General features: G+C 44.6%; 4 protein-coding genes across 4 annotated transcripts in view; 1 reads left to right on the forward strand and 3 right to left on the reverse strand.

Annotated features, from left to right (window-relative positions):
* The first annotated feature begins 6,898 nt into the window (after positions 1-6,898).
* On the forward strand, positions 6,899-23,548 carry CCND1 (cyclin D1). The gene is made up of 5 exons (XM_030949008.1): positions 6,899-7,354; positions 9,044-9,259; positions 9,698-9,857; positions 14,919-15,067; positions 20,067-23,548. The coding sequence occupies exons 1-5, from the start codon at positions 7,157-7,159 to the stop codon at positions 20,220-20,222; spliced, it is 879 nt and encodes a 292-aa protein (XP_030804868.1). The 5' UTR covers positions 6,899-7,156; the 3' UTR covers positions 20,223-23,548.
* A 6,927-nt stretch (positions 23,549-30,475) lies between these two features.
* Positions 30,476-35,499, reverse strand: LTO1 (LTO1 maturation factor of ABCE1). Its single transcript, XM_030949477.1, has 5 exons — positions 35,443-35,499; positions 33,990-34,095; positions 33,120-33,190; positions 32,554-32,671; positions 30,476-32,210 (listed from the first exon to the last, which is right to left on the reverse strand). Exons 1-5 carry the CDS (start codon positions 35,481-35,483, stop codon positions 32,142-32,144), a joined length of 405 nt encoding a protein of 134 aa, XP_030805337.1. The 5' UTR covers positions 35,484-35,499; the 3' UTR covers positions 30,476-32,141.
* Positions 35,500-39,473: 3,974 nt separating this feature from the next.
* On the reverse strand, positions 39,474-43,210 carry FGF19 (fibroblast growth factor 19). Its single transcript, XM_030948947.1, has 3 exons — positions 42,907-43,210; positions 42,713-42,816; positions 39,474-39,806 (listed from the first exon to the last, which is right to left on the reverse strand). The coding sequence occupies exons 1-3, from the start codon at positions 43,208-43,210 to the stop codon at positions 39,474-39,476; spliced, it is 741 nt and encodes a 246-aa protein (XP_030804807.1).
* Positions 43,211-69,186: 25,976 nt separating this feature from the next.
* FGF4 (fibroblast growth factor 4) overlaps positions 69,187-70,444 on the reverse strand; it is a 3,150-nt gene continuing 1,892 nt past the window's right edge. Inside the window, exon 3 of the mRNA XM_030950018.1 lies at positions 69,187-69,363. Within this exon, the coding sequence (XP_030805878.1) occupies positions 69,187-69,363 (177 nt within the window). The remainder of the gene's footprint in view (positions 69,364-70,444) is intronic.

Here is a 70,444-nt window from a genome sequence, read left to right on the forward strand (position 1 = left end):
TTTAAAACTTTCCCAGAGAATAGCAGTGACCTTGCAGATCAGATAACCCATAGTCTCCAAGAGTTCAAATATGTCATCAAGACTTTATTTTACTGCTTGATGTTCCTTGGCCTAGTTGCTTCAACCAGGCTAATTGCACCACTCCCCCACCCAAAAAAAACCCTACAACAGGACTGCACAACCAGAACCAACGTCAGCAGAGCAGAGCTGGGCACATGGCAGGGACAAGGATAAATGGGACACTGTGTGGAAGGCTGGCGTTCTGCTGAGTGACCCTAATCTGATGGGTACAACATATTAAAGCCAATGGAAACATTTGATTAAAAACCTGCTAGATCTTTGCTCAGGGTCTTATCACAAAGCCCTCACAGGCAGGCAGGCAGCCAAGTGCTGAGCGGCAGCACAAATGGTCCATGGTGGAAATCCACAGGCCCCCAAGTTCTTCCACAGAAACCTACCTGGAGGATACCTGGGCTTCCCAGACCCCTGCTGCCTTTCAGTGTGTGCAGTGAGAGACTGAGGTGTGCTGTCACCACCCTTTAGAACACAGACAGCTCTGAGAGCATCATCTGCCCCCATCTGCCCAGACCTCTTGGGCTGGGTCCAGCAAGCCTCAGCCTTTCCAAGAGGCCACACGTGCTTTTGTGTCAGGTCAACACCCTTCAACCTCTGTGGTCTTATTTCAGAAAAATTCCAGTCAGGAACTTCAGGAGGCAGGGGTGAGCATCTCAAAACTCCAACATCTCCTGCATCCCACCCAGAGGGGTGAGCATCCCAGAACTCCAGCATTTCCTGCACCCCACTGAGAGGAGTGAGCATCCCAAAACTCCAGCACCTCCTGCATCCCACCAAAGGGGTGAGCATCCCAAAACTCCAGCATCTCCTGCATCCCACCAAGAGGGACAAGCATCTCAAAGCACCCTGTCTGCTCTCACTGGCTTTGCAGCCTGCTTGGTTTCACTGACACATTTTCCCTGCTGTTCCCTTCCCCCTGGATATCCCTGGCAGGATGGAAGAGCCCAGGAGCAAAGGAAATAAAAGCATCCCAGTCAGCGTGAGAACTGCTCCCCTCTGTTCTGTCTCCAACAGGCTGGAGCTTGTGAAATCAAACAGGGGCTGCATGTTAGCACAAAAGCCGACTCCAGCCCATCTCCGTAGATTTTAGCATTAACTGAGACTTTTACTTTCATTTTTATGGGAAATGGATGCTTTTCAAAGCTGTTGAGGAAGTAGCTGTTATTGTCAACAAGCTGTATTGGTTTTACTCCAGGATGGGCATTTCAGAGAAATCAGCCAGGAGAAGAATAATCACTTTCAGCAACAGCTACTGTCTAGACTAGTTTAGACTTAACTTTAAACCATACCCTTAGGCTCCAGTTTAGCAATGTATTTAAACATATACTTAATTTTTAGGTACATGTAAATTCCAGTGTACTTACTTATTTAAATTTAGGCACATGTTTCAGTCTTTTCCTGAATTATCTTCTAAAGCATTCACAACTTAGCCTCACTTCCATCAGTGCAGATCATTGTGCTACATCATTTGATTACTGCAGAAGTAGGAAAAAATATTCCTGGTGATTTATTGAGAAAAAAATTCCTGCTTTTATACCAATATTCTGCTGAGGGGTTATGCTTTTTTAACCAGTTTCCTTCTCCAGCCTGAACTCAAAAGCAAAGCTGGGATTTGATCAGATACTTTGGTCGTGAAGGGAATATGCTCCAACTATACACAGATTTTAAAGAGGAGAGATAAAGTGAGGGTACAGCTTTATCGAGCATTTCAAGCAAAAATGCAGCCACTCCCCTTTTCCAGATCCTCCTTTTCCCCAACTCAGTGTTCTGGGACATTACCTGTTCATTTCAAGGCATGCTGATGGTCAGCACTCACACCACGACACCACCAGCTTGTGGCTGGAGAAGACCTCTGTGTGTATTTTGGGTTGATGTAGTTGTTGATCAGAACTGAAATTCTTTTTTTTTTTTTTTTTTTTTTTAATCCCTCTGAAATGGAATGCGCAATCAGAAAGACGATTCTTCTTTTTATTTTTCCTCTCTGAAAAGAGAAGTATTCACAGTCCAAGGTTGCAAATCTGAGCAGTATGGTCAATGATGTAAACACAAATGAAAATTAGCCAACAAAAGAAACTCACTTGAGTTAAATAGGAGGTTGTTATCATACCTTGCATCCTCTTCTGTAACTAAATGGAGAGTGAGTCAGGTAAAGAACCAACCAAAGGGGACAAAGCAGCTACTGCTGACACTGTGCAGTGTTCCAGACACAGCAAAAAGAATATAAAATAAATAGGATACAGAGATGTAATTGTAGGATTATGTTTCCCCAAAAAGATGCTATTCCATACTCATTTTTAACCAAATCAGACTGCCCCTCAAGTAAATAAGAAAATACCAGTTGCCACAAACAGCCCAAATTAAGTATAAATATTTCTGAAGGCTTCACTAAGACTATAATCTCATCCTTCAACGTTCTCAATTTTTCACTTCCTTTACTGATTTCTGGAAACAAGTGGACCAGATTCCCCAAATCTTGTCACCCTGCACCATTATTTATATTTTCACCAATCTAGCACGGGTGCTACAGATTTGAAATGGCAGCACCCCGAGTCCACTCCTTTGGCACACACAGAGAATGAGGCTAAAGGTGGTAGAAAGCCCAGGCAAAGTGAGTTTATTTGATTGTAGTCATTAGTGCTGTATATTAAGGGTTCAATCCTGCTCCCTTTGAAGTTGGTGGTATTACTCCCACTGAATTCATGTGCTCTGAAAAATGCCTGAGTTTTGCAAATTTATCATTTTTGTCATCTATGCTTCGGGTCAAAACTATAACCCAGTGTTTTGGACTTGGTTCTGAGCCAAATGATTTTTCCTAAAGGTTCCAGGAATGCATACCTGTCCTTCAGAGAGGTGCCAATCCACTCTACACCCAAGGAGCAGGGTGGCTGAGCATCTCAGAATGGTCTGAGGGATGCAAACATCTTGCAGTGACCCTGGAGCGACAGCTCCCAGGGTCTGCCCAACAACAGCACCTCACTTTAACTCAACAGGAAGGATGGGAGACCATCCTTTCTGAGAGAGCATTTCTGCAGAGGGTTTACCACTGATTTGCTGCCATTTGTGGGGAATTACACCTAAAATCGCTACAAAACATCTCCCTGTGGTTTTGTTGCCGTTTCTGTTTGTTTGTTGCTTTTAAAAAGAAAAATAATAACATTGTGCTTTAAAACCTTCTAAATAAGCAATTCAACAACAAATTTCCAATGGTATTTATTTATTTATGTGCCTTTGGGATGACAAGGAGCGAGTGCCAGTTTGGGGAATAGAGAAAATGTTTCTTTACGTTGTAAATCAAATGGAAATGCTCTTTGTGGTCAAGATGTGCTTTTTCCTACCTCACATATCCATATCAAACCCTGGGTGTCTGCGCTGGCCATTTTCACGCTGATATATTACCAAAACCTACTGTCAGCTGAGCAAAACAGAAACTGTAGCTGCTGGGTACAAAATCAAAGGATTCTTCTCTAAAACACTTTCGCTTTAAGGATGCTGGTGCTTAAATACATTGTTTATTTCACCTTGTTACTGTCTGCCAGGCTTCCTCTGGCGCCTCTCCCTCCACTGGCTCACTTCTGGCATGGCCTAACAGGAGGTTTTCCTCGATGAAGAAGAAACTAAACCTCGCTCCCTGCTTCTTTTTTCTCCCCTTTTGCATTTTCTTACCCCCCAGGATAAATTTGGGCTGAATTCCATTAGCTCCGGGTCTGTTCCTGCTTTTTTGGTCCCATCAATGACAGCTCCTCATCTGGGGACCCTCCCAGCCATCCCTATCTTCCCTCCCACCCAGACCCATGGTGACGATGGTTCCCCTACAGAAAATCCCTGTGAGCTTTGCTCCAACAAATTCCTCATTTCACGGGCCCTCCATGGCTGCCCTGGGGGTTTGGGCACCGCAGGTGACACTGAACACCTCAGGTGGGTTTGGGATGTCCCCAGAGGGACACTGAACACCTCAGGTGGGTTTGGGATGTCCCCAGAGGGGACACGAACCCCAGGTGGGTTTGGATAGAGAGGGAGACCCCCGCCCTCCTTGGGCAGCTGTCCCGGAGCTCTGCCACCCTCGCTGTGAAGTTCTTGAGGTGACACTTCTCGTGTTTTGTGTTTAGGGCCATTGCTCCTCATCCTGCTGCGGGGCACCCACCAAAGAGGCTGGCACCTTGCTCTGGGCACCCCTTGGAGGTTTTTAGAGCCACCGATGAGATGCCCTCGCAGTCTTCCCCAGACCAACCCCGCCTCTCAGCCTCTCCTCTCCTGAGAGCTGTTCAGACCCGTCACCATCTGCCGGACCCTCTCCATCCGCTCCCTCCCTTTCTTGTCCAGAAGAGTCCGGATCAGGAGCGGGTATTTTTGGGGGGGTGGAAGGTGTTCCCTTTCGCGGCCGCCCGCCCTCCGCGGCGTTCCGGGGGCAGCGGCGGCACGCCAGGAATGCGCGCTCCCGCGGCGGGGCGCGGCGGCGCGCAGCGGCGGGGGCGGGATGACATCATGAGAAAGTGGCGGCCGGGCCCAGCGCCGCGGGGAGGGGAGCGCCGGGCAGGCAGGGAGAGAGCCGGGGAGGGAGCCAGGGAGAGAGAGCGGGCAGGAAGGAAGCGCCGTCGGAAGCCCCCGGGGGAGAGAGCGGCGGAAGCGCCCGCATCATCCCGCATCCAAGGATGGGCGGCAGGGAGCGCGCCCCGGGGCTCCGGGCAGGCAGCAGCGGGCGGTGCCGGCGGCTCGGGGATGCTGCCCGCACCGGGGCGAGCGGGGGGCGGCCCGGCGGCGGCGGCGGCTCTGGCGCTGCCGCCCGGCCCGTCCCCTTTGTGTCGGCGGGAGCGAGCGAGATCTGCCCGTCCCGCCCGGTAACAGCCCCGCGCCCCCATTGGCTCCCCGCGCCGCCGCTTCCTGCGGCCGCGCCGCCCCGGGGGCTCCCCGGGCCCCGCGCCAGCCCCGCCCCCCGCCGCCGGCACCGCCCGCCCGCCGCGCTGCCCCGCGCCCCGCCGCGCCGCTTTTATGAATGGAGCGGCGGCCGCGTGCTCCGAGCGGGGAGAGGCTCCTCGGAGAGACCGCTGCGACCGGCACACACCGGCAGGATGGGACCCGTGTGCCTGGGCAGCGCGGCCGGGAGAAAATGTTCGCGAGGAAGGAGCTGGCGCGGTCCAGGGGAATGCAGCCCAAAGGTGTTGGGGGTGCAGGGTTGGTGATTAAATAGGGTCCCCCTGGATGTGCATGGAGGCACGTCCCATTCCGACCCAAGAGTGCGGGGTCGTGCGTGCGTCTTCATTTAATATTAAAACCTTCCCGGCCAACTAAAGTTGTGGAGACAGAAGTGGAGGTCCTGCGCATGGCACAATAAACAGACACATGAACAGGGGACAGCTTCCTTGCTGAGGGACCCTCCGGAGTCGGCCCCATGGGCTGTGGTGTGCAAGGGGAACTGAGAGCGCGGGGCCTCCAACATCCTCCTCCTCCTCCTGACAGACGGACACAAAATGGAGACAAATGGTCAAGCAAACGAGTAAATGAGAAAAGACGGGCACAGTCCGTGCAAAGAGATTACATAAACACACAACCGTGCAACAACATGCCCTGTGATCTTTGGCACTGCTCTCCCTGCGGGTCACGGAGGAGAGATGCTGTGTCCTCCATGGCCAGCAGCCCCTGCCACCAGCGGGAGTTTCTGCCATCAGTGTTGCACCCCCGGCAGGTATTCATCACCCAGGTGATGCTGAAGCACCGAGGCTGAGGTTAATCCTTGCACCCCAATTTAGAGCCTTCCTGCTTCTCCCTACACCACCTTGGGGCAGGACAAGTCACTCCTCCCCTGCATTAGCCTCACCGCCGGTGCTCCCCAGCAGGCCTCAAGCTGCGCTGGCAGCCCCTGGCAAAGTGAGGCTTTCAGAGATGCCCTTTTTTAACAGAAACAGCACCAAGCAGAGCGTGCTCAGGTACAGGAGGCTCAGCCAGGGAGCAGGAGTTATTTGCAGCAGGGCCCCATCACGCGTGGACAGAATGTCCTGGACACGCCAGTGAGGCCCCCGCAGGCTCCAGCACTTCCACCCCACCAGCTCGTGTCCCCAGCGGTGCTGGAGGGAGCCCTGGCCTCCATGGTGCTGCTCCACAGGGATATTTTTCCTGGGTGGGGTGCCGAGTGTGGCCTTCCCCGGTGTGCAGGATTAACTCTCGCCCTGTCCCCTGCCACCTCCGCGCCCCTCTGGGAAGGTGAAACCTTTAAAGTGAAAGGCAAGACCTTAAAAAAAAAAAAAAAAAGAAAGGTTGGAAAATTAACCATCTTGGCAGAGCGGTGGGCACCCCAATTGTTTAAAAAATTTGGTGTGCGGTAAAAAACCATCCTGGCTGGGAAAAAACAGGGCTGAGGAAATGGGAGAAAGGTTTTCCCTTGGGATCAGCTACAAAGAGGAGTAGGCGTTCAGGTTGGGAGCGTGCCTTTTTAAAGGACAGCATGGCAGCTTCGTGCCAGTGACAGCACTAATAATAATAATAATAATAATAATAATAATAATAATATAATATTGATAGCAAACAGCGAGGCACTGGTGCTGCTCCGCTCCCCTCCCTGGCGCCCCCGTAAAATAATACAAAGTCTCCTTGCATTTCTCTCCCTGGTGTCTGTGTGTGGCCTTAGCCCCATTCATCATTTGGCTCCCAGTGCAGAACTTGCTCCATTTTTAAAATTATGCATGATCCACTGAAGAGACAATTTGGGTTTCCCCCACTTCTGCCTTGCCCTTGAAGAAAGCGAGCCCTTGTCTCATTTGCATTAAAACCCTGCTCTCTATAAGCTAAGCAAAGGGGAAGGACTTGAAGCCTATGGGATGGCTTTAGGGCTCTGCCCCTTGCTTTTGGCTCTCTCTCTCTTTCTCATTCTCTCTCGTGCTTTGATCTCTGCTTAACAACAGTAACGTCACAGAGACTACACCAGGAGAGTTTTGTTGGAAGTTAGAAAGTTTTTCAGCCTCCAGAGGGCTGTAGCGGCAGTAGCAGAAGCAGCATCCAAGGGACTCCTGGAAGGGGAAGAGAGAGAGAGCGAGCGAGCGGCTGACTCAGTCCTGCAGCAGAGAACTGACTCGAGGCGACGAAGGCAGACATGGAACATCAGCTGCTGTGCTGCGAGGTGGAGACCATCCGACGAGCCTACCTGGATGCCAACCTCCTCAATGACAGGGTGCTGCAGACAATGCTCAAGGCGGAGGAGACCTGCTCGCCCTCCGTCTCCTACTTCAAGTGCGTGCAGAAAGAAATCTTGCCATATATGAGGAAAATAGTTGCCACTTGGATGCTGGAGGTTTGTATCTTTCGACGACTTTTTTTCCTTGCAAGCTCCGGCCACCGAAACGAATTAATCCGGGGGAGCCGCTGCCCCATCTCCTTCCCCCCGCCTTTCCCCCGGGATCGCTAGCCCGGCTCGGCACACGTTGCCTGCCCTCGGAGACGCCCGCGTGGAACGAGGGGACGCGGCCCGAGGTGGCGGCGGCCGCCGGCTCCGTGTCCCCGCTGCCGCCGCCGGGTCCCGGCGCCGAGGGGCGGCGGACGAGCCCCCCCCACCCCCGTCCGGTGCCCCCGGGGCTCGGGGGGCGCCCGGCACCTTTTCCGGCCGTCGGGGCTCGGCGGTGCCGGGGCAGAGCCGGCTCGGGGCTCCCCCGGCCCGGCCGCCGAAGCCCCGGCCGTGCCGCCAGCCCCTGCTGCCAGCCCGTGTTTTCTGGGGGATTTTTATTTTAAATTAATATCCTTGTACACGTATGCAAGCGGCTGCCCGTGCCAGTATTATGCGCCATCTTTGTTCTTTTATTTGCAAAGCAAAAGTGTTTATTAATCGGGAGAAAAACGAAGAAAGTCCCGGGGAGCAAAGCCAAGGGTGTGTGTGTGTGTGTGTGTGTGTGTGTGTGTGTGTGTGGCGGGGGGGAGCGGGGGAAGGGGCCGGGGGAGGAAGGTCGGGGGCCGGGGGACCCCGCTGGGGCTGCGGGCAGGGGGACCGGCCCGAGGGGCTCCGGCCTTTCTGGGGGGAGCTGCAGGGTGAAAGTTTCTTTGTTCAGCGCGAAGAGAGGCTGGAGCTGCGGTCACCCCTCAAAGGCACGCTTGTGCTGCGGCAGCGAGCGGCAAGGTCGCCTGGGAAAAACCAGTTGGAAAGGGCCCGGTCCCTGGCGAGACACGTCTGGGGGGGATCCCAGAGGGAGCCCCAGGAGCTGGGCTACATTTTCATGCCTTTTCGGAAGCCCTGGGTGCCCGCGATGTATTTTTAATTAATTTTTGAAACCGCAGCGCCCTGCCTTGCTCTGGGAAATGTCGCGCCCGGCTGTGCTGCAGGGCGAGAGAGGGAGGCGGTGGATTTCACTTCGGGGGATCCTCCTGGAGCCCCCCAGCAGCACCAGAGGCACGGGTCTCGGTAAAGGACCCCCGCCGCTTCATTTTCAGCCTTTTTGGAGAGCTCGAATTATTTTTTAAATATTTTTAAATATTTTTTGAAAAGATGACGTCTGGGGAAATGAGGCTGGACGCCACCTTTGTGTCTCGACCGGAGGGGAATCGGCAGAACAACGGCAACTTAGATGAAAAAATAAAAGCGAAATAAATAAATCCGGGGCCGAGCCCGGCTCTGCACCCCGTTACCGACCACGGGGGTCAGCATTTTCCTCCGCTTTCCGTCTTCTTCCCTTTTTAAAAATTTGTTCTTAGGGGCTGAAAAACTGGGCACAGACCTCTTCTTCGATTACCCTCCTCCCCTTTTGCCATGAATCGCCTGCGGGTTTCTAACGCAACATTTCCCCCCACTTTGTCACTCGTGACTTTCATTTTCTTTGATGCCGCTGCTTTTCCCATATTTATCCATTTTCCCCAACTGCGTTTCCTCCTCGTCTCCTTCAACCTTGCCCTTCAAAGCCTGGGGGTGAGGGAGGAGGGAGGGCGAGAGCAGCGGGACAAGCCTGGCTTTCGCCTCAATTAAATTATTCTTCAACGATCTCTCTCCTTCTTGCAGGTTTGCGAGGAGCAGAAGTGCGAAGAGGAAGTTTTCCCCTTGGCTATGAATTATTTGGACAGATTTTTGTCGTTCGAACCCCTCAAGAAAAGCCGATTGCAATTGCTCGGAGCTACCTGCATGTTTGTGGCTTCAAAAATGAAGGAAACTATTCCTCTGACCGCAGAAAAACTGTGCATTTATACAGATAACTCCATTAGACCCGACGAATTACTGGTAATTTCACGTTCAGTCACTTCAAGAATAAAAAAAAAATAGATTCAAACATTTAAAAAAAAAAAATATATATATATAAATATATAGGGGAAAATGACAGCAACGCCGCACGTTGGGAAGCGGCGGGCGGGAGCTGCGGATGCGGCGGCGGGCCGGGATGGGGCCGGGATGGGATCGGGATCGGGAGCGGCACCGGCTCCCCCGCGCGGCCGGCCCGGCGCTGGGCGGCCCGCGGGCTCCCCCTGGCGGCCGCGGCGGGCGCTGCCCCGGCGCGGGGGGACCCGGTGCCGCTCCCGGCCCGGCGCTGCTGCCGCTGCTGCTGCCGCCGAGCCCCGGCACCGCCGTGTGCGAGCGGCTCTAACCACGCTCCCCCCCCCCCCCCCCCCTTCTTCCTCTTCTCTCCTTCCCCCTTCCCGTCCCTCTCTTCTCTCTTTGCAGCAAATGGAGCTGCTGCTGGTGAATAAGCTGAAATGGAATCTGGCCGCAATGACCCCCCACGATTTCATTGAACATTTCCTCACTAAAATGCCTCTGGCAGAGGACACCAAGCAGATCATCCGTAAACATGCTCAGACTTTTGTGGCTCTGTGCGCTACAGGTATGAGCCCTGCACGTTGCGCAAAGCGCGTTGCTCCCCGACACCATGCGCCCACCCCCTGGCTTGTAAAGCTTCCCGTAGCTGTTGGTCTCAGAGCTGCGGGGAGGTAGTTTAAGCCCCGATTATTGCCCCTTGTTTGCAGAAGGTGGATTACTATGCCAGAGGTAAGTTTTTTCTTTTCAGAAGATATTTCGCTTCTGAGTCGGAGTTCTGTGTGGATGTCAGGGAGGGAGAGGGACCCCCCCCATGGCTGTCTGTAGCTCAGCGTGGCGTGATTTCATGATTTCCTCGCCTCCCCACACCGCGTTTATGTGGGGGCTGCAAAAGGCTCACTGCCCGTGCAGGGAATCCCTCCCTGTGTGGATTCATTCTTTAGGATGAGGCAGAGGGAGATTTTCCCTGTGAATGGCTCTGCGTGGGGGTTTTAAACCTTCCCTCTTCAAGCTGCCTCTTCCTCCCCCCCGTTCCCTCCTCGGTGGCCGGTGGATTGGAGGAGGGCCACGCGGCACGGAGGCTTTTCCTGGCACAGGACCGAGCCGCTGCCATCTGCACCCTCGTGACCACGTGCTGTGCTGGAGCCATGAGCAGGGCCAGCCTCCAAAGACGCCAAGGAGCCGTGGTATCCACGCTCCAAAACCTCGGCGGGACGGACGCGCGCGGCCCGTGGCACCCGCTAGTGCCGTCTGGCTTGTTCTCCAGAGGTTGGATTTGGTGTGAAAAGGTGGAAGGAAGATGGCAGGCGCTCAGAAGGAACAAAAAAAAAAAACCCAAAAAGTTTAAAAAAAAAAAAGTTTTATTTCACAGAACCAGCCCCGCTGCGAGGCCTTAAAGGTAGAACGACCAAGCCATAAAAGACAAGTTTATAAACACTGGCGTTGCTCTTCATCTTGGGCCTAAAATCAGCGTGAGGGGCAGCTCATAGGTGAGGTTGCCTGGAGTAATGCTTGGTGCTGGGAGCGCCACAACCTTCAAACCACCGGCAGGAACGTTTTGGGAAAGTCCAGTGTGTCCCTCCATGCCAGGTTCTGCCAGATACAAGGCTGCTGCGACTCTGGAGGCATGATTTGCTAAGTTTGGAGCTAAAAAGAACGGCCACCCGGGCTCCCCTTTGGATGTGGGGATGTTTAACCTAGGTTGTTGTGTTGGCAATGACAGGGATGAAAGCAAGAGTAGTTCAAAGGTTGGAGACTTGCTAAGAGTCCAGTACTTTGATCTACTGTCGGTGTTGTTATGTTTCTTTTAGGAAGCACATCCAGAGCCTTTATTTAACACTGCTACACACCACAGCTGGAGAATGGATCAGTAAATGAGAACCATGTTCTGGGAGTTTTACTGAGCTTTTAAAAAAAACAGTGCTGAGCTCACCAGTTGGGGCCCTCTTCAGCTCCCTACTGGAGCTGGGAATATTGCCTGGGGAAGGAGCACTCAGGAAGGCTGCCACTAGGCTCTGTGTTTTTATTGTTATTTTTGGATGTCAGGGCTTTCTCTACCTTTTGCTTTTCTCATGACTTCTTTGTTGGCTAGTGAAGATCACATGTGGCTTAAGCAGCATCTGGACTTGGCTTTGCTGTTGCTGGGTTGTGCTGCATTTCCCCTTGCCAAAACGAACCTAGATGGACTGCAAATGCCTTGTGCTGCCTGGATGCTATGGGGCCCGATCCAAAGTCCACTGGAAACACTGACAGCTCGCTTAAGTGGCCTCAGGGGCAAGTGCAGTCTCTCCTCTGCCTGTGTCCTCTTCTGTAGAGGAGGTTCTCCTGTGAAGAGACTGCACAATAATGCTTGCTTAGAAAACAAACCCTTGGCCAGTTGGCTTACCGAGGTGAAGCCTGTGGAAGTGTTTGTAGATGAGTGTGTATGTGTTTGCTCCAGAAAAAGAAGGTTACGCTGCAAGGTGAAGTTGAGGGGAATTCCTCCTAGGCTCCCTCTCCAGTTGTCTGGCTAGTAGAAGTGGATTTGTTTGATTTGGTTTGGTTTTGAAAAATCCATTTTCACCAAAGGATGCCTTTGTGCTGTGGTAGGTTTGAGAGAAAAAGCGAAAAAGGAAAAAAAAAAGAAAAGAGAAAAGAAAAAAAAATTACCAGGGCTTGTTTGAAGTTAACACATAATTGAGCTTAATGAATGGGACTTTGGCATGGCAGAGCAAGGCAGGGAGAGCTCAAAAGGAAGCAGGCCTCTTTTGGCCCAAGTTAAGACCGGTGTTGAGGGAGAACTGCAGCTCTATACAAGCATAACAATGAATAGCAACAAATATTGGAGCTTCAGCATTTCATTATGTTCCTCTGGTTATCAAAACATACCAGGCTCCATTATTATTATTATTATTATTATTATTATTATTATTATTATTATTATTAGTGCTGTTATTATTGTTATTGCTTTGGTCCTCTCCAAAGGAGAAAGAAAGATCTCCCTTTGAAATGAGCACGTTACAATTCTCCCATTCTCCGGCCTTTATAAAATTGGAAGTCTCAAGGTATGTGACCAGTTGGAACCTGTTGCATCTTGCAGCAAGTGATTTATGTTCACAGTTTTGATTTGCCTCAATGAAAAGATTTTCATTCATAGCCCCCAGCTCTCCAGACGGATGGAATTGCTGCTCCATTTAAAAAGGAAAAGGGGTGACTCGCCTTGTTAGGAATTTTTTTTAAAGCGCTGCAGCGCCTATATGCCTGCTTTGTCCTCCCTTCAGGGTGGCTGGCATTCTTCTCTCTCCTCCCCCTCCTCTCTCTCTCCCTCTCTCTCTTTTTAACAACGCTGAAGTTGTTTATTCTTTTTGGATGAAGTCTCAGATAGGCTACTGGGGATGTGTGCTTCAATTGATGGGGCCCCCTACCCCATTGTGGCTGTGTCAGGTCTAATTCATCTCACCGAAGCCCCCTTGTTCCTGAGTGCTCAATAGCGCAAGATGAGGCGATGGAGGCTGACAATGATGCCACACTCTTCACTTGGGGGCATCCAATTACAGGCGAGAGGGGCCCCCTGATTAATATGCTGAAATTAGTGGCCTCTGCCACAAATAATTCCTTGTTGAGTTGCAACAAAAAGGCAGTCCATGCTGCTTGTCTGGAGTGGTTATAGGGACAGACACAAACTGGTCATTTAAACTTCATTATCACTTTTCCACCTTGGAAAGAATGAGGGTGTGACTATGAATTCATGTTCTTGTTTACTGCTCCATTTAAAAGAAGAACACAAATATTAATCCCAAACGTGATCCTGTCAGGACGGGCTCATTAAAGTGACACATTTTGGTCATGTCCCGTTTGTGGGGCATCGTAAACAGTGTCGGGAAGGCACTGCCACTCTACCCCTCTGAGCAACCCCATCCTGGTGGGATCCCTGCTGGGAATCCCCCATTTCCAAAGTCCACCTGCAGTTCTGTGTCACTGTTTCAGTTCAGGACTGGCTTTGGAATGGCAGAGTTTTTTGGGTTTTTTTTTGGGAATGACAGCAGCTTGCTAGAAGGTGGGTGTGTTTATATCTGCCTGGAAACAGGCAGGTTAAGTGAAGGAGGCAAGAAGCCAAATTTATTTTGATGTGTTTATTTTAACATAAATGAGATGACTTCAGCTCAAGCTTGCCTTTTCACTGGCAGTGCATCCTCAAAGCTTGGCCAGAATTTCGTTCGTATCAGTTTAGTTTTGGAGGTTTGCAGGATGCTGGGCCAAGTGCCCCCTTTAAAGGTGGGTATTGGTCCAGGCCACAGTGGAGTGTCAGAGGTGTCTGAATAAACAGATTCAGAGCCAGGACTTCCATGGAGTCCTGAAGGCTTTAGTTCCACTGGTAAAACATTTACACAAAAGTTATTTTATCATAATAAAGGAGATGCATGATTTAATACTTAAACAGTTCCACTGAGCCCTCTAAGCTGTCCATTCCTTTGATTTCATTCAGGGGTTTGACAGATGGTTTATATTTTTCCAACCCTGAGGAAGTTGTATTCTGATAAAAGCTGAAGGAATGTATCTCAGGTTCTGGTGTACATTGCAGTGTTTCCCTTTCTCCCTCACAAAACTGGACCTTGACTTGTGCCACTTGCTTCCTTTGTTCCTGATTCTCCTCCAAGGTGTTGACTGCCACAGATCAAATGCATTCCTGCTCAGCAGAAAAGAGTCTTATCATTAAAATGTAGACTATTATTATTATTATTAAAAAAAAAAAAACTAGAAAAACTCAAACCAAACCAAACAAACCCAAAGGAAAAACATGCTAAATGGCAGAGATAGCCCCTTAAGGGATCCTGGGAGTGGCTTTGTGGAGAGACCTACAGCAATGCAGTCTGGAAGGGGGCCCAGCCTCTTGTCAGCATGGTGTCACATCAGAATGTAACTGATTGTCCGCCAATTCTTGGGACCCCCGTCACTTAGTTATGCCACATTTACATTAAATCCCTGTTGCCAGGATGGATGGCAGCCACTGACAAGAGACTAGGTTGAGACAAAGCATTTTTAAGATGAAACCTTAATTTAAATATGGATTATCTGCCTCCTGACAGGGTTAAGCAGTCTTTCTCTTTTCTTTCTTTTTGTTGATGTTGTTGTTCATTAAAGAAATATTCCTTTTGAGTGTCAGAGCAAAGGTTTCTGCTTTAAAGGGGCCCAGGGCTGGTTGTTAGAGTGCACCTTGGATCTGACCGTGCAAAACACTGCAGGATGTGAACAGGTTTTCTCAGATGTGCAGTGCCATTGACCCCCCCCGGCATTATTCACCGGAGCAAAGCATTTAAACCTGGACAAATGGGGGCCCTGCTTATGATAAAAGTACCTCCAAGTGATGAATGGCCTCCCAGGCCCAGTGCTAGGAAGGGCCACTCTCTGCAGAGCAGTTGCTCATGTGCATAAGTGTTTGCAGGTTTGGACCTGTAAGAGTTTTACAGCAGGAGGCACCTTTCTGCTCACCATTTGCACTGCCTTTTTGGATGCAATAGTTGGCAGCTGAAAGCCATGCTGGTACAAAGAGTGTATGTGTATGGACAGGCTTCTCCTAAAGCAATCATTTCAGTCTTTTTTTTTCTCTCTTTTTTTTCTTTTTTTTTTTTTCTCTCCTTTTTTCATGCAGATATTAAATTTATTTCAAACCCACCCTCCATGATCGCAGCTGGCAGCGTGGTAGCAGCTGTGCAAGGCCTGCATCTGGGGAACACTAACACTTTCCTCTCCTATCAATGCCTCACACATTTCCTATCACAAGTTATCAAATGTGATCCGGTAAGTGACTCTTCCTCTCGGTTGATCTCCTGCATTAAGGGTTTTTTAAGAATGAATGCCTGCTTGCTGCACGGGAGCTAATCTGACAGTAAATCTTGGGAAAGGTCAAGCCTCAGAGTGGGGGTTCTCAAGTTGTTCTCTTGTGCCCAGCCTGCTTGTTTGGCTGTTGTGATGCCCACTGTGATTATCTGTGATGCCCGGTTGGGAATGGCACATCCAGCTCGGGTGTTTGGGACAGAAGGAAGCCCTGCCCTGACTTAGGATGTGTTTGGCTGGGGCTAATTAAACCAGGAGCCCCTGTAAAACAAAACTTGGGGAATAAGAGCAGGAAACAGTTGCTGAGACCTTGTGGTAACTCTGACCTTATCTTTGACCATTCTTGAGGCCTTTTATTGTGCCAAGTGGTGTGAAAAAGCTCTTCTTAAAAGAGTTCTAATGATCTAATTTGGTTTATTACGTGCTGGACCTTCACAGTAGCTGGTATTGAATTCCTTTTTGGAACGAGTGCTTGTCCCACGACTTTGTGACAAGGTAGATGGTCCTCACAGGACCCTTCATTTTGCCCTGCAGCTTCCAGGAGATGCACATCAGTAACTAGTGAGCAATAAACCTTTCACGAGTGAATGGGCCAGGAAGGGAGCCTACAAGGAAGACCTAAAGTCAATGATCCATGTCATAATGGTGTGTGAAGTTGGGGCAGAGTTGAGCTTTGTTTTGTAACAATGTGGAAGACCAATAAATGGATGCTTTAAAAAGGTTCTTGTGAGGTCTCCAAGAGCTGGACAATGAGTCAAATAAAGACAACTCTGTGGTGAGGAGCAGAATCTTGGAGATGCTGTTAAATTATTTTACATGTTAATAATTTAAATGCATAGAAAACTGTCCCAGTCCAGCCACTGCAAAACTGGGTCTGTGTAGTTGGGCTTTGTTGATGGGATTGAGCAATTTCATTGCAATTAATTATTCTCAAATGAATATTTTCCCTTTGATAGACTGTGTGAAACAATTGCTGAAAAATGCAGTATCTCAGCTTGTTATTTTATGTTATCACCTGAACAGTGCCTCAGTATCGAGCACGTTCTTTTTGCCACTTCTATCACTGCAGCTGAAGTAATACAGTGTGGAAGCGTTAAATGCTCTAAGCACCCGAAATGCTGAATGCTCTTAAGAAATGCTGAACTAATGGGCTGCTCAGTTTGGTATGCACGTGTGGTGCTTTTAGTCAGTTTGTGAACAATGCAGATAATTCCAGTATGGGGTTGGCCACTGTCCAGGGTGAGATGTTTGAAGCAGGTACTGAGGGAAAATGCTTGCTGTCTGTCCAGGCAGCATCTTGATTCAAGCAGGATGATTTAACCATTCCTGATACTGGGCACTGGAATGGATTCTCTCACATCATGCAGAACAACCTGTCCTTATGTGACTTGACTTAGTTGATGACAGAGCTCTTGAAAAAGAAAACAAAGTTGCTTTAGCAAGAAAAGAGGATTTTTTTTTATTATTATTTCGTTTTAATTGTCCTGAGTCATTGCAAGGCCACAATCTGTTTGACCTGGGCTTGGTTAACAGCTTGAAAAGGGAGTAACTCCCCTCCAGCTTCCAGTGCTAAATATATTCATGTGTTCGGTAGAAATAAGGATTTTGTATGGATTGCTACTGAAAATGAGCATCACAAAGTTCTGTGTATGCACAGGTATATTGTTGTGTTTGGAGTGGAGTAAGGCAACAGCAGCTTCCACTGCAATTGTTCTGGGGGAGGAATCTGCTTGGTTTCATACAGAGCATCATTCCCCTGCAGGGAGACTTTCCCAAAATACCTGTCTGTGTAAGCCATGGTATCAAATGCCATTCCTGCTATCCCATTTCACTAGGATTTGTATGGAACCAGTGATGGTCCCCCTTGTCAGGGAACAGGTTTTATATTGGATGGTCTTGGAATGTTAAGAGCAGGGCTGGTGTTCCCCCTGATGATCTGTTTGCTGGAGCACAGGTCTGTTGGATTTCAGGTTACATAATTACACTTTTTTTACCTTTAGTCTCAAAGAGAGCTGAATCTAAAGTAAAATGAATATCACCTGATTGGAATTCCTTTATGGTTCATGTTGATGTGTTGGTAGGAGTCCAATTTCCCATTTTGCCTTTGATCAGGGGTAATTAGAAGTCAGATAATCACAATTAGAAGTCTTGGGCTGTCTTCCATCATTCTGTTCTTGACCCCATCATCCAAACAGATGGAATTTTACCTGACATTCATTTCCAGGCTAGAAATTTGCTGAACTAGATTAGATTGGGTCTCCATGCTGTCTGTTAGTGCACTGGAATTCGCCTCCTGCCTGCCCCTTCTCAGAGGCACCTTCAAACATGTGCTTGTTATCCAGAACGGGTCAGGCAGGAACAAAGGATTTCCAAGCAGTTCCTTTTTTGTTGTTGTTTGTTTCCTTTCCTGTGTGACCCTGGAGCCTGATCATGTCCACTGTGTCTTAAAGGTATTTGACCACATCAGTTAAGCTAGCAAGTCTTTTTTTTTTTTCTTTTTTTTTTTCACTGAGGAGCTTAATTAATCCAGGAAGGGTTTATGACCTTGAACAAACTGTGGGCATTGAAAATTTGGGTAGTGAAGCAGAAAAGTTGTTGGGAGAAGTTATCAGAGTAATGCACAAGTTTTGTATTTGCTTTTCAGTGTTGGGAAGTACTGAGAATGAAAACAGCTTTGGTGAGGTTGTTCACAGTGAATTTTATGTTTTGCAGTTGTTTTTTGCTAGCTCTAATGCATTCCTACAGGCAAACTCTTTATCTAATAGCCATGTGAATAAGACATGGACAAAATGCCTTAAAGAGTAAAAAAAAAGGTTTCATTCAACTGTAGCTTAAGACAGTCTGTTCATAATATATTGTAAAGATTGTTTTTAAAAGAAGAGTTACAGCATGCTGCACTCTGAGAATTTTAAATTAAAAAAAATTCCCTGGGCAAAAAGTACCTTTAAATTACATAGTCCTATGTAATTATTCATAACTGGACTCCAGAGGGAGAAGAATAGGTATTTATAGAAATTCTTTTGAGTGGTTTTAGTTTTCAGAGCTCAAACACGATACATGCAAATGGTCAGGACTAAAAAAAAAACCCCACAAAGTTCCCATCAAAACTCACCATAAAATCTACTCCCACCTGAAAAAAAAAAACACCCTTAAAACAAAACCCAAGACGATTCATTCTACTCTGAAAAATTAAAATACTTTCAGTTTGGGCCACTGAACGTGCTAAAAGAGAATTATCCCCAGAAGTGGCTTTGTAAAGCCAGGATCACCTAAAGCTGGCGTGGACCTGTGGTCCAAGGGGGAGCCTTACAGTCAGGATTGATCCATCATATCTGGAGGAGGGCTGGGTGCAGGCACTTCATAGAGACCTTATTGTGAAGGCCAGAGGTATGCAGGAGCCAAAGGCATGATGATGACTTTAGGATATGAGGCGTTTCTTTTTGTCATTTAAAACGCTGTGTGTCTCTGTCAAGAGGAAATATTACACTAGGCTTTAAACCAGGAAAGGTCATAGGTTATGTGTTTTCAGTGAGCTGTAACTGATGGTCTGATCTGCTTAGAGGTAGGATTAACCTCCCTCTCTCTCAGAAAGGACTTGCAGAGAATTGTTTGCTTGGGTTTCTAATCTTATTTTACCCCAAATGCCATGTGCCCTTATTGGTGGCAGAGGAGATTCTTGTGGTAGTGGAATCAGTGAAAAGCTGGTAGATCACACAAGAAGCCTCTGAATGAAGGCAGAATTGAAACTGGGAAATAAAGAAAACAGCAGGCAGGTCACCCTCTCAGGAAAACAACATTCATTCTCAGTCATGCACATCCTAACACTTTTGATGGCAATTTATCATGGAAGACTGGGTTCACCGCAAGGGCTAACACATGTCATAGGTTAAATCAGAAAAGGCAATGCTGAAAGGAAACTTCAAAGTCCTTCATGCACAGAGTTAAAGATGTTGGGGGGAAAAGCTTACCGTGTTTGTTATAAAGATAAGGGTAAACAGCACGCTGGATGAGTTTTGGCAAAATGCTGTGGGATTGTTTGGGCTGTTTAGGGCTCCATTTCTGTGCCACTGCTGTGGGCGTACAGACCTCCACAGCCTGCAGGAAGCTGTGCAGGTTGAGCTAAAAGGCCTTCTCCAATGCTGGTGGCTGGGAATCTGATCTCTCTCCTCATGGTGTGGCATAATGCCTGGGGGAAGTTGCCTTTCCCCACCACACACAAGATCTTTCTTAGTTCTTGATGGTTTTTTTAATTTCCAGCGAGGCCTGTGCAGCCTCCTGAACCCTTAGGAGGAGTTGTGCACAATCCAGCTTGGAGAAAGCACTTTGGAAGTGAGGGGAAAATGTCTCACAAGTGGAAGTGAGAGGAAAATGTCTCACCCTGACTGAGATGGGCTTGGTAGCGTATGGCTATGGAGGTGCTTTGTGGTGCTCCTGAGAGACCTCTCCCTTTTGGGGTCTGGCAGTCCAGTCCATCTCTGGAGATGCTTTCAGGGTTAGGAATTTATTTATCAGCTGCCCACAGCTGGACATTGCAGCAGCTGGCAGGCAATCTCAACATATAAAAGGCATTTCTGTCATTGGAATTTAGCCTTGGGAGGAAAGTCAGTGTTGGTGATCATCACTTCTAGCAGACTCCACTGCTGAAGGGTTCTTGGGGTAAAAGCAGAAATCACAGTTGTGAGCAGTGGGCTTGTAGAGAACTGTAAACAGCACAGGGAGAGAAGCAGCAGTGCAAGGTATAATCTGCAAAAAAACCCAGGCTTGCTCAGCCAGTCCTTTCCCTGTCGGGTGCTTCTGCTCTTCCCACCCTCCTTTCCAGCCTGCTGCTCTCCCAGATAACCTGGTAACATTTCTCTTGCTTTGTCAAGAAACCGGTGTTTTAGCCTGTGATCTTTCTAAAGGACTCTTGGGTCTCTCTCTCTCTCTCTCTCTCTCCTCACCCTTCCATTGCACCCTGCTGCAGGATTGTTTACGAGCCTGCCAAGAACAGATTGAGTCCCTCCTGGAGTCCAGTCTACGCCAGGCACAGCAGCACAACGTATCCTCAGAAACAAAGACTGTAGAGGACGAAGCAGACCTCTCCTGCACACCTACTGATGTGCGAGACGTGAACATTTAAAGAGGACTTCCTAAATGGATTTGCTTGGCAAGAAGAGCAGACAAAGAAAGGGCATCTGAGAAGGAATCGGCGTCAGGATCTCCCCCCCAGAAACCCTTTTCTCCAGGACATTTTTATACCAGAAGGGAAAACCAGTCTTGTTATATTTTTTTCTCGCTCTGTCTCCCTTCCATCTGTGACTTCAAACAAACAAATAAACAAAAAATACCCCAAAAACTGTCTTAAAAAAAGAAAAAATAGTATTTGCATTACCCCCAGGGGTTTGTGCTACAAAAATAGAGGATTTTATACAATAATAATCAACTAGTTTTTATATTAAAGTGTTCTTGTCTGTATGTTGTAAAAATAGGCATTAACACACGAAATGTCTCCAGGGGAGGTATTAGATTTGATTTCTTACATATAAAACAAACCAACCAACCATTTTTAAAGTAGAAGAGGGTGTTTTTTTTTTAGATAGTAAATGAAATATTCTTTTTCTTTAAAAAGCATAGCTTTAACGCAGTTCTAGGCTTTTCTGTATCTTGCTTGCTTATGCATTTAGTCACTTTATAATTCATCTGTAAATGTTTATTTTATTTCCTTAGGTTTTTTTTTTATCCTCTTCACCTTATAAATGGTTAACGTAACCCATAAGTTAGTGTATATTAGTATGCAGCATTATTATATGTTAATCTTTTTTTTTTTTTTTTTTTTGTGCCTGTGGATTGCCTGTGCATTGAGGCATTTGTAGGGTTCCAGCTTAGCGTGGTTGGGAAAGGCCAATGTACTACTCATACAGGACCCTATTATAAAGAGAAACCGAAATAGTGACATAATATATTATATTTTTGTAATCTTCCTATTTTTGTAGTTACCTGTGTAAAAATGCTGTTCTGACCCCACAGATATTCAGCCTAATTATGGTCAGGTTCAATCCACAGTTCAGTCTTTTTTTGTTTTTGTTCGTTTGTAATATTCTAAAACCATTCCATTCAAAGCACTTTCAGTCCATTAGATATAGGAAATACATTCTTTTATTGTGTGGGAATTTTTTTTTGTTTGTTTTTTTAATGGAATGGTTTGGAAATATATAAAGTGCTTGTTGGCAAACTTGGAATTGCAAAGCAAGTGCATTTAACTATGGTGTTAGAGGAGACGTGATTCTTTTTTTCCGAAGGTTGTGTTCCAGTGAGAGAAAATTGCATTCACAAATTGCCAGGATATCTTCCTTTCCTTTTCTATAGAAAAGTTTGGAGTTTAGAATCCTTTGGTGCCAACTCATCTTTATAAATTAGGGGCCTTAAAGGTTCACATATAGGACACATAGTTTTAAGGATTATCGCTAGATGTTTTTACAACTGAAGGTTTTTAAACACTAAAATATATAATTTATAGTTAAGGCTAAAAAGAATATTTATTGCAGAGGATGTTCGTAAGGCCAGTATGATTTGTAAATTAATGCAATCGCCCCTTTTGAAAAAGAAAATCTTTCTACCCTTGATGTTGCAGTTTTAACCCAGCTTATTAAAGCAAAAAAAAGGACACGCTTCAAAGAGCAAACCCAAAACCAGGCAGTCTATTTGGCCCCTTCCTATACATTTTCAAAAGCAGTCTAACCAAGAAAAAACGCCATAGTTAATAGATATGAAAATTGGAGTACTTGAAAGAAGTTTTTATTCCAGAATATGCCCCGTTTGGTTTTTTTTTTTAATTTAGCTACAAATAGAAAATTTGCACATCTTGGCTATGTATCTTTTTATTATTATTTTAGAAAGTAGCTGAAGGGACGTGGACATAGCTGTTGAAGTTGATGCTCGAGGAGAATGTGATGGTGAAATGTATGTGAGAAAACTGCCGCTAAGGTGTTGATTGTAAAAAAAAAAAACAACAACAACAAAAAGAACAAAAAAAGGAAAAAAGATTAAAAAATTCAAAAGATAAAAAAAAAGAGAAAAAGACAAAAGAAAAGGAGTGGATGCTCCATTTTTATTGAGCTGCTATGGATAAATTCCCAGCATGGTTTGAAAAAAAATTAACATTGCTTTTCTGTATCTTTGTCATTGTGTTTTGCTGCTATTTTGTGGATCAGTTTTTTTTTTTTTTTTTGTTATACAATGTCATATACTGCCATGTAATAGGTTTTAATTTTCTCATAGAAAGTTATATTATTGACATCATTTTTTTGGAAGATTTTTTATGTGATCAATTTTTACTTAATGTGATTACTGCTCTATTCCAAAAAAGGTTCCTGTTTCACAATACCTCATACTTCAGTTACCCGTGTCTAGACCAGGTTTTGATGTTCTTACAGTGCCTCATAGTTCTACTGCAAACGGAAATGCATCAAACGTTGCTCTGAATGGGTCTCTGCATTAATTTAAAAACTAGCAGACATTTCAGAAGATCAATTTATGTCAAGGGTTGGTTGTTTTTTGGTTTTTTTTTGTTTTTTGGTTTTTGTTATGCATTTTATAAAGCTGGATACTTTGTCTGATCTGGGGTTTATTATCATAGTAGTTTTAAGTTGTGTTACTAGCCACATTGATATATGAAAGGTGCATTATAATATAACTCTTGTGTGCCACCTGATGTGGTTCTCCCTCAGCTAGGACACATCATTTGGTATGATAGGTTATCTTCTGGAACTCTAAGTATTTTGTGTGTTTAATCTGTTATGATATACTAGGGTTTTTTTGTTTGTTTTGTTTTTTTTTTTTTATAATTATAGCATAATGCTAATTTAAAGAAAAGCCTGTAAATCTCATAAATAAGCCAGCTAACAGAGTTGTATGCTGAAGAATAATCTAGCTGTTGCCTGTATGCTGCTAAACCAAAACAGAATTAGAACTCATTTTGAGGCAAATGCAGTTAAGATCCTACATAGTGCATAAATAAGCATTGCAATGCTACTAGCAGTCGCAGGACCCAGGAGGACTGGATACATTCTGTCCAAATTTCAGGAACATTTCTTACTGCTTACCTCATAAAACACTTCTGTTTGTGGCATCTCTGTGTCCCTGAACCAAACATGATTATTGAGTTTAGTGCTTGTTGGTTTTATTATGTGTTACACTGAGTGGTAGTGTGTACTGCAAATTTTTTTGAAATATTGTATGTACTGAAAAAGGCCAAATCCAGATAAGTGGGTTCACGTGCCAACAGAGATGCTTTATTTGTCACATTATTATAACAATCTGTAGTAAGCAAAAGCAATTCAGATTTGTACATTTTTATATTGTACTTATTGGCATCACTGGTCTGAAATGCACATTTTCACCAACAGACCTGTAACAGACAAGTTTCCAGCAAAAAAATCTAAAGTCTAGAAATAAAATTGGTAAAACACAACTGTTGTCGTCTTTTAATTTACATTTAGCTTTAATTGCCTTGAAAATGCTGAATGGTTGTAACTCCCTGGTGCTGTGAGTAAAGCACGTGACATTTTCTAGGTTTGACACATTTGAAAAGCTGAAGACCTTTTGTTGTTATTTTAGGAAACTGTGGGTGTTTCGAGCCATGGGTAGGTAACTGCCTGCCTGTCACACCAATGTGTCTTTTTAAAGAAGCAAAATATTTTTTTCCCTGCCTGAAGACTTATTTTTTCACATTAAAGGAAATTAGTCATAGTAAAATGCCCTTTGGTGGTTCATGTGAATAAAGGGTAAAACAAAGTAGGTGTTGGATGGCACAGAATGCTTGCTGGTATCTTCTCATCAGTGGAAGGTTTTGTGTCCCACAAGACTTTTACAGAAGACAGTTGGTTTTAAAAGCCAGTTGGTTAAGCTGCCTTCTCTGTGCCTTCCCCTCAGACAGCTTTTACAGCTAAGAGAATACAGAATAAACCTGAAAAACAAACTGGACCTAGGACAGGAATTAGATATTATTACAAAATAAAATAAGGAAAAATTATAACCTCTGTTCTAATACACAATCCAAAATATCTCTGAAAATAGGGGCTGCACATTATCTAGTAGTAGTAGTAGTAGTAGTAGTAGTAGTAGTAGTAGTAGAGCTGAACACAGCAGAAGCAGCTTATTTTCAGTGGAGATGGTCAAGCTTATAACCTATGTATTTGATTATTTATCCTGTGAAATTATTTCTGCCTTTAAAAAAAATCATGCAAAAGGCCAAGTGCTTGTCCTCCCTGTCACAAATTAGAAATTTGGTATCTGCCTTCTGACTTTCCCACTGACTAAACTTCACGTTACAACGGATTCTGTGCAGCAAGTGCAGCACAGGAAATGAAAAATGAAACTGCAGAGCTAACTTCTAACGTGTTAATCGTTGTCTAGTGCAGAATAAGCTCCTTTCAGGGCAGTTACCACTAGATGGGAAACCACCTGCATCAGAAGAATCCCAGATGAGCCTGTGTGAGCTCGGTGGTTTCCCACTCATTTCAGCCAGAAACCTGAAGGCTGTGTGGCCTGCTGCAAAATCCCAGGTCAGGTGGGTGAAGTAAAACCAGTACAAACGGGGTCTGGTTTGTTCCTTTTGAAATGGGCAGCTCCTCTGTACGGTGAGTTACACTGGGAGGTGTAAAACACTGAAAGGTGACCTGAACTAAACTCACAGGGACTTCAAAAACATGTCAAGCCAAAGCTTAAATTGGTCTGGGCCAAAAATGATTTATTTTTTCTGCATAAAAAACCCCAAAAGCCCAGAAAGAACAAACAGCTTTCTTTTGTATGGCTGATGGCTCATCCCTCTGACCTTAAGTGTTTGAAAACCAAGTGAGGACACACTTAGGGGATCTTGACTTCTGACAAAAATCTTGTGCTGATAAAAACATTACAGTGATTCAGTGAGAAATATAAACCTGTGTTTGGTTGAATGTGTTAAGTAGGTTTTGCCACTCCCATCTCTTTTATAAATGCTGTTAAACTGACTAAGTGTTTGTGACTTAAGTAGGTTTAAGCCCACATAGTCAGCTCTGTTATTTACATTTTCCTTCTCCTGAACATCATCTCTAAATGCAGACTCCTAAACTTGAATGCTGGGCGAACTATGCCAGTATTACTCACATTGCAAAGGGCAGAAAGACAAGAATGTAGCAAGAAAAACAATTTACTATAGGCTGTAAAAAATATGCATGTTCAGCTAGACTATGTTGTAGCTTATTAAAGGGCAAACTACTGTATGTTTTTGTATCAAATTAAGAGACATACGAAGAAAAACCTCCAACAAATCTCCCAAAAACCTTCCCAGTTCCATTGCTGAATTCAGGCCATTTGACAATCTTGAACCTTTTATGGACACTTAAATTCAAATGCTCTTTATTAAAAAATAAACAAGAACTAGCAAATGAAAAAACCTCATAATCCACTTGCATTCAAGCACAGCTGGCATTTTAAGTGATAAAAAACTCCAGAAGATAGAGGAGAAAGAGAAGGTTGAAGCTGTTGGTTTTAAGAGTCACAGGAATGACCCATGCACGTGGGCTACATACGCTGAGATTCCCACAATGGGACAATGGCAGTAAAGCTGTAAATGATGGCATTTTAATTATTTTTAATGAATTCCTGTTGGCATCATTTTATGAGAAATGTATCTCTTTAGACAAACAAGGTATTTTTATGATCCCACAAATATAATTGCTCATAGTAATTGCATTGGCATGGCCAGCATAGATTCCCACGTCTCTTCTGACTGAGTCCCACACCATATTCCAATCAAGTGATGGGAAAGGGAATGCAAATTAGTCAGTGGGATTGCACTGATAATGGGACATTTGCCAGACTTCTGCTTTTGTTCTTTATGGGCAAGCAGGACCAAATGCAGGAGGAAGGCAAAAGTTACCCGTTTGCTTTTTGATTGTCATAAACATTTAAGAGTGAAACCAGAAATAGTTCCTTGCTGATCCTATAGCACCTGCAGAGCCCTACCTAGACCTGTCCTCCTTTCTGCCTGTGTGAAGACCAGGTATTAAAAAATCTCATATTTCAGAGAATTCACAGGTATGGGTCTCCACCAGCACCAGGAATGCTGAACCAAAGGAGGAATTGTGACATTCAGGGGCCAAGCTCCAAGGCAGGACCTGACACATGGAGTGGCCAGAGAAGGAATCCTCCTCTGGATCCATGTGGGGAACAGAGATCTAGAGCTCTGAGTCGTGCTTGTAGTGTGTGCATCACAGAATGGAAATTGCCATCCACTCACCCTTCCCTTCTGAGTAAATACATTTTAGATTCTACGTTGCCAAGAGGTTTTGTTTCATCCATCCCACCTGGCAGCAGCCCCGTGACACGGCTTCATTCCCCTGGTCTCCTGTGACAGCCACCACGTTTGTGGCTGGGATGTGATGGGGCAGATCCTCACCCAAGGCCCAGGAAGGCACCAGCAGGGCATTGTGACAGCGCCCCTGAGCCAGCCCGAGGCAGTGACCTGGTGTCCTGAGCCACTCTCTGATGGCAAACTGTCTGCAACGGGCAATTGAGCTTTTTGATGTTTCATTTCTCCCCTTTATTAGATTGTATCACTCCAGATTGTTCAAATACAGGGTATTACTTCTGAACAGCTTTCTTTCCTCTCTGAACATACCTAGACCAAAGCTCTTTACATTTGGCTATTTTAAATATGAAGAGCAAAGCTTCAGCCAATGGATGCTATTAAATTTCCAGAAGACATGATAAATTTTTTACTTATAAGTAACATCATTTCTTCTAAGTGTAATACACTTATTTTGTGGTTTGACTTAATATTTCTGTAGCCATTTCAGCCACTCACTCTGACCATTTAATTCCTTTTAGACAATACATCCATTAGCCACATATTTTATAGGTTTCTCTTTCCATGGAGACCCTTGGACTGTAAAGGATCAGAAGGGCTCTTCCCTTATGGATATGACTTTCCAATGTCAGGGAAAGAAGTTTCATCTGCCTTCACTTCTGCACGACAGCGCTCAACAGTGTTGCAGAGACAGACAATGCAAAGCCTCATGTTTGTGGAACATGGTTTCTCTCCTTCACAAACAGCTCTCCAACCACCAAAATTCAGCCCTCCCATGGTTTTAAATCCCTCTGTAAACTTGCTCAACATATCTTCAGGAATCTCCTTCCTCCATGTTTCTGCTGAAGGAGTATTTTAGGCAAATCACAAGGCAAGGCTCCTTGAAAAAGTGTTTCCATGCTTGCTAACACCTTTTTTCCTTTCTCATTAGTTTGAGGAACAATGATGCTACTGGAATTTTCTGAAATTTGTCCGCCTCCTAATGCATAAGAGAACTTAAAGAAGACTGAGACATAAAACTATAATAAGCCAGGCTCTCAAAATGTGGTTCTAACAATGTACTTATGGTGAAGGGGGTTAATGCAGTCCCAAACTGTGCTCCAATCATTCTCTACCCCACTCAGGTGTTCTGGCTGTGACACATAAAATGATGCCATAATCCATGTGGCTTTAGGTTTCCAGTGTACTCCACTACCTGCCCCACAACCAAGGTCTCCCCAGGAAGGAAATACACTACAGATATAACTCCTAGCTCTGCTAAGAAATGACATTCTGTTCTGTCTGTTCTTAGTCTCAGAGTATTTGCTTTTCAACTTGTATTTCAGAAACTCTCAAGTGCTTATTAACAATAACTTCTGTATGTGTGTGTGTTTTTAACAGAGGTAAACGGGGGTCTCAAAAATTCAATGTCTGCACATACATTGCAAAAAAAAAAAAAGCTGGCCAGTTTAGAGAACAATGTAGGCATGTGTTTTTAAACTACTGTTCGTGCAGTCTGGTCAGGGCTGTGTGACACAGTATACAGTGTTTTGTCATCCAAGGAATGTCTTTGATCAAGAGTTTATGCAAGAAGAAAAAAAAAGCCATGAAACCCTAATCCGTTCCCACAGTCCAGTAAACGTGAGCTGGACAAACAGTGGACAATAGCAGCAAAGCTTGCTGCTGGAACAATTGCTGCAACTAAAAAAATTAAAGGGTTGCTGACTCACAGTTCCTACTACCCAGAAAGATTCCACATAGTGTCGATTATTCCCCAGAATCCTGAAGATGCTGAAAGTTAAAAAGTGTTGAGCTAAAGAAGCAAAACAGGGAGTTAAAATCAGAAATGGAACAGTGACAAATGATGAGTTGGTTCTGTCTGATTATTCAGTCCCTAAATCCAGACTGTGCATCAATCTCCTTTCTGCTGAACATTTTGCTAAAAGAAAACTCCGTGATTTTATTAGGAACAAGTATCAGTTAAATTCTATCAGACAGGAGGCCACTATTTCAGATGTCACCCTAACAAATTCTGCACAACTAGAACTGTGTAGCTTTCTAATTTTTCCAAGGCAAAAGTTTTATGCCATTTCTTATTCCTATTCAGAAATCTCCCCAAAACCAGATACACAGAATGCTGCACTAGTGCTCAGTTAGTTATAGTTATAGAATAGGATAAAATAATTTAAAACATTGTGCAGCAAGCTGCTTTGGAATCAAGTGAAACAATGCCTGAGATTTTTTCACTTTTCATATATTCCATGGATTTAGGCAGTCTCCCACATTTCAGATGAGCTTAGTGACCACATCTCCTTCCAGACAGTAGTGCAGCATTTGGTAAGTAGTACTGCAGAATTCTAGCACCAAAAATGCTGAAAACATTTAATTACCACACTTATGGAATAAACACTCCAGTGATTAAGGTGGGAGCATTCCCAGTGTAATGTCAAAGAGATATTCAGGTTAGCTACAAATGAACTGACTGTGCAAGCCAACAAAACAGCAGACAGAGCTTTTATTATTTTTATTATCACCCCAGGCTAGGCTGGTGCTGCAGTTCCAAACCCTGGGACACACTGAAGTGCTTCAGCAGTGCTTTGCTCCAGTTGGCCTTTACACATCAGTCCCAGACACCACAACTTGCAACTGGGAACCTGCTGAACTCCTCTCACACCTCCCAAATCCCCTTTTTCCTTGGTGATACATCCACTTCTGTGGGAATGTGTACTGTCACAACTTTATCCATTAAAAAAACAACTCTGGCAGACTGTAAAATGAGAATCTTTATGGTTACTTGTCAAACTATGAAAGCTGAAGTTTTAAGCTGCAATTAGACCAGAAGCCATGGTTGTAAGAAGTTGCAAAGGGCACTATTCAAAAGGCACCAAGAATAGAAAGAATTAGAAAACAAAACCAGAAATATTAAGTTCTTACTCTAAAGCACTGTGGGATATTAGGGTGCAGGCAGACTTTTGAGAGATGGATTTCCCTTTATTCCAGTGCAGGAAGTTGCATTTCCAGCCAAAGTGTAAATAAGCATTCATAAATACAGGGCAGGCTCAAACTCTCTCTTGCATCTTTTCAAAAACCAAAACCTACATAAACCTTGAAACTGATTTACTGGAAAATTAAAACTCCAAGTTTAATCTCACGTGGAAATGATCACAACCTTGTTTCAGAAAAATAGATCAGGGTTCAAATGAGCCAGTGTACCTCTACAGGGTTGGTTTTGAAGCAAACAATTGCACATCCAGGTTCTTTTTTTTTTTTCTGATTTATTTCACTCATTTCTGTTGATTATAGATATTCACTCAAAGCTGGAATTTATCACCTTTAGTACAGCTGACAAGAAATGAAAGGAAATTGCTTAATGAAGACAGAACAAGAATTATGCTTGGGAACTTTACCAAATGGTATTCAAAGTTTACCTCTCTGCTGATGCCTCAAAATTCACTATTTCTTGCACTCATCACACATTGAAGAAAGGAAAATTACAACTGTCCTGGATTGCCATGACTTCAGCAGCCTAGCAGTAATGAGCTGTATATGCACCTTTTAACAGAATTCCGTATTCCACAGGCTCCGCTGAGAGATGATCACAAAGAGACAAAACAAGCTAGAACTCAGTCCAGGCAAGTCAGAAATTGGTGAGTGAAATGTTTCAAACATTCCTCCTTAACTACTGAGCTGTAAGCAGGGCTGGTGAATGAATATAGAGATATATTCTGAAGTCTTACTTTTCCAAAATTTCAAACTTCTTGGACCATCAGCACCAAGCCACAATCTCAATGTCCTGCTTTATTAATAACCAGTATCATAATGTACAAGGATGCATATTTTTCTATATCTTTGTGACCCTAAGACAAAGGAATATTCTTGATGTAACCTGGGCTATAAATCAGCATACCCAAAACCTCAGCTGTAAATCAGGCATAAAAACACCTCTACAGAATGCTGGGAATGTTCCACTGCCACAGCACTGAAAGTGACACAAACCCCCACAAATCACTGCAGAAAACAAAAAATAACGGCACTGAAGAAAGCATACAACTGTACATCCAACAGAATTTTGAACTGTACCTCATTTAATAAACCAAATCAGGCCCACACAAGGTGTGAAAGAGCAGATATTCAGAAAAATACAGACTCATGGAAGAAGAGACTCCATCAGTGTGTCCACACAAATGAAACTTAATTAAAGACCTAATTAAAAAAATAAAGACCTAATAGATAACCCTAAACTTGATATATCCCAGCTGGAAATCCTGGCTGATACAATACTTGTAGTTCAGTATATACACATGTATTTATATAATAATTTATTATATTTTTTTTTTAAATGGAACTAAAGCAACAAGAAAATTAGCCACCAAACACCAAACCAATTTTCCAAATAACAGTCACCACCTGACTGCCAAAGACCCTTTCTCTCCTGAGCTGAACAAAAATAATTGTGTTTGATACAATCTCTGGAGCAGCACCTTGGCTTGTCACCCACATATCACACACTTCTATTAATCAAATGCTCCACCTGGACCTCTCACAACCCTGACCTTACTTTTACAGACATTTTAGCACATGAGGAAACAAGTAAAAATTAATTCCTACCTCAGTGGTACTTCATTGCAAAGATATTCTCCACAAAATTAGAATTATCATGAGTGTGTACGTTCTGTACTGTCTATTTTAACCACTTCACCTACACAAGTACTTGTGAGCTCCTACAATCCCACACATCCACTAGATGGCTCTGACACTGCCTGTGGCTATCAAAATTCACATCTAAGACAGTTCAACAAACCAAAAACCTCAAATCTGTCTCTGATTTTCAAATTTCATATCAAAATCACAAGGCTGAACCGTGCCACGAAGGCAGAGTCAGACACACACAGAGTACAGGTGGTGAAAGGAATTCTGGAATTCCTCACTGGAATGCAGAGACATCCAGCAGCCCAAGGCAAAGCCTCTTCCAGGCACTCCTCTCAGCTAACACAGCTGGCAGCATCCAGTGATTTGGAATGAGACTGAAGTGGTCACTTTTCAAGGCTGGCATGTAAAAAGCTGGTCTGTGTGAGAGGTACTGATAAATACAGTCAATGAGAACTCCTGGCAGCCATGTTCATCTCATCCACCATTTAAACTGGTGACTTGTAGGGAAGGGTTAGATTTTGTGGAGTTTGCTCCCTTTCCCCCATCAGTCTGCAAAACTATTGGAAAATCCAGGTGCAAATTCCATATTCTGAGCAGGTACCTTCATCCTTGTCCTCTGCATTCTGACCTCCTTTGTCATTCCATCTTCTCCCCACAAAAATGTTTCCAGCTGCAAAGTCTGCAGGGAATTGATTTTATTTTCCTTCACTCACAGCATGTACACATGGTGTAAACTGAATGATCTGCATACACAGATTTTTAAGTAACAGACATCCTTTAAACAAGGAAACTGTGCAAATGCTTATTTTCCTTTTGAGGAATTATCAGTAAAAGACTAGCAAAGAATTAAAACAAATATTTCTATTTAACAGATTTACACACTAGTGTGTGTAATATCCTAAATAAAACTTGGAGATAATAAATGTTAAATAATACTGCAAATCCAGTGATTTTTCACTTCCCTTTTAACATCTCTCCACTATTTTGATTTTTTTTAATATAAAAGTAGATAGACACTTTTTCAGTTCTGCTCTTTTCATGTTTTTTTCTTTGGTCATCCACGATTATCTTCATCTCTTGCATTCAAAATGTCAGTGAAGATCTCTCATTACCAAGTCTAAAATCAGACTGAATATTTAGCATTGAACAAACCTAAAAAGGAATACACAGAAGTGTTTCAAAGGGTCTGTTTTTCAAGAACAATGTTCAACAAAACTCCCAATTCATCCATTTATCTTCTTCTGATCCCACTTGTAATTCAAATTGCCAAAGATTATTTCCAACTTGCTTTTTAAAGATTTTTTTCCCTTTATTTTGCATTTGTTATTGCTTGGGAAATTTTCAGCTATCAAGGGCTTTCACTTGTATTCAAGTATTTTCCCATGATTGCAGAATGGGAATCATAACTGCTCCACAAAACTTTGGAGTGGCTTGAGAAACAAAGTATCTTCAAAAATTAATTTATGTGCTAAAATTACAACTTAATCCTACAAACCTGTTTAAATTTTCCTCTGATTTTTTCCAGATCTTCTTGCAGCTTATCATAAGTGGGGTCTTCATATGGGAATTTCTGAATCATCCCTATTAATGAATCCAGAGCCCTTAGCTTTTTGCTAGAAAAAACAAAATGAATCTAATTAAAAGAAAACCCAATGATCCTCACACAGGAATTTTTTCAATCTATCACTATGAAAATTACACTGATAAATAATAATCCAGAGCACAAAACCCAGCCCTCCATCCTTCTTTAATTCAACTTTCAGCCCATTGTCAGGTGTGTTCCATATTCTTCAATAAGAAATTATCCAAACTAGGAATTACTCCAAATTGGGAATTAAGCACAACTGACAGATGTAAGGCTTCCATTTCAACTTACCAGTCCAAAGTTGAAAAATATTAAAGAATCAACAAAGATACTGATTAGATAACTGGGCAAAAAAAAGAAATGCAACCAAAAAGGCAGTTCTGGCAGACAGATTAATCAAAATGGGACAGAACAAAAAGATGTGAAGAGAAGAATGGAAGTCACAGTGAAATGCCTTTAAGCCTTTTTCACCTCACCTGTTCTTTGGATCTGTGCATTTCTGGAGCAGACAGTGCCACGTCAGTGCAAACCCAAGGTAGCAGCCAATCTAAAATTAATTTTAAAGAGTCATGAGGGAAAGAAAAAACCCCAAAGGACACAGAGCATAGACAGTGGAACAAAAATAAAGCACTACACTCTATCTCACTCTTTGGGAAACTAAACCCTGGGTACACAAACTGTACCCCTTTCCAAGCTGGAAAGGCTGACAAGTACAAGGTTACCCAAGCCACCCTCTCACTTGATGTGTCCAATCCTGCCTCCCTCTGGAGCTTTCCCAGTATGAGGAGATCACAGCAATTCTCTCCTATGGTCTGTCCAGGACCATTTTGTACAAACCAACCAGCTCTGGAGGCTGCTGCTTGGCATTCTCATCCTGTGACAAACTGGAGTGGACATATGGGACAAGCTGAGGTGCCTCCCCAGCAGTGTCCAGCCCCTGAATTCCTGGGAATGGTTATTGATCCAGGTGTGCAGAAGAGGAGCAGTGCCACAAACCCTCACAGCATCACAATTAACAGAGTGCAGGAGACACACAGATCTGTGTGGCTCCAGATTCCATGCTTTTCCTTATGCTGGGCCACAGGAGATGGTATTGGGAGCCAGGGGGACCTTTAGCCATAAATCTGGGAAAAAAGACTGCCAAAGCTCCATACAGCAAATAAGCTGAGAAAACACAAGCGCATCTACTGACGTCTCCAGCTCAAAACAGCACCTTTAAAGCAGCTTTATGAGTCCTCCTGGACACAGAGCAGTGAAACACAGCAGGCCTCAGCCTGGAAATTTCTGTGTGGCTGTCATTTTCTAAGGGCAGGAAGATTGCAGCGCTGAAGACTTTCCCTGCTTACCTCTGAGCCCATCCTGGCTCCGTGCAGTGCTCCGTGCCTCCTGCCCTCAGCCATGCCAGCGTGGCTGCCCTCTGCAAGCCCCTCCTGGTAGCCCTCCCCGTGGAACCTGGCAGAGCAGAAACACAGCTTGGTTAATTTCCCCATGGAACCTGCCAGTGCACAATCACAGCTTGGTTAATCTCCCCATGGAACCTGGAAGTGCAGAACCACAGCTTGGTTAATCTCTCTGTGGAACCTGGGAGAGCAGAACCACAGCTTGGTTAATCTCCTGTCCAGTCACACCGCACACGAGTGGCCCCGGGCAACAGAGACGTGCGTTGCCTCCAAAGCTCAGAAATACCACATAAAATCTATTTAAATCCCAGAATCACAAGCTTTTTTTGGTTGGGAAAGACCTCTGAGATCATCCAGTCCAACCTGTGAATGATCATCACTGTGTCAACCAGCCCAAAGATCTAAATGTCACATCCAGCTGCTCCTTGGGCACCTCCAGAAGTGGTGACTCCAGCAGCTCCCTGGGCAGCCCCTTCCAAGGCCTGGTAACCTTTTCCATGAAGAAATTCCTCCTTATGTCCAACTTAAACCTCCTCTGGTGCAGCTCAAGGCCACTTCTTTTTTTGTCCTGTCATTTGTTACCAGAGAGTAAAGTCTGGCCACACATGGCAGGCTCCTGTCAGGGAGTTGTAGAGAGAGAGGAGATTCCCTCTGAGCTTCCTTTTCTCCAGGCTGAGCCCCCCCAGCTCCCTCAGCTGCTTCTCATCCAACCTGTGCTCCAGAGCCTGCCCCAGCTCAATTCCCTTCTCTGGACACTTTCCAGCACCTCAAAGTCTTTCTTGTAGTGTGGCACCCACGATTCAAGGTGGGGCCTCAGCGGTGCCCAGAACAGGGGGATGGTCACTGCCCTGGTCCTGCTGACAATGACAAGATGCCATTGTCCTTCTTGGCCACCTGGGCACACCTGGGCTCGTGTTCAGCAGCTCCCGGCCAGCACGCCCAGGCCCTTTCCCTCTGGGATGCTTTTCAGGGACTCTCCCGCTACCCTGGAAAGCTCCAGAAGGTTGAAGCGACCCAAGGACCCAGCACTCGGCCTTGCTGACCCCCACCCCGCTGGTCTCAGCCCATCAGCCCGGCCTGCCGGCGTGGGTCCCACTCTGTGCTGACACCAATTCCCCTGGCAGCCTGTTCCAGCGTCCGACCACCCCCTGGATGAAGAACCCTTCCCTGATGTCCAACCCAAACCTCCCCCGCCTCAGCCCCAGGCCGTTCGCGCCGCTCGCTCCCTCAGAACGCGCAGGGAGGCGAATTTTCCCCGCCCTCCTCCTTGGGCTCAGCGCTCGCCCTTCTTTCCCTGACGCTCCCCTGGCAGCTCCCAGAGGGAAGCGGAGTCCCGGGGAAGCCCCGCGCTGTAGAGAAGCCCCTGTGAGGCCGCTCCGGGCTGGCTCTGCGCCCTCACCTCTGCTCGGCCATCACGATCCCATCCAACAGATCCGCCATGACGGCGCGAGGCACGCCGGGAACGGACGGCGCGCGGGAGGGGGCGTGGCTTACAATCACAGACCACGCCCCCTCTCGTGGTAAGAAACGCCCACATGGGCCACGATGGCGTCTGGCCACCAGGGGGCGCCCGAGCGCCGCCACAGATCTCGGCCCCGGCCGTCCATGGGGAAAGCTCTGTGCGCCAAAAATCCCGCCCAGTGTGCCAAAAATCCCGCCCAGTGCGCCAAAAATCCAGCCCAGTGTGCCAAAAATCCCACCCCGCCTCCCAGAAATCCCACCCTGTGCCTCAAAGCGGTGTCCACACGCCCTCTGAGTTCCGCCCGCGCGGGTCCGGCGCCCGGGCTCGCTGTGGGTGAGGAGCCTTGTGCCGGTATCCAACCTGAGCCTGAGGCAGCTCCAGGCCGTTCTCTCGGCTCCTGTCGCTGATCACGGAATGACAGAGTTTGCACATCCCTCTCACGTAATATTGGTGTCTGTGGCTTTCAAGAAGTGTATTTTCGGTGCATATGTCCACAATTGTTCCCTGTGAGGGCGGTGCGGCCCTTGCACAGGCTGCCCAGAGAAGCTGTGGATGCGCCATCCCTGGGAAGTGTCCAAGGCCAGGTTGGATGGGGCTCGGAGCAACCTGGAAAGGTGTCCCTGCTCCTGGAATGAAATCATTTTTAAAGTCCCTTCCAACCCAAACCAGTCTGTGACTCTAAAACATAAATATTTTTGGTGTTAATACCCACCCAAACTGTAGTGTGCCCTTCTAGGCTGCTCCGTTAAAATACTCACAGATCAACACTAGTCAAAGCAAACATTTATACTCATTTACAAGCACGTCTTTTAAAGTTAACTTACACTATTTTCCAGATACTTAATAAAATGTTTCTGTGGTCACACTATCCTGCCACACTGGTGTTGGAATATGTATATTTTTGAGGAAAAAAAGGGAAATTTTGTTTAATTTATCAAGTTGCTCCCTATTCGCATGAAAAGTACACTGGCAGAGCAGAAAGAAGAAAGAGTGGCCCCCAAATTTTCCACCAACAGGGTTTCAGTGATTTGAGCAGAGGTAAAGTGGACACTATGGCTTTGAATTGATTTATAGGTTTTCACACTTCCTCCCAGTGGAAATGAAGACGCTCAGTATCCCCTTCCCTGCAGCCTCCCCGCTCCTCTAGCAACTCGTATTTGCACATCACAGCTTCCAGCTGAGACTTCCCACGGAGACATTTGACACCTGAGCTTTAAAAACGTTTCGGGGCTGTAAAATGTGCTGTTGCAAATGAAAGCACCTCCATTGTCCCCCTGCCTTTGAGGGAGCCCTGATGGGCAGGGGATGGGATGTGCTGAAGGGTGCTGCTGCTGTGTTTACATTCCCACAGAACCGAAGGTGCTTTTTGGGAGGTTTTGCACACCCGGTTCCTGCCCGAGTCAGGTGTCGCAGGGCAGGGGAAGCGTTTCTCAGCAATCCTCCCACCTCAAGCCGAAAACTTGTCAGATTTTATAAGCAAAACCGCCAGGTTTGGTCAGAGCTGGGATGGGAAAACTCCAACGAAAACTGAAGCTCTCCAGGAAGTGGTATGGGTTAATCTAGCTCCTGGCATTCTTCCCTCTGTCTGAATAAATATTGAACCAACCTCTAACCATGCTGTTGCAGGAAAAATTGTCGTGCTGCCGCTGAAAGAATGTAAGCCAAAGGTGTCAGCAAATAGGGTCACGAGAGAGCTCAAGATTATAGTCCCAAAATATAAGGTTGCCTGTCTTTGCACCCTTGAGAAATATTCACAATGTTACACCCACTTAAAAAATCTCTCACTGGGTCAATTAAACTGTGTACCCTCCAAACTCCATTATTTGCCGTGTTTCCTGTCAAATCTGTGCAATTTTTTAGCAGAAAAGTGATTTTTCTTTTCTTGCCCAAACTTTAAAAGTTCATTCTTATATTATTTTGTTTTCTGGTTTTGTTGTTTTGTTGTTGTTGTTTTGGGTTTTTTTAAGAAGGTTTTGAAAGGCATTTAAAGAAAATATAGCGACTGATCAAAACTGGAAATGAAACCCCCTGAAATCTGAAAAGTTTTGGAATAAAACAACCTGAAAATCAGAACTACCTCTTCCAGCGAACGAGGACTAGGAACCCTCCGGATGTGTGGCAGTGGCTCAGCACAAAAGAGAATGGGAAAACACCATGGGAGATGTTTGCCAGCCAAGAAATCTGCTGTTCCTGTGTCTCACAGCATTTCCAAATGGAAACATTCAGGCTCTTTTCCTGCCAGAAACTGACATCTTTTTCAGGCAAAACTCACCATTTTTCTCCCTGGCAGCACTGGTTAGAATGGTTCCGATTTTTAAATGGGACCAACCTTCTACCCACAGGATTTTTTTTTGTCAAGGGAAGTGGTTGAGTCACCATCTCTGGAGGTATTTAAAAGATGTGTGGATAAGGCACTTGGGGAGAAGAGACAGAAGAGTCAAGCAGATTTCAGTGTTGAAGATTATTTTCTCTTTTATTGCAAATGTACACATTACACTAATGATAATGCACAGAAATTTAAAAATTGCCTAAAATTACAGCTATTTAAAAATTGGCTAAAAATGGGCTATTGTTGGCTAAAATTCTGTTGATTACAAAACTGCACGAGATTTGTTACAACTAAAAAACCCAAATTCAGAAGTACATAAATAGAATTTTGAGCATAAATAACAGTAACAAAATAAACAGATGTACGTATTCAATAAATTAATTATAAATATTGCATTGGCAATGAAGTGCTAGGTCAGAAGAACACCGGTATTTCCAGTAAAGCTTTTTTTTTTTCCTTTCCTTTTCTTTTTTTTTTTTTTTTTTTTGGTACAGAAATATCTCTTATAAATGAACATTTGGAAACAATCTTTATTTATTTTTTTTTCCTTTGGCTTCACCTTGGCTATTCCTTCACTGAATCTTTTCAGAGGGAGAGCAGAACTTGAAGACATTGGGTGCCTTGGCCAGAGGTCTTCACAATCCCTTCTCGCAAGGAGAATCCTGACCCAGTTCTGCAGCTTTTCACTCACTAAACCATCTCTCCACTGATTCCCATGGATGCTGAATCAAGGCTGGAAGTGACTTGAAAGAATTCCTGGTGCTTAAAGGCTGAACACAAAAACCTATTTTACAACTGATTTGACCTATACATCAGTGTTTTTCTCTGTTTGCTAATGACATATACATACTTATATACAACACAATCTTCATTTAAACATTCATTTGAGCTGCTCATTCCCTACCTGGTGAACATCAATTGGAGTGCCCCTGGGCACTCTTCCGTCCACACACTGAATCCTCACTGATTTTGATGAGAACTCTCTGCTGGGTGATTCTGATGCCACAGAGAACATAATTTAGCCTACAAAAGAAATCAACGATCAAGTTTCCCAAAGTACTTCTTAGCAGTAAGGGAAGGGAGAATTTTTTCCCTTTCTTCTCTTATTTTCTAAGGGAAGAAAAAGCACAATATACAAGCAGATTTGTTTTTTTCAGTAGTATGCTTTCCATAGAAAGTTTTGCCCAGAATGTTGTTAGCAGCCTTTTAAGAAGCAGCATTAACTCAAGTTACATCTGGTAGGATGTTTTTCTTCATCTAGTTTTGGTCCAAGTGTTTGAGTTTAGATCTCTGAAGAGGAAAAGGTTTTCTGCATTTGCTTGTATGAGCAGCTATAGCAAGTGAATGTATGTAGGAGTGAAGCTGGTGTAGAAAAATTACAGTTATTTTATCACCACCTATGGAGGAATTCTGATAAGGCTGCTAAACTTTTCACATTTAGTCCTCCTTTTCCAAACAAAACTATGGACAGGCAATTCTTTAGACTATAGAACAGGCACTCATCTCTTACAGGTACAACAAGGACAAGGCTGGCTCCATACTCAAACACACAAAAAAGTTCCCAAATATCACTACACAGACAGCTACAAACCCTACAGTCCTCTTCAATATTTCTGTGAAAACGTGTGTGGGAGCACAGTCAATTCTGGAAGCTGGGGCTCTTCACTGGGGACAGTTTGGAGGCGATGCCAAAGGGATCCATGCTGTCCGTCTCCAGGGGCGAGGAGAACGCCTCTGGCTCGAAGGCCTGGCTGTAATCACCGTATTCACCAAAGTCTGCTGACTCCATGGGTACCGTGTTGATCATGGGCAAGAAGTGAGACAGGGGAAGGAAATCTTTCCCCTTGAACTGCTGTCTTTGTTTGGCACTGCTCAAAGACACTGATATTCCATGTTTTTTGGATCTATACACGTTGTAGCCATCAGGGCGAATCTCCTCCTCAAAGGAACAGTCTTCAGTGGAATACCTGAGCTGAAAAGCAAGGAATAGTGAGAATGACAAATATGCCCATCAGGCTGGCTGTATTCAACCACAAAACAAACTTTGGATGGGAAAAGTCCTAGTCCCTCAGTGGTGGTATCCTGGCTTTCCAAATCCCTATTCTGTTCTGTTCTGTTCTATTCTATTCTATTCTATTCTATTCTATTCTATTCTATTCTATTCTATTCTATTCCATTCCATTCCATTCCATTCCATTCCATTCCATTCCATTCCATTCCAGAACCCCTGAAGTTCTTTCCATGTTCATCCCATTATATAAGCTTTGAATCCTGGGATGTGCTTCTCCACAGCCACCACACTTATCCTGTCTGAGCACTGGGAAAGAAGTCTCAGATGCCAGAGCAGATTTAGATGAATTGTCCTTAATTGCAGCCATAAATCCTAATCCAAGTATATAACTCCTGCTCTGTTAGAGATTTGCCTGTGCAAGGGCTTCAAGATCAGGTCTGTAGAAAGGCAATGTGACCAATCAGTAAAACAATTCCACTCAGAATTTACTGAGAAATTGCCAAGAACCCTTTCACAAAGTGTCATTTTCCTGTTAACATGAGAACATGAGAACTGTTGAACTAATACCAGCACAAGTTAGGACTTGGTACAGAAGAATGTATTTTCTTAGGTATGAATTTGTAGGATTACATTTGCAATGGCCTGTACAGATATTATATACCTGTAACATCTTATATATATATATAAATAATATATTACAATTGTATCTTGAACCCATATCACCAGGTCAGACCTCTCTAGATCTTTACACCAGCATTTGAGTTGTGTTACTTACAACTCTGTTGCTATTTCAGTCTCAGCTACTGCAGGTGATTGAACCTTGGTCAATAAAAGAGAATTGCTGATTATGTCTCAGTCTGCAGAGACAGAAGTGTCCTTACATGAATGTTCTGAATTCTCTGTCTGAACAGAGAGCATATTTAATACTTTTGGGCCTTTCTCAGACACTCTCAGTAACACAGAGTAAAATTAGGGGCTTGCATGTGGTTATCTTTCAAAAGCATGTTTTAAATTAATAAAGTAATTTAAAAAAAAAGTTTTCTTCAAATAAAATGGTGCAATATTTATCCTTCCACGCACATATTATATCTCAGAAAAATATGTGTATATGACAAAAAATTGGGGCTGGATTGTTGGCTGTCTTTATGAGTGCTCAGCCTCACTAAAAAGGATGATGAAATAAAAAAGATTCTTGCTCAAGAAGTGCACACTACAAACAACAGATATTGATTGAGTCCCTGTGTCTCAGCTATACCTTTCCCTCTTCACTACATTGGGATAGTCTCTAGTCTGTTTTTTTAAACAAGTACCAAACAGACTTTTTAAGTATTTCCAGATTTTTTTTTCCTCCACAGGAGTGATTAGGAGGGATTTTTTTCACAGGAGGAATCACAGTATGTCAGTAGATTCATCATTTCCCCTAAACTACTGACTACAGCACACAGCACATTCAAAAACCAACCCCAGTCATCAGTTTTCCAGTGTCAAAACAGGCCAAGTTGCAGGAGCACAGGTTCAGCCCCCAGACACCGTGTCTGCCCTTTTGTTCTCTCAGTCCTGAGCGTGGTGCTGATAAGGCTGAGATTTACCTGCAGAGCTGCCTGCATGGGCTGTGAGCACAGAGGTGACAGCAGGTGTCCCCAGCACGGAGATGGGACAGCACAGCTGTTGTGTTTTCAGAATAAAACTCCAGCCTGAATCTAATGCACTACACCAACAAATGCTGTTCCAGTCAATGTGTATGCCTTCAAAATGGTGCTGTAGGAAAGCCATTTTAAAATTCTCTGATTGCTCAAGTTCAGCTGGTAGCTCCAACGGGAGCAGAATCCAGGCTCTGATTTGTTTTGGATATACATTAAGCTAATAATTGACCTACCATATCATCTGAACCTATGTACTTCATCTCAGCCTCGACTGATTTGAGCCCAGAAAAGCAATGAAATTCAGAAAGAAAAGCTTAATGTGTTCCACATTCTTAATTTTATCCACATTCAGAACATCAGTGTTGCTGTTATTAAAGATACTGGGAATTTTAAGAATGGGCCAAGTCCTTTCCTGATTAAAATCAGCAGAAATTTTGCTGGAGTAATGAAAAAAGAATCAAGCTGTATCTTTACTGTGGCATCAAGAAAAGCCATCGCTCTGTGAAACTCAGGCTTATGTACAGACTAAATCTGAACTGCACCTGTCAAACTCTAGAGTCAAGAATGCATTCACATGCTTTAAAAACTAGAGTTTATGTCAATGAGTAGTGAAAAAGCTGATCTAGTGGCATCAGAGGGGCACATAAGTCCCCAGCCCCTCAGAGTCCCGCAGCTGTGCTGTTATAGCAGGGCAGAAGTGTGGCAGTGGAGAAGCATCCTTTCCCCCTCCAAATCCTTCTCCTGTCTGCAACTTCCTGAGAGATAGCAACCCATGTTCCTGGGAGTTGTATGCCTGGCAGGCAGCTGGCTGCACCTCTTCTCCAAAGGAGCAATCTCTTTTTAACTTTTTTTTTCCCAGAATACCTGACCTGAACAGTGAGAAATTACTCATATTCTACGGCAGAGCTTAATCTATTCCTGCAGCCGAATCACAGTCTCCCACCGATGAGAATTTTAAACCTACATGCAATTTTGCCCTGGGCTGTACTTTCGGTATATTTTGGCGGGGGACGCGGAAAACATCATTTACTCTCTAAAGGACGTTTCCTTTCTGCCTTCTAACAATCCCCACAGCCTTTCGGGCAGTGACGGTGACGAGAACCGCAGCTCCTAGGGAGAACAGGCGGTGGGGCAGGGTCGGTGGCGGACACCTGGAAGGTTTGTTACCCCATTATTAGAGCACAGAGTGGAAAATCCCCCCGGGGGCAGCATCGCGGGTCTCACCTGCCCGTGCAGCCGCCCCGCCTCGTCCATGCACAGGTACCGGGAGCTCTGCACGCCCTTGATGGCCACGGTGCGCACGGCCACGGCGCGGATCTCCAGCAGACCTGCGGGCAGACAGAGAGAAGGGACAGCAGTGTCACCCCCGCGGCCCCATCCCCATCCCCGTCCCCATCCCCGCCGCCGCCGCCACTCACTCTGCGGGCTCTGGCTGCCGGCCGCGTCCACCCGGCCGTCGGCGCCGATGCGCAGGAAGCAGCTGAAGAGGCCGTGCTTGCTGGCGGTGTAGAGGTGCCGCAGCCGGATGGGCTCTCCCCAGCCGTAGTTGAGGTGCGGGCCGGCGTCGGGCAGCGGCAGCGGCAGCGCGGAGGCGGCGGCGGCCGCCAGAGCGAGCAGCGCCAGCGCGGCGGGGCGCAGCCCCATCCCGGCGCGGCGCCTCGGGGCTGTAGCGCGGTCGCAGCCGCCCCCCAGCCTTTTATAGCTCGCCCTTATCAGCTCCATCGATCCGGCCGCATCCCATATAGAGCCCATTTCATAGCCGCATTCGGTCACTCCCCCCGAAAATATTAAGCGGGCGACACCCTAAAGTCGCTTCCTCCGCATCTCCGAGCTCTCTGCTCCTGCCCGGCTCCGGCCGCGCTCCCGGGGCACTGCGCGTCCCGCAGCCCCGATGTGGGACGGGGAGCGCGGGTGGGCGTGTGTGTACCCAGCCCACCCAGTGGCAGGAGGCTGCCCCGCTCCCCGCCGCGGCTCAGCCCCTGCCTTCGGCCTGGCCCGTCCTGTGTTTCATTTCCCTTTGCAGAAATCAAAAGAGTTGCTGCCTAAACCTGGGCTCGCCTCTCCAGGGGAGCGGGACCGCCGCTCCCGGTTCCCGGCACGGGTACAGCCCGGCCCGGCCAGGTACCGGCGGCTGCGGCTGTCCCGGCGCGGCTCCCGGCTGGATCCCGGCCCGGCCATCCCTGGCCGGGTCACTAGATGGAGCCTGGCCCCTGGGATGCGGCTGCCTCGCCTCGGGGAAGCCGCTCTGGGGGCGCTCTCCAGCTCCTGTTTGTCCCCACTTCTTACAAAGAGACTGGGGGGAACAAATCCTGGGTGAAGTCAAACTGCATCGCCCGATTTAAGCTTCAAACAGAAATTTTCTTCTGGTCTGCGCATGGATTTTTTCCACGCGGGCTCCTCCCAGAGAGCTCGCTCAGCCAGTGCCCCTGGAAAGAGGAAGACACACATATTTTGGGGGTTTTCCACCGTATTTGTATCTCAGGCATATTTAAAGGGATTGCTGCCGACTCTTCTGCTGTACATCCAAAGTGATCATTGAAGGAATTTTTCAGATTCCCAAAAAGAAAACTGGTAATTTCATAAAGATATTCCACACCCCCCAGGACATTAAATGACAATTCAACAAGACATAACCCCACCATCTTCTCTGAAACACAAGGCTTCGGTCAGCTTCCACATACTGTTTTTTTATTTTGCTTCTTGTTTGCTTTCATCCTTTTGTCCCTGCACTTGCATCTCCCTCCTACAAACACTCCCACAAAAATCTTTTCTTCATGAACAATCTTAGCTCAGTGAGGATGAGCGCATAGACAAACCACACAGAAATACAGAGGACGTATTGTAGGATGATGTCTTGCCCTTATTTTCATGTGCAACTTCAGGTGTATTTAACTGGAGTTAATGGCATCGATCAGTCCGCGTTTGGATGATCAAGTTCTTGCATAACAAACTCACTGGGAGCAAGGGATTGAATCTCATCAATCCCTTCAAAAGCAGCTACAGCTTTCGATTAGTTTTGGGCATTTTTTGGTGATCAGCTTGTAACACCTAGAAAAGACCCTAGTTTTCCCCTACATGATTGCTGAATAATTAATAAGGATTAAGACCACTTTTCATTCAGGTGTCTCCTGCTGCATCCTCCAAATCATGTGTGGGCTTTCCTACCAATTCTGGTCTTCCTTACATCACGGAAGTTCACAGTATTATAAGCCCAGTAAATAATACTAAGGCATGCAAGTCCCTAATTCTTTTTTTCCTCTGCAATGTTATTACATGGCTGCTACAAAGGCAGTTCCTGCCCTGCAACCCTGGGCCCCACAGCAGTTGTGCATGTAACTCATCCTGGCATTCTTCAAGGTACTGAGCACCCACCACACACGCAGAGGTTATGGTCTGAAATTAATCTGAAGGGCTCCTTTAGCTCAATTTTTCTGTGCATCTCAGTGAATAGAAGCTGGTTTATGACCACTGCTTCTGCTGTACTGCAGTGGGAACAGTAATCATAATCGCAAGTTTTATTTTCTTCATCAAGAAGTTCAGGCTTCTTTCAAGCAGTAAGGAATTGATGCTTGGAACTTGTTCATTCATCTCTGTATGGATCAAAAATTGAGGCAGAAAGGACAAATCACTTGTACTACATGATATTTCAAATCAGTGAAAAAGCTGGCTGTAAAGGAGAATTTCCCAAGAATTGATGGACAGCCTTGAAAAATTATTTTCATTGTTGCTTTTGCTGATGTTGCACAGGCTGATGGTAAAGGGTTCATGTCTAATCAAATTAAAACAAAAATTAAGCACTAAACTAATTTTTTGGAATGGCCTCTCTTGTTAGGGGAAGGTTCCAACCTAAAAAATTTGTCCAAGTTCTCCTGTAGTCCCTGAGAGAGGTAAGTGTCTGCAAACACTTAACTAGGCTGAATGGTGCCAATCCTATCACAAAACAGCTGCTGAAGAAATATGGGTTGAATATACTCTGGAAGTATTCATTTCTTATTGCCTCTGTAAAGGAAAAAAAAAGCCTAGATGATTAACTCAGATTCAGGTAACTTATTTTAGCTAGAAACTAAAGATAACTTATTTTTAGCTAGAGATGAATGAGCTAGTGAATGTCACTGAATTCAAAATACAAGAGTTGCGACACATTATTTTAATTTCAGTTCCTGTCTGTGTCACTGGACGTTATCATTTATTGGCATGTTTTATCAAAGTTCAATAGAAAGGCACATCCCTTTGCATGTTCCTACAAATGCATTTGCAGGAAAAAGTATATGCTTGCAGAACAAATGTATTATAGGGTAAATCCCACATTCACTTCCAGTGCTGGACCTGCTTGCTGCAACAAGGAAACCTGGTAATGTCAGATTTTCTGCTTTTATGAGGATAGGAAAAACAGCCGAAAACCCAGGCAGAAAGTCTTATAGAACAAAAATACCTCCTAACCAAACAGTGCACAATTGCAAAAGCATTTTCACCTGTTGCAATGGATCATTTATTTCCACGGCACTTTTCAATGTCCCAGTGCAATTTCTGCAGAACGAGAAGTCCGGATTTTGATAATAATGAAGTGAATGTGTTTTGGAAGAATAAAATTAGCTATAATTAAAAGTCAAACATCCAGAGATCCTGGAACACACCACAAAGGGACAGAGAGCTTGTACCCTACTGGATAATGACATCATTGAAACCAACTGAAAAGAAACTAAGGAAGGTGATGACAAAAAATGGTGAGGAAATAGGGCAAGAACCACCCATGAGTCAAAGTTGGTCACCAAGCAGGCTACTTGATGGTGGAGATCAAAGGAAGAATTATATAGGTGAGTCACTCAAGGCTGAGTGAGGGTCAAAAATGTGATAAACTGGAAGTGTTTAAGATGAAGAGACATTTTCTCAGTTATGGAATATCTTTGGAATATGACGGTGGAAGCTTTGGTTGTACGAGTCACTGAAGGAAAGAGAAATACCACAGAAACATTGAAGATTTTCTACTTCCTTTGGGCTGTCTTTGGGACCTCCTGCAGATTTTGGAGTTGAGATTACATGAGTGTGATCTAATATTACTTTTGTGAAGACATCTGTCAGTCTTCCCCTCTTTTCTCTGAAGTCAGAGGTGGGAGAATTACAGAGGCTGCAAATACTCTGAGGGCAGTGAGGTTCCAGGCAGGGCTGGAGATGTCAGCGCTAATGCCACCGGTTTCTGGTTTCTGCTGTGGTTCCTGCCAGTCATCCCAGAAGTGACAGAGAAAAGAAAATTATTTTACCCATGGCAGAGAGCCAGCAGAGCAGTCCAGCCTTTTCTCTTGCTTCTGGTGGAGAAGAATATGTCAGGAGAATGAGGGAAGGCAGAAGTGAAGACACAGGACACTGCGATACGCAGTTACTCGAGCATGAGCTTGTTCTATAAAGAGCCTTATCAGCACAGCACCAGTTAAACAACCTGCCTAAGAAGGAGAGGTTACTCCACCATATGTCAGGGACTGCTCTGCTTCCCAGCTGCTTCTGCAATCCAAGAGGCATGGAGGTGACAATATTTCTCCCCGGGCTGTGAATGAGTGCAGAATTGAGATTCCACAGCTCCCGCTGCGCGCACCCACTGACAGGATGTCATAGGATGGGACAAGCACTCACTGAGCCTCTTCCCTGATACCACAGTCCTCAGTGAATTTGTAGGATTCAAGTGCATCAGAGACTCACAGATTTTCCAAATGATCCACTTCAGAGGAGTTCTGCTTCTAAAACTGCTCTGCTAAGGAAGGTCAACACACTGGGGAGATTTTTGCTACTGTAATTGGTGTGTGTTGTTGCTGGTTCTTTCCAAGGAGCACAGCCAGACAACCAATTTCAAATATCTCTCACCATTCTGTTATCTAATGCTTCCTTAGCTATTGCTATCAGTCAGTGCATTCCAGAGAGCAATACTGAGCCTGGAATCGACTTGGAGCTTGCACAGTCAAATGATACCTTCTGGTTAGGTCTGCTCTAAAGCTCACACAATTCCCACCAGCTTCAAATAGCCTAAATGCTTTTTTTTTTTTTTTTGGTCATCACTGCAAGCCATTATTTCATGTTTTAGAGGTATTTCATCCACCCCATCTTTTCTGTGTGCTATGAAATCCTTCATAATTCTGCTATAGAAGAAACCTTACTGATTTTATGGGATCATATTTGGTACTGTGCTTCTCCAGCACTAAACCAACAAAAGCTGTGCTTTTCTTACGTTTTTTTTCTTATGTTTTGAGCAGATCTTCGTCCTGCAACAGAAATGAATAATTGCAAGTTTCGTTGCCAACAAATTATATTTTGATTTCCAGCTTGACCTAGGGAATAATGCCCCTGGACTTTGTTTACATAACGTGTTCCTGGAAACCATAAGGGAAGCTTTTCTAGAGGAGGGTGACTCTAGACCATCAGCTTCTCAGTTAAATGTGGTATCCTTAGAGCATTTACCTGTATTCTTTTCCTGACAGTGACTAAATAATGCTGTCTTTATGACAAGTTCCAACTTCACTGGAAATATTTTTCCTTTAATAGGACAGAGAACAGTCGAAGAAGCTATACCAGAAATACTTCAAACTTCCAAAAGTGCATACTTGGACGTGTGGTCCTGTACGTCTGGATAGAATTAATCAGGTGGTGTTACTCAGCCTGATATAGTGACAATTTCCACAAAATCACCCTGAAGAGCATAATAGGAAGCCAGGATTTGCAAAGACTTTGGCAACAAGACCAATACAGGCCCATTAAAACAAACCTGACCCCAGAACAATTTCACTGAGTGAAATCTGGGATGAATTTGTCCCACAGAGGTCTAACTTTCACTGGAGGTGCATTGTTAAGAGGGACACTGAGCCAGGGGTGCTGAGGTGATGATTTTTTGGGAGTCAGAAGTAAGAAGGAGAGGTATGAAAGGGGTTTAGCTCTGCCTGTCTGTTTGGTGAGACACTGAATGCCTCCTTTCCCTTGAAGTTAAACCACCTCAGAAATGTGATTGTACCTTTGCTTAAAGGCAGATTTTTCTCAAAAACACCTATGCTAATAATCCTGTTTTGTCATAAAATTGATACTCCAAAGTCTTCTAGTCATGAAGATGATAATAAATTACATCACTAAAGGTATTTATTATGCTTATGACCATCTAAGTGATGTTTCTCTTAGCTAGAATCAGTTAGGCTTGACTGAGAACCTGTGGGAGAGTTGTTATGGTTTATGTGATGCCAATAATCAGAGCAGCCTACAGGGACAGATTGTCCCTACACAGGTTAGCTCTGGGTGGCTCAGCCCTGTTGAAACTGAAGGATGTGAAAGGTAAGAATCCCTGTCTGGGGAATTCCCACTTTGGGTAGTTGTGCCTTTTTTTTTTTTTTCCTTATTTATTTGGGCTTCAAATACTTGATGAAGATCAGAGAAAAATGAGTGTGTACTGAACGCATTACAACAATTTCCCATATTGTGAAGTAAAAGAGGTAGAAAGGGAGTTAAGGAAGACTCATGGTTTTCTTGCTGTTGTATATTTCATGCTACACTGCTGCTTATCACTACTAAGAACTCCAAGGCACCAACAGAACTGTATAAATTGTTAAGACATGTAAATGATTATCAAATTCAGCCCATGAGTGCTTATTGACCTGCTGTCATCACCTTTGATTATGATGATACTGCAGGAAGGACTGAAACCATGAAGCCCTTTATGAAACAGTCTGAACAAATGTAAACCCAAAAACTAGTACAAAGTTTCCTGATCATTTAAGACTGTTAATATTTTGCACACAGACATATCCTCAGCTTCTGGAAAGCAAAACCATTCATCTGAGTCAACAGATATGCAACCTTTCACTCCAGCTTGTACCGTAGGCCTAAAACTCTGGAGAGATATCTTAGAAAAAATAAAATTTTCATGCAACTCCTCCAAAATCTGTTTAGTACATGGAATTACATCACCTGGGTTTTAAAAAGTGCAATGATATCTTGCCTCCTTTCTCAGAAGACCCCCCAGACTCAGTCCTTAACATTGGTGACAGCCATGTAGGAAGTTTTACAATGGCTTTGCTCAAGAGAGAGGAAGATCATTGATAAACTGTTCTTCCTCTTGGAGGTCATTGGAAGTAATTTTCATCTGAAATGAAGTCTAAAGCTTAGCCTGGGTGTAGCTGCACAGTTTGCTATGAACTGGGAAACTAACTTTCTCTGACGCTCCTTATTGCAACTGGTCCCCTTTGCTGCCACCAAACATGGCTGTGGCACATTTAGGGTCGAGAACTGAAGGGCAAAGGTTACTGAAGCAACCTGCCAATGCAGCTAAAAGTGACCTTTAGCTGACAAAGCAGAAGTGACACGGGGATCTAAAAGAATGGTATTCAAATAGCCAGTCCATCCAAAATTTTGCATTTGGATTGATCCTAATCAGCCATAATTTCCTACTTTAATGGCCAATTAAAAGGCCATTTGAAAGTAAGAGAAGCAGAACAAATCAGCATGGAAAGAGCCTGCATGGTCTTTAGAAAGTAATTCAAGTTTACTTAGGTTTTACACATCTGACTAGAGAGGAAACGAGCGAGTAATGGATGTTTTACTCCAAAAGTAGTTCAGCTTCATTAAATAACTTGTTTCAGCAAGAGATAAAATCTGAAACACCACTGGAAAGTAAAATGAAATATCTGCATTACCACAAGGTATTTATCTGCCTAAACATCACAAATATTGGAAGCAATGTAGAATCCTCCACTATCTGGCTATTGTGTGTTATGTACATTGACTTGCTATAAGAAGCAGAATTAAACTAAATTATTTTTGTGTGTATTTACAACTGTGATCAGACATAAAATGATCAGAACAATTCCATTTCACTGTTTTTAAATGCCAAATATTTTTATGTCTAACACATCTTCAATTTGTTTTCCTTTTTCTGGAAACAAAGCTCCTTGAACATTTCAAGGTGAAAGGGAGAGCCCCATTGCCTCTGGTTCTTTCACGTCTGAAGGCAGCAGGAAGATCCTTGCACGACCAGAGGCAGAGAGTTCAGTCGCTGAAGTGAGCAAAGCAGACAGATGTGCTGAGGATGGAAAGGTGGAGTCCATGGTGGCTTTCACATGGCTCAGCATGCAGGTCATACACTCTGGGCTGTGGATCTGTGGATTTGGGCATTCCCTTTGCCAAGGGGTCTGTAAAGACAGTCACACACCACACACTTCCCCCAGTTAATGCAGAATCTAACCTGGTTCAGAACATTTACAGAGCAGGGCAGGAATCCTTCTCACCCTGCGGGGCACCGAGGTTTCAATCAATAGCAAAGGCTCCCTGAGACCTGTCTATTGCTCTTTATCAGAGGCCTCCAGCAGATAAAGCCTGTCACAAAACAGCTACTGATCACTGCCACTGCAGCCTTGCTGCAAGGGAGAGCTGCTGCTGTGAGGAATGAGATGCCCTTTTTCCCATTGCCTGGACTAACAGGACACAGATTGCCAGCAGTGCGGTTTGGACTCAGCCAGGCAGATGTTCCATCAGCTGGATAACAGAAGGAAGGAAGCAGCCAACTCTAATGACATCGAGAGCAGCAGAACTGTGACTGAGCCCTGCACAAACCCTTTCAATTCATGGCTCCAGTGGCAATGCCAGCACCTTTCTCAAGAGACAGTGATCCCCACATTTAGGAGTTTTTCTCAAACACACAGGCAGCAGTGACCACCCTTTGCACAGCAAGTAGCAGATATAAAACCCCACTGATTAATCATTCAACCCTCACTCCAACTGCCTGACTTATGCTCCCTGCAGAGCTGCAATTTTAATTAACATTTGTAGTTTAGTCCTGTTGAGGCTTCATGAGAATGAAAGCTCCATTTTGCCTCATATCTTTATGAGCATGAAAAAAAAAGCAACAATATCATGTTTTCCTTTCCTCACATAACAAGATGCCCAAGGAGTGGGTTTTGTAGCCCCCCAGGCTGCAAATTTATTCCTCTAGAGAATCTTGCTCCCATTACAGCTGTGGACACACACGGCTCCAGCTTTTCCAATTTCAGATCAATGAGCCACCCAGAAAAGAGCACAGAGTTGGCAGGTCCTCGACATTCATCTGAATGAAATGAAAGGGAGCTCAGTTCTTGGCTCCAGTTTTCTGTCACTCCATTGTCATTCAACAAAACGGACCAAAGAGAAAAGCGATCAATCCATAAACTCATGAAGCCTCAGTCTCCAGCTGTCATCAGCTTTGAGCCCCCTCCACTGATCTTATCTGTTGCAGAGTGATTGAAAGTAATTTGTTTTGGTTGAAAGTAATTTGTTTTGGAGAGTAATTAGATTGTCTCTTGGGGGGCTTCCTACCTGGTGACCCAGTGTTTCTCCTTTGCTGGCTGCTCATTAACATCAATTACCATAGAGACACTCTTCAAAGGAAGGCTTGCACTGCCCAGGGTGGGGAACCTATTAAGAAATATACTTCTCATTCCTGCTAGGAGATAATAAACCCTCTGGTGTCACACAATTATTTGTGGGTCAGACACATAGGATCCCACGGGGGCTTAAACGTTCCGTGTGCCATTCGGTGTGAAATGTTTGGCAATTAGGAAATGAGCTGGATCTCTCTATAATGATGTACATTGATTGGAACAGGCTCAAGCATAATATCTGGGAACATTTCCTGGCACTGGATGAACATCCCACACTTGCAGAGGTACTGGGACAGCAAATAAAGTTCACATCTGCAGGGGAAATTGCATAGAGGCTCGAAAGTTTATACTCTGATTCTTGTCCCCAGAATCACCTCTTTTTAATTGAAATAATTTATATGGTTATGTAAATCACACAGCACTGATAAGCATCAGCAAACCAGTATCTGGGGGTTTTTTTCCTGCAAAAATGTGGGTGCCAAATGAGCTGTTGCCTGACTGGGACATTTAGTGGTAGTGACTGCATCATTGCTACTGTTCCATTCTACAGAATACAGTACACAAAATAAAGAACCATTGTGATCCACCTTTTGGACCGGGTCTCTTTTCAGGCACAGCAAGTCTGAATAATAAATGGCCTTGGTTATGCCTTCATTTACCAATATTCAATCCAAAATTTTCTCTTGTTGCATCTGATTTCTGTGCTGCTCAGGAAGTAGAAAAACACTTAGAGGGAGCAGAAATTATCTCTAAAGGTAACGTTGGCTCGTGTAGATGTTGTGTAGAGGTGCCAGAGTCACTGAAAGCCCCGGGTTGGCCCTGGGCATGGAGGATGATCTGGTATTGACCACAAGGAAGCTGTGTGATAACATCCTTGTTGTGCAGTTCTTGGTTACCTGGTCCACAGGGAGAGGAGTTTAAGCTGGGACAGCCTGAGTCACAATGGCTGGGAATCACCACCAGTGCCTGTAGCCATCAAACCCCACCCTTTGAGATGATCCTGGTTCTCGAGGTTTAACTCCCTACCGCCAGTCCTTTAAATGGCTTTTCTGAAAAGCTGCTAAATGCTAACGTCTGAAGTAAATAACTGCCTCCTTTTTTTTTTTATTTGTCTTGTTCGAGTAATTAGGTCATTATATCTGAAAGTGATTGTTTCATGCGTGCTGAGAGCGAATAATGAAGACCTTTGATGAATCCAGCGAGCAGCATGTAAATGTGGGGCAGGAAAGCAGAGGCAAAGGAATGACCTTTCTGGAGCAGAATTTCTCCTCGTGCCACCACTTTTATCCACATTAAGGTCAGTTACTGCGTTTACTTTTTCTGGCTGTGTGTATTCTTCAGTGCTTCCTTTTCCTAATAAAATGCACATTGTCCAAAGGGTTTGCAATGTTCTTTAAATGGCTACTGCTGGCTTGTTTGTGAGCCAGCCAGTGGCTAAATGTACAGAGCTAAATGTTTCCTCTTTCCACAGCTTTCAAGGAATGCTTAGAACTTAAATATTTCATCAGATTGCATTTATAGAATGTTGATATTAATGCTGAGCAATAAGTGATCTGTAGCCACCTCTCCAGATCCTAACCATGGAGATGAATGGGGGTAAAAATGTCAACTGATTTTATTACTCATTCAAGTGGTAGTTAACAAATAAAACACAACGACCAAATATGGAAAATAAATAACCTTTTTGCTTCTCAGGACTGATCCTCACTAGTAAGGGTGAATTGACTTATTCCAGTTAGCAGCTGATGTGAGTGACTGTGGGGTGTCTCTGTACAGCCCAGTGAAACTAGACTTTTGTTTCTGTGCAGCAGAAAACAAAAGGTCTGTTTTGGCATCATTTAAGCTGGAGTCAAAATAAATGGTTTGAAGGAAAAGACTTCACTCCTTGCTGAGCTTCAGTTTGCCCTTAGGAGCAAGTGGCATTGGAGCATGGGGGCTGAATTCTCTTTGGAATAAACCAGGCCTGGGTTGTGCTCACTGAGGTCTCCTGACATGGTGTTAGCCCCAGTGGCCACTGAGTCCATGGGATCAGGTTAGACCTCACCAGAAACAACTCCCTCCAGCCATGTCCAGTGTGGGTGCTGGGTCCTCATGGGATAATTCAGGATATCCACACCATCTTCTGTCTTCCCAAAGAAATACTCTTTTTTTTTTTCCTGTGACATACAGCAGGTGCAATAATTCCAAATCTAGATCCATGTTGCTCTGATTCTGAAGAGTAGGTCTGAGGAATAATGGGGGTGATTATCACTGACTTGAGATTATTTACTTGTGGGAAAGCAAGCAAAGTAGCAATGCAAAGCAGGCTGTTAGGTAAAATCAAAACCAAACTGTGGATCAAAAGAGATGAAATTTAATGGCAAAACTCCTGAACTCCCTATGGGGAAAATTACACTTTTCCCAACCAGCAAATTGAAAATTGCTCTAAGTCATAACAGGGGCATGCGGCAGGTCACATATCTCAGAAATATTGTGGACAGATGCCCTGTTTACAGCTGGCTTACAGTTTTGAGTTACTTGAGGGACTACAAAAGAGAGAAACAGAGTTTAAAGTGTGAGCCTGCTTTCTGCAACACTATGCAGCAAGTAGGAGCTAATTCCGAAATTAATTTCTCAACCACAGAACCACAGGACGAGATACTTTCTCAACAGTTTTGTTAGACCTCATATGTGTTTTGTCAAGGCTCCTCTGGGCCTTAAATCTCCTGTCTACAGAAACACTCTGTCCCTCCTTGATTCTCTGCTACTGTAGTGTAAGAAAGGAAAAGATTAAGTGACATAGAGCCACCCATTCACATATTTTTACCCACTGCATTACTGACCATTACAAATGTAATGGCCAAGCTACTTTCTCTGCCCACCCTGGAGAAAAAAAATATTATTTGTGTAAGTGGTTGATCAGAAACTCTTTAGAAGCACAGCACAGAGCCTTTTTTAAATGTGCAGATTACTCACCCAAGGCAGAAATGCCAGGGTATGAGTTAGGGATCCACTTGTCCAGAAGGGGAGGAAATACCATGTATGTGCACATCCTAAATAGAGAAATTGCAGCAGTTTTTCTCTCTGAGACAGGTACCAGTCTAGGTTAATATTGGAAAGTCTCCACTGACTACTGTTTGAACAAGCAATCACATGTTTATTAATTAGTCAAAGTAATCAAATCTCTGTGGGCAATTTACTAAATCCTATTTGTTGCTGTCATGGCACATTCAATCAGCCTGAGCGAAGAGGTGACTTCTTAAACTCCAGAAAGCAACACAACCAAATTCCAAAATGCCAAATGCACTTCCAGACTACAAAATGCCAGATGCACACTTTGCACTTGCATGGAGTTTGTCAGCTCATGCTTCCCCTTATCCTGAGATTTCAGCCTGGCTTTATTCCAGCATTTCCAATTCATGACCACGGCTTTGCCCACCATACCCTGTGGTGGCTTTGTTGGCTCTGCCTTTTCCCTCTTGATGTTGCAGGATAACCTGGGTGAATTCCCCACAGGAAGAACAGGGCTGGGAGGGATCCCAGAGGAAAATAAAATGCCAGCACCCTCTTTATTTGGCTGACACGAAGGTCCTGTACAATCTGGTTCATTAAAGGGATGTCACAAGGTGCTGATTACAGGGAAAGTTCAGCTGGTTTCCCTTTGAAGTACAGAAGGGTGGTGCTCAGGTAATGGAGGTGAACCTCAGCGCTTTTGATGTCTGCAGGCTTTGCACCTGCACATCTGGAAGCCTGGACACCTTGCTGCCACCTCACAGGCCTCACAGCTGGCTCTACAAAAGGCCAGCAGGATGCACATCCCTCTCAAAGGCCACTCTCCTTCCTCAGCCTGCCTCAAATTGTACCTTGTTACCTTGCTTTGGTGATGGCTTCATTCATTCCCTCCTTACCTTCAAAGAATCAGCAATCTGGTCCCACAGGTTCTGCTATGTTGCTGTAGGGATGGTCCAGCATCTGTCCTTGGAAGCCCATTCCAGCCCCTCTGAGGAGCACAGGTAGGCTTGGCTGTGGTGCCAAGTGCCTGCAGCCCACCATGAAAGAGCTGAGGAAATCAAAGGAGATGGGCTGGGATCGGTGTGGACACAAACCTTACAAATTTCAGTCTCTCTACCCCTGTATTTAATTACCTTTTACTTCTAGACTCAACTTCAGTGTATAGAAAGAGTGACAAAAAATCATTATCATTCAAAAACAGTGTGATAGAAGCAAATCTCTTTGTGTCACAGCTCAAAAGCAAAATGCATGTTTTCACCAGAAGTGGGAATGGCCATCACTGCTTTTTTAAATCTTGGGGGGAAAATGCTATTGCATTTGAGACACTTTTTGATTTAGAGAGTTGGCCACCTCTTACCTAGTAAATGCTGCTTTGGTCGTGTTGCCTGGTGCCAGGTCTCTGCCTCAAGAGGTTTGAAGCTCTAAGATTGCTGTGTTAAACATTAGAGCTTACTCCACAGGACATCATTTTCCAGACTGACAGTTTTCCTGATTTCCAGTTGAGTTTTATGTAGAACCATCTGATTTAGGGATTGGTTAAACATACAATCTTGGTGTTCAACATACTTCAGATATTTGGCTGTAACTGGAAGAGTCTGTCTGGGGAGATTTGCAAGGACCTAAGCTTGGCCGGAATGAGCCAGGTTGATGATTTTAGTGCAGCATCCTGTCAATTTGGTTGTAGTTGGCTACAGATAACTACAGAACAAGACAAAAAGAAATGTACAGAGTAACTCTTCAACCTTGGGCAATATTCGTTAGTAGGACTTTTTGAAACAAAGGTTACAGTATTTTTTTTCCCCCATTAGGGTTTCAAACAAGGTATCCAGTGCTAATTATTTCCTGATTTCAATATTTCTTTAATAGCCTTCCCTTGACCCCTTTTGAAAATAGGCATCACATTTGCTCTCTTTCCTTCCTCTGACACTAAGGCTGGTCAAGAAGTAAGTGTCACATCCCAGTGTGTCCACATCTGAGCTCATCTCAACTCTGCTACCCTTTGGTCAAGAGCCTTGTGGTTAATTACTCCATTGGATTTGCCCCGGGATGGAAAGAAAATACAATGGATGGACACTTAGACAATTAAAACATTATTTATATGGCAAAATGTGCAACAGCACTTCATCAGCTCATCTCTCTGTGGTACTCAGGGTGATCTAAAATCTCCATCTAAATAAGACTTTTAATACCTATTTTTTACATTGCTCACCCATTGCAACTATTTTTTTTTCAAAAAACACATAAATGAAAGAATCTCACATTTTCTCTTCTAATTTTTGAAACATAAAGAACAGGAAAATGCCATATGTTTGTTTAGACAGGTTTTCAAACTGCCGGTTCCCATCTGAGTGCACCCGTCCTCCCTCCCCATTTTCCTTTTCCTTCCAGGGAGCACATTCCTGCAGGAGCTCAGCTGAGGGGGCTTTGTTGTTCTCTGGTACCCTGGCAGCTTGCAGCCCCTGCCGTGACACATCATTCCTCCCTCTTTCTCTGGGCTGTGCCACTCGGAGCTGACATTTAGCAGAGTGGCATTAATGCCTTCCCAGACCAGGGCCCTTGTTGAGGACAGCCAGCTGAGGCTGCACATTTGAGAGTGGGCTGTGGAGCCATGAACCCCAAAAAGGAGCTCCCCGCTCCCTTGAGGGTGTAGGGCTCATTTTGCCATTTTGTCTGAAATGGGTGTAATCCCAGCAGGATGAACAGCAGGACACTCATGGGATGGGGCACATGGATATATTTCCTTTCCAGCATCTGATTTAGGGCTTGACTTCAGTGAAGGCAGTAGAAGGATCCCTACTCACTCCAGTAATCCTGAATCAGGGCTGCAAGATAAACTGTTCTGCCACTTACAAGGTATAAAAGCATAAGAGTATGTTTGTAAATTAATCAGTGCTGTCACATCTTTGAATTAGCAGCGAGTGCTCTTTTAAAGCCATCACAGGGAAAAATTTTCACAACAAACCATCCTCTCTGCCAAAGGAGGCTTTTGCTAATAGAGGCTTGTAGGTGTAAGCTGCAAAGGAGAACTAAATAGTAAATGTTTGCTTTCTACTTAGCGAATGTCTGTCATAGCCCTGCTAAGTAGCCAGAAACAAATTATGTGTGAAACTCAGCATCCTTCTCTCTCTTTCTCTCCTGTGATTGATATTTGCTTATGCAGCCCAAGTCCTTAATTTAATTAACAGGAATATGCTTATTTTACAAAGTATAACCTTGTAATCTCCTTAGCAGGGAAAAAAGGAGTGTTCTCACCACTGACTATTCTTTGTTGCACATCATCTTATTACCAACTTTGTTGTGGCCTTCTATTTCTTAAAAAAAACCCCACTGTATTAGACTTTCTTTTTATTTCCACTTACTTCCAAGTGGATTTTATTTACAGAAATTTTATGGGGAAGACACAAAAATCTCCTGAGGCTGTGTCCCCCTATACAGACTTCTAGAACAGCTCAATTTTTTGAGTGCTTGTGTCAAATATAAAATGAATTAGCACTGACTTGCTTTTAAGATTTGCTTTAACATAAATATTGAGTGGATTTGCCACCATTTTGAAAAAAATTTGTGAACTGCAAACTTCAGTGAAATTTCATAGATGCCCCTGACAGGTGAAAAAGGAATAGGGGTTGATGGGTAGCAGAGGTGTTTTTAAGTGGGTGTATGTGTATTTACATCTACAGACACATTCATAGGGCTGTGGCTGTTGTATTTTTGTGACCCTGTATAAAGAACCTGTGCTGCATCTGCCTTAAACATGGATTTATGGTTGCCAGTTCATTCACTCTTCCCTTTTATCAAGGAATATATCCTTCAGTGCACTCCCACCACCAACACAAAGAAATATTTTTATTGATGGTCACGTGCAAAGGTAATTCTGTTAACACAGCACCCTGCGCAGTGAGTGCCCAACTGTCCCTGCCAAACCTGCAAAGGGAGTGGGGCTCTGCACTATCAAGGGGACAGAATGTTTGGTGCTCCTATGAATAGAATCAGAGCAAATTGGCAAGGCAAATGCATGTTTGCTTCTTTATTTTTCTTAATTAACTTCTGAAGAGTGCAAACAATGAATAAATGCAAATTTGTACTGCGTCATCTTCCAGAAATTTAATGGAAAGAAACCTCAGATTTATGTCACGAGAGAAAGGGGATGTGGTGGTTTTCAGTCTGCAACTCTGACACCCACATGAACACCCACAGCTTTTTAGTAAATGTATATCTGGTCCTTATTTCTGCATCTGCTACCCTTTCTGTGAGAGTCAGAAGGCAATAACAGCAGAATGTTTCCTTGACTATTAGACTCTAATTCAGCGTGGGCCATTCAGTGCCTGCACTGGTAGCCTTATTTATTTTCTGTCATCATTAAGCAGAAGAGCATAACTTATTCAGAAATTGGGGTTTAAACTAACAATTTAATAAACTAATAATGCTTCCAAGCAGATGCCTTCCCTCATTCTGTGAGGTCACTACCTCACTCTCACCTGACTTACAAGCACAGAATACCAGGAGTCCTTTTTTCATCAGATCTGCCTGAATGGGTATTCAGTGATTCTTCAGCCTTTATTTGCAAAGTGCTTTAAGTATATTTTTCCTGTTGTTCATTTTGCTGCCCACCTGTGACTAAGAGTAAGCTGAGGCTTCCAGGGTCCTGATTAAATCCAAATGATATGTGATGATTATTTTATTAGAGTTACCCAGGTTGCAGAGGAGGACTTTGTTTAGAAGTGTGGTAATTACAGTCTTATTTCTAATGTGAAGATTGCCATTGTGGTATTTATTTGATAATAAAAAGTATAAAAGCTCAAGACTGGAATGAAATGTCTGAATTTGTAATCTCAGGGAATATTTTGATAGACTTTCATCACATTAACCTTTGTGTTTGTGTTTACTCCTTTAATCCATATGGACTAAGATATATTCCAAAATCATAACATTTACTGAATAAGCTCTAGTCTAGTATATCCTGAGGAATAATCACATGGAATCACTGAGGAATAATACTCTTATTCCATGAAGGCACATTCTTTGCTGTTTACTAACCATTAATCCAAAACATCAACTCCATGAATTATTTGTCAACGTTATTTTATGGCTACAAAAAAATTAAATAATTTAAATTGTGTGTCTCTGTTTATATGTATATTTAAATGAACAAAATAAATAGTGAGAATTAATTCAAAATAAATCGCTGCCTTGGATGTGACTCATATTTCTAAAGATTTGCAGAAGATGCTGAATTTCTGACCCTCAAGGTCAAAGACCTTGTAGTAGGAGTTTATCTTATTCTGTGATTTCTTGGGTTTCCATTTATAGATCTGACTTCAGCAGCAATCAGATTCTTTCCCACACAATCACTATCAATCCCTATTGAACACAAAGCCATGTGAGGTGGCCATCTATGTAGATATGTTTCTGATGAAAGATATGATATAATGACTTTCCTGTCATTATTCCATAGGGGCATGCCTCCTATGCAGGGCATGAGACTATATTTATAACTTCCATGGCTCTATAAACACTTAAGTGCTTTTCCTTGACCACCCCAAGCATGCTGAAAAAGCCTGTGCTGAAATGCCCATGCTGTGATAGCTAAAACAGATACAGCCCAGTGAATCACATCTGATAGCTTATCAGAGAGCATGAACAACCTGGTTTTTATGCCCTTCTGTCTTGTAAGCAGACACTGAGTGTTCTAGCTCCCCTTCCATCAGGGTTCGTGACTGGTACACCCTTGCTCTTCCCGGGGATGTGTTGAACTCCTGACAGGCTGAGCTTGGCCATGGCTGGCTCAAAATTTGCTTGGTCACCTCTGCAGCCCTGAGACGTGGGGAGAGAAACCGCAAAGGACTGAGGGATAGGAGATACATGGGCCAAAATGAAATATGGGCAAGTCAGAAGCTCCGTGCTAAACTGAAAAGGAGAATTTACCGCAGAAGATGAAAACTGAGGGCAGATACAGACACTGACCAGAGCAGAAACAAAGAGTTTTAAACTTAAACAGGGCAGATTCAGACTAAATATGAGGACCAACTGAAAATGAAGGTGGTGAACCACTGGCACAGGTTGCCCAGAGAGGCCGTAGATGCCCCATTCCTGAGAACTCTCAAGGTCAGGTTTGACTGGGCCTTGAGGAACGTGATCGTGTTGAAGATGTCCCTGCTCATTGGACTGGATGACCTCTGAAGGTTCCTTCCAACCCAAACCATCTTGTGAGCCTGTGATTCTGTGCAAACAAACCCACCCTGACAAGAACATAGCAGGCAGTCCATGCACATTAACATCTGCAGGAACAAATCTGAGTCACGGGGCTGGATGCAGGTATGAGTCGCTCCCACGTTGGCAGAGTTTGCATCACTGCTCTTCTGACCCTGCCTGGCCAGCAGGCAGGTCCAGGCCAATGCTTGGGTAAAGCTTAAATGTCTTTGCCCTTGATTGTTTTTGGCCTTAACATGGTGCCTAAGGTCTCCAGAATAAAATCTGCACAAAAGAGTTCAAGGTGTAGAGAAAATGGGAGAGAACTGGAAGGTGATCAGAGACAACACAACTGAAAAACTTCAGGAAAGGTGGTAGAAAATCAAAAGAGGAGTGTGTAAACTTGTCAAAACAGGATGTGGAAGAAGGAAGGGTGTTGGCTTGGATGGGGGATGTTTCTGGGCTCAGTGTGAGGAGGAAGCTGGGCACAGGCAGGGCTTCTGGGGAAAGGCAGTGCCAGTCACCCTGCCCTGGCAGAGGAAGGTCAAAACCACGGCGACAAGCAAGGTAATCTTGCCTAGGAGGTGTGGAGAAGCTGTAATAAATTGCAGCTGAAGTTCTGGCTGTTGGCAGGTCCCTCCTGCCCAGGTCCCAGAGCACACTGCAGGAGACCTGGGGTCATTGCACGGCAGTAAACCCAGGGCAGCAGCGCCTGTGCCCGGGCAGATCAGCCCTTATCTCAGGGCTCATTGAAGGAAAGGCACCGACAGAAAGACACTCTGGCTCCAGAGTGAGAGCACGCAGGGGAGATAGGGAGCTAACTGCCCCAGTTAATGTGTAACTCCTCGTGGCTGAGCTCCTGCTCGCTGCAGCATCAGGGTGCCTCGGAGCGGGGTTCGGGATGGAAGGTGAGCGCTGAGGGGCTGTGTATGCCCATTCCCAGAAAGGGGACAGGTCTGGAGCACAGTGGTCTCCCTCCCTCCAGGAGGAGGAGGAGCAGAGAGGTGTCCCAGCCTGGCAGAGCAGTGGTACTCACTCCTGGTGGAGGAGCTGAGTCTTTCCTGGCTGCTGGGGCTGCCCTGCCACGGGGCCAGGAGGGGCTTGAGATGGGAAAGGGCCCTTGCAGTGCTGTGTTAGTGTTGGTACTGGGCATGGGGAGGCTCTGGAGCAGCCTTGGCTTGCTGATGAAGGAGCCCTGAGAAAAGCATCCATCCCACTGTGCTTCTCAGCCACGAGCCAGCCTGGGACCATCTCCACCCTAGACAGGGATCAGAGCGGGAATCCCATTACCATCTGGCCAAGAGAAAGAGTTTATAAAAGGTTTATCCACCAAAAGCTCCAAAATGCTCCTCATGGGTGAGCCCTCCAGCTTGCCAAGCTCACTCAGAGGTGCATGGCTGGACATTCCTTCTAATCTCCTTTACAGAGATCCCCACAGGGTTGGGGGAAAGGCTGGGCTCTCTCCCGTCTCTAAAGGGATGCTCGTGGTGCTTCTCATCCCTTCCTTCTCCCAGGCACCCTTCCCCTCAGTGACATTCACCAGCTGTATGGGCCCCAGCCAGCACTACAAACACCTTTCCTGAAGGCACTGGAAGCAAACAGATGTGGCTGCAGAGATAATGAAAAAGTATGTAAATAGTAGCTCCCCAGAAAGCACCGAGTTTTACCAAGTGGTTTTGACACTTGCCAAATACCTTTAAGCTGATAAAGATCTGATTTGTACTTCAGAGGTAACCTGATTAGCAACCAATTTGAGTCTGGAATATGGTAATTGGTACAAACATCACTAAATCACTTTCTTTAACCTATATGGAGCAGTGTGAATGAACGATAATGGAGGTCAACACAGCCTGGGGAGCCATAGAGGATGGGTACTCCTGTATCTACCCACAATAAAATAGGATGGTTACTAATAAAATGCAATTGACATGTACACACAGAGAATGGCACTAGAAGTTACCCGAGGTCAATCCAGCACTCAGAATTTAAGAAAAACTCAATTAAAGCTGCTTTGAAACTAAAATCTGGTCGTGCACCACCAATTTTTTTTGTCAAGAGTCCTGCCTCTTTCAGTGCCCAGTATGGAGGCTGTTCAATAAATGAGCACCCATTCCTCATTTTGTTTTGTTCAGCCCCAAGCTGACTGACCTCATGTTCTTGCAAACCCAGAATCTTCATGTCTCATGAATTTTGATGTATTAACGAACATACTTTGAAGACTATGGCAGCTTGGAAACAAGGAGCTAAAAGCACAGGGATATTAGTGTCAAAGAGTTGAATTAATGTAAACTGCTCCGGTTCAAACCTTCCTGGCACGACTTTTTGTAGTGCTTGTCATTATCAGATGTTTATACCCACCACACAGCCGTAGCTGATTTAAGTTTTGGGTGCTCACCATCCTCGTCACACTTCACGGAGTCTGGTTGATCATTCAGGAAGGAAGGGCTGGACCTTGCTGTTGCTCCCCTTGGAGAAGAGAAGGATCCAGGGAGACCTTAGAGCCCTTTCCAGTACCTCAAGGGGCTTTGGAAGAGGTGGAGAGGCACGTTGGACAAGGGGACAAGGTGGCAGGACAAGAAGGAATGGCTTTAAATGGAAAGAGGGCAGGGTTAGATGGGATATTGGGAAGAAATTCTTCCCTGTGAGGGTGCTGAGGCCCTGGCACAGGTTGCCCAGGGAAGCTGTGGCTGCCCCATCCCTGGAAGCATCCAAGGCGAGGTTGGAAGGGGCTCTGAGCAACCTGGGATGGTGGAAGGTGTCCCTGCCCCTGAGACGGTGCTGGGCTGGGTGGTGTTCAGGAGCACAGAATCATGGAATGCTTTGGGCTGGAGGTGACCTTAAAGCCCATCTCATCCCACTCCCTGCCATGGGCAGGGACACCTTCCACTGTCACAGGCTGCTCAGAGCCCCTTCCAACCTGGCCTTGGAACTTGTGATGAAAATTATGATGTAAGCAAGCAATATTGTTTTGCATTAAGTAATATGCGGTAGACACTTCTTGTGTGATATTTTTAAGTAATCAGATTTTTAAACCAGACAGTTCAGGGAAATGTTTCTTGTCTGAAGTCTGGAAATCATGACTCATATGCAGGGAACAGAAATTGTGCTGTGTCCCTCTTTTGCATGTTGTATTTCCTGAAAGCAGCGTGGCATTACGATTTTGCACTGTGCCATCCCTTCTTAGATTATTTAGTAGCACGAGAACTGGGGTGGTTTTGTTTTGGTGGGGTTGTTTTGCTTTTTTTTTAACTCCACACTGGCTTTTCCACATTGAAAATCTGTTCTCATCTGTGCTTGGCAAGCAACAGTATAGTGTCATATAAAGTGAGCTACAGCATTTCAGGGAATTCCTTTCAACTCTCTCGCTGCAATGCTCACTAGTCATTATTAAAAGCCCCCTCAGCCCTTAGCAGAGTGCCTTTAATTGGCCACTTGCCTGGTCAGTTCACAGGCTGCGGTGGAAACCAAGTGGTAAAGTGTGAACAACCCACTCTGGCACCATAAACTCGGTGACCGCTCTGAAAAACCCGTGGCTATTTATATACAAGGCAGTGTTTTGTCATGCTGATTTTTACTGGCGCAGATCAGATACGGACAGCTTGGGAGATGTCACGGGTGAGTCACAAAATGCTCAGCACGGGCTGTTTAAAACAGGCAAGGCTGCAAAGGAGGGATGGGGTTGGAGTCTCTGTCCTATTCCACGGTGCAGGGCCAGGCTGGCACCGTTCCCCTTTTGGTTATCCCACAGGTTGGATCATCCCTGGGTGGAGAGGAATCTGCCTGGCTGGCAGAACCCATCCTCAGGACGGGTTTTTGGTTGTTCCCTGCAGATAGATAAATGTTTGGTGGGTGGCAGGAGCCTTGGCCATGGCAAAGCTTTCAGCAGTCTCAGAAACCCATGACATATCAGTGCCTTCTTTTGGAGGGTTAAAATTGATTTTTACCTTTAATGTATTGATTTTACTGCTTCGAAGGGTAATGTGAGGAAAGTTTATCCCTGGAAGTGTTCAAGTCCAGGCTGGATGTGGCTTTGAGCAGCCTGGTCTAGTGGAAGGTGTCCCTGCCCATGGAACGAGGTGGATTTTAAGACCCCTTCCAAGCCAAACCATTCTATGACTCAATAATTCAATGATTCTGTGATTCTATGATGATTCTATGATTCTATGAAAGCTGGCTTAGCAATGAAGCAAAAAATGGGTGATGCCAGAGGAGGAAAGTTTCTCCAGAGTCCTCTGTGACATCTCAAGCTGCTCCATCTGTGGTGGCCCTTATATTTTCCTGTGGGTAGGACACATATGCAGCACCAGTTCTCCAGGTCCTATGAATCTGCAAAGCTACTGCCCTGAAGTCTCACCTTCCTAACAGCCAAGCCTTAGGGTTTATCTCCAGTCTTCAAATTGTAATTGATAAAATTTCATCCCCAAGGCTGCAAAAATTTAGCCCCGGTGACAACTTTTTGTTGTAATTTTGGCAGTCCTGGCAGTGATAAATTTGTGTTTGTTCTTTTTTAGAACATTGTAAACAAAAAAGTTAATTATGAGAAATTCTTATGTCTGCCTGCCTATTTATTCTGGCTCTATTCATAGCAGCATTAAATACGCTGCAGCTATACTCGTACAGTTATAAAAACTCCACCTGTGCCACATATTTATAGAGCCTGTACAACTTTAGAGAGAAATTGCCCTTGTTCAGAGCGAGGGCACTGGACATTCCCAGCTCATCCATCGCCTTTCCCTTGCCAGGAGTAGAAAAAAGAGCATCACTCAGTAGAAAATGAAGTGGAGAAGTCTGAATGATGGGGTCTGGATTTCTGTGTTGTATGGTCCTTACTGAGCTGGACAAATTCTCTTTGCTGTCAGGGTGTGGAAAATCAAAGCTGAGTGTTGTCTGTCCCATTATGAAACCCTTCCTGGTCATAGGGAAGGGGTAAAACTGAAAGCATGGGAATTGGACATGATGTGTACATGTGTGTGCAAGTGCACCTGTGTGAGTATTTACAAATAAAAGTTGTGCCAAAGAATCGCTGAGTCTTCAGGGTTGAAAAAGACCTCCAAGATCATCAGGTCCAACCTTCGACCAGGCACCACCACATCCCCTAAACCATAGCACAAAGTGCCACATCTACTCATTTTTGGGACACTTTCAGGGACAGTGACTCCACCACTTCCCTTGGGAGCTTTGCTCACTCTTCCAATGAATGAATGTTTCCTAATCTCACCATATGATGTCACACAGCACTTCAGATTGCTGTACATTTGTATTGAGCATGAACACCAATTTTATAAAAATCCTGTCCCAAGCCAAACAGGTTTCTTGCATGGGTGCTGTCACACTTCACAGAGAGAGCAACCAGCGCTCAGCGGAGCCAAAACCAGGCAATCAGGTTTGTTTGCAATGTTAACAACGAGCAACAAAAACCTTGCAGCTGGTTTGTGTCCCTGACCATTAATTTTGGATGCTGCCATTGTTAATAACCAGGGAAATAACACCACTGAGAGCAGCAGCATGTGGCAGATGCAAGAGTGCATATCTGTTACTGAGCTTGGAGCTGGGCTTTCCTGGACAGCTTCCAGCTTTGGCAGGGGGAACTTTAGCTGAGTAAGAAATCCAGGCTGTCAGTCCTGGAGTAGCTGGCAGAGGTGCAAAGGCTCCCCAGGCTTTGGGAAAGTGAAATAGCATTTTTTTTCCTTCCTTTCCTTGCTGGATGCATTCCATCATAAAGAGTTAAAAATCAATATCAGGGTGTCATGCATTGTAAACGTTCATCATTTATTAAGCATTTAAGTGTGCACAGCACATACACCACAGTCTTGAACAGCACCTGTATAAAACTACAGACAGATTCTGGAAAATGGTGAAAGCTCATACCATGTAACATTGTTATCAAGGTTGCATCACAATATTTAAAAGTTACAACAACTACCTCTGGACATATCTCGTGTGAGGCGGTTGGTTGTGGATTTAATGAAGTGAAAAGTGGCAAAGAACCATTCCCAGAGAGAACCTTTGTGGTCTGATTTTGCTATCTGAAATCTGGAACAAAATCATCAGTTATCAGAGGTAGTGGTGATAAATACACAATGATTACTCACATACAGAAAACACAGAAAGTACAGACAATTCCCAGTTTTACATTAAAAAAAATTTAAAATCCTTAGGCATGACATTTCCTTTTCCTTAGTTATTTTTGCTACAAGGGCAGCTGCCTTAAGGTCTGGTCCTGGTCTGCTCTGATCTTACTGAAGTTTGGTGAACAGAGTTTCTCTTCAAGGTCACGTGTAAGCAGAGGATACAGGCAGGTCTATACCATTACAAAGAAACCAAGGCTTTTGTGTAGGAATGTAAAGAGGAAAAGAAAAAAAACTGAATCAAAGATTTGTGTGTAGTCAGAAATAATTAGTTTAGATTGGAAGATGATCTGTAAACGTCCTCTAAGTCATCAAACATTGTGGTTAGTCCTGGTTCCCACTTAACGTGTTGATGTCCCAAAGATGAATGATCATTAAATAAAAAATAAAAAAAGGGAAAAAAAACAAGAAGGAAAAAAGAAAGAATGCTTTTAGTGATTCCCCCATAATCAAATCTATCTTTTCCTTCATCACGTTAGAGACATGAGTTACACTTGCAAAATATATAAGGAAAAATATAGGATTACTTCATCACCATATAGTACTGCAGCCTGACAGCTGCCTGCAAATATTTTCACCATGATTACCCTTACTAAAAGTAAACCACTGGGTAAAGATAGCTCAAACGTGACAAGGCTCAAATAGGATGCAACCGACTCTATCCTGAATACTTTTGGCTACATATGGAAAAAAGAGAGATTTGGGATTATGATTGTTCCCCCAGGCCCTCCTCCAGAACTTTAAGCCCAAGCAGGAAAGTGGGCACCTTCCTGCCATGCAGAATTTTTTTACAAGACTGGCTTAGAGAGTTAGTGAGGTAGAAATTAATCAACTTCGTCAGGGAATGAGACAGAACAAAAAAAAAAAAAAGCAGCATATTTCTCCTTCCAAATACTGCAGCAAAAACAATAAATAGTACAAACCAACCTCAATTCCTCATCATCAATCTAAATTCTTTCTGTGGAGCTTGTGTTTGCTACAAAGAGTGAATGTGGAGCTTGTGTTTTGCTACAGAGAGTGAATGCTCTTCCCTTGTAGAAAACTTAGGAGGGTTATAGAGCTCCCCATACTTTGAAAAATGAATATAGTGTCCAAATGAGAAAGGGAATTTGGTTAGAGTGAAGCAGAGCTGGTTCACTGTCGTGTTCCACAGCGCATTTGCTGGGGGAGGGATGGATGTTATATTTTAGCCTGATGACAAGTAATTGTGCCAAATGAAAGCTCCCATTGAGGGCCACAGTTTATCTGCAGAGCAAACCCCAAGCCCCAGCCCTGCTAGCCGGCAGAGGCATTTCAGCCTCTCGGAGGAGCAGAGGGGCTGCAGGGCAGTTCAGAGTTCAGCGCTGGCGGATCTAAAAACAGCTCTGCGGGGTGGCTCTGCAGCTCCCGTGCCGGGTAAAGCGATCCTGCTGCAGCCTAATAGCACAGGGGATCAGGCATTGTGTGTGGCTCCGTGCTGGCACCTGGCATCCCACCCTGGCATCCATCCCACCCTGGCATCCCAGCCTGGCACCTCCTGCTCCCAGCCGGGAGTCACCGGCGGCTTGTGAAATGCTCTGGGGAGGACAAAGCCACCATAAAACCCAAACAAACAAACACACAAAGAAACAAACTCACACCTGTACAGCAATGAACAACAAACAAACAGTGCAAAACGTTGGGAGAGCGGAATTGGATGTCACCTGGCTTAGGACATGGAGTAGCAGCACACCTGGGATAACTCGGCTGAATTAAATAAACCACCAAGCAGAAGACTTCTACTGTTGCACCATGAAATGAAAGACCTTGGGTTGGAGGTTTGTTTTGTTTTCAGAGATTAAAATTAAAATTAAAAAAGAAAAGTAACTATAAATAAATTTTGTGACCATATATACAGATTTAAATAATTAACTTAAATATCTTACACCTACTCTTGCATAAAACTCTCCAGTAAAAGTGCACCATGTTTCTTTTCCCCAAAGATGTTCTGTTCTGTGTCTTCCCCTGTGCTGAGGTAGGTCTGAAGGGAGATGTCTCAGATTCTAGGAAGAAAATGTGTCACTGTCATTGTGGGAGACACTTTATTGCCTTTCTTTGTTCTTCCATTTTTGCTCAGGGCTATGTACATCCCGGGATAAATCCTGGATTCATAAGCATTGTAGTTGTTTGGCAGGAGAATCTCTTTGAATTTGCACTCATCATTGAAATGGGCCTGAAATGAAAAGGAAAGAATGAGAGGGAAGGAATTTTAAACATCAGGTGTGGAAATATTCTTGCTGCCAGGTGTAAGAAGGTGTGTTGTGGGCAAATGTGCAGGTGAGCCCCCTCCACTTAGTAATCTTAGCCATCAAAGTGGCCTCTGAAGCTTCAAACAGGACTCAGGAGCCAGAGGATCAATTAGGGATGCTGTGCCTAGACCAGGCACATAGATCTAAAGGTGGGAAGGACACCCATGGGAGGGACAGGGTCACCTGAACAGAGCTGAGGTGGGTAAGGACCAAGCCCAGTCCCATGGTCCTGCTCATTGAATTGCTCCTGGCTGTCCCACCAGCAATAATTTGCCTGAGAGGCTTCAGGACATCCAGAATCCTGGCACTTTCCTATGTTGCTTGAGGAGAAAGAGACATTTTAAAGCCACTCATCATGGATGGTATTTTTAACTTTTTTAGATGTAAGATCAAAGGTAGGGTTTGGATAACTTAGGTCAATGGATCAGGAAAACAGATCTGGCAGCAGGCAGCCTTTCAGGGCTGTGGTTTCATTTGCAAGTACGTACAGAGAGGGACAGGTCTTGCAAGTGTCTTATCTGGAAAGAGACAGATGAACTCATCTCTTATCGTTGGGCAAAAACCTCGGGGCTTGTGAGAGAGGCCTCAGCCTGCCAAGCTGAACACTTGCACTAGGGATTATTTTACCCAGGACACCAAGGCAGCAGTATCCCTAAGAAAGGATGCATTTTGGTGACTGATTCTGCCTGACTTTTATATAAGGCACAATCCTCCACAACAGGACCAAAGGCCCAGAAAATAATTCTGTATACTTCACGCCTTCGTGTGAAAATGCCCCGGTTACCTCTGACATGGTTTGGCTCTTCCTCAGCCCAAGTTTCTTCACTTGGGGAACATGGCATGGGAAATTCACGGGTAAGAAAAGAGAATCAGGAACATGGCTTTAAAACTATGCTGATCACAGTCACTTGTACAGAGCTGAACTCAACAGCAGGAAGACAGCTCAACATGAGCAGAGACACACCCGGTTATTGTCCACCCCAAGTATATTCTACAAGATGTCTC

Source organism: Camarhynchus parvulus, chromosome 5 (assembly GCF_901933205.1).
Source record: "Camarhynchus parvulus chromosome 5, STF_HiC, whole genome shotgun sequence".
Classification (NCBI taxonomy): domain Eukaryota; kingdom Metazoa; phylum Chordata; class Aves; order Passeriformes; family Thraupidae; genus Camarhynchus; species Camarhynchus parvulus.

Coding starts and splice junctions, on each gene's coding strand:
- CCND1 (XM_030949008.1), top strand. CDS start 7,157: ATGGAACATCAGCTGCTGTGCTGCGAGGTGGAGACCATCCGACGAGCC. Junction 7,355..9,043: donor TTGCCACTTGGATGCTGGAG/GTTTGTATCTTT, acceptor TCCTTCTTGCAG/GTTTGCGAGGAGCAGAAGTG. Junction 9,260..9,697: donor TTAGACCCGACGAATTACTG/GTAATTTCACGT, acceptor CTCTCTTTGCAG/CAAATGGAGCTGCTGCTGGT.
- LTO1 (XM_030949477.1), bottom strand. CDS start 35,483: ATGGCGGATCTGTTGGATGGGATCGTGATGGCCGAGCAGAG. Junction 33,191..33,989: donor GAGCCAGGATGGGCTCAGAG/GTAAGCAGGGAA, acceptor AATTAATTTTAG/ATTGGCTGCTACCTTGGGTT. Junction 32,211..32,553: donor TCAGAGGAAAATTTAAACAG/GTTTGTAGGATT, acceptor ATTCCTTTTTAG/GTTTGTTCAATGCTAAATAT.
- FGF19 (XM_030948947.1), bottom strand. CDS start 43,210: ATGGAGCTGATAAGGGCGAGCTATAAAAGGCTGGGGGGCGGCTGCGAC. Junction 42,817..42,906: donor CGGCAGCCAGAGCCCGCAGA/GTGAGTGGCGGC, acceptor GTCTGCCCGCAG/GTCTGCTGGAGATCCGCGCC. Junction 39,807..42,712: donor CGGGGCGGCTGCACGGGCAG/GTGAGACCCGCG, acceptor CTTGCTTTTCAG/CTCAGGTATTCCACTGAAGA.